At 32.7% G+C, this 60948-nt stretch overlaps 1 protein-coding gene across 1 annotated transcript; it reads left to right on the forward strand.

Annotated features, from left to right (window-relative positions):
* Positions 1–42463: 42463 nt before the first annotated feature.
* On the forward strand, positions 42464–60494 carry LOC137932115 (sodium-independent sulfate anion transporter-like). The gene is made up of 12 exons (XM_068775690.1): positions 42464–42710; positions 44092–44276; positions 47327–47522; positions 47737–47957; positions 49475–49652; positions 51316–51480; positions 54629–54790; positions 55367–55507; positions 57733–57878; positions 58378–58647; positions 59353–59497; positions 60349–60494. The coding sequence occupies exons 2-12, from the start codon at positions 44100–44102 to the stop codon at positions 60405–60407; spliced, it is 1860 nt and encodes a 619-aa protein (XP_068631791.1). The 5' UTR covers positions 42464–42710; positions 44092–44099; the 3' UTR covers positions 60408–60494.
* Positions 60495–60948: the final 454 nt, after the last annotated feature.

A 60948-nucleotide genomic window follows, 5' to 3' on the forward strand; every position in this document is an offset into this window, starting at 1 on the left:
TGAACGTAAATCTTCAAGGTGACACACTAATCGCTTTGGAGAAATGTAAAGAAAGGCTCGGTGATGCCACGCTTCTTGCGCATCCAGATTGTGATGCTGAGTTAGCGGTCGTTACGGACGCATCGAACACGGATGTTGGAGCAATAGATCTAACAGACTTCACTGCACGCTACACAATTATGAATAGAAAGACCACCACTGTATCCATAGATCGCCTGAAACCGACATACAGATTACAAGAATCTCCCACCTAGGAAGACGAAAGAGAAAATAAAGAACTCAGACAGACCAGATCAGGACGCTGAGTAAAATTCATAAATTTTTACCGCCCATGAAACGCTCTTTGGAGCAGTGATGTGGGCAACCCCACAGATGTCTTTTAAATTTATGAGTAATAAGAATGACATAAGAATCTCATTGCGACAATGACATGATAAGTATCGGTCGAATTAATTGCGTTCTGCGAATATTATTATTATTAATTGGAGCACTCCACAATCTCCACACTCGTATTAGACCAGTAATTGCACATGTTACGGCTACTTGCTAATTATATAACAGAAGTATTTGTGTACTACTGTTTGGCGTTAGAGATAAGCGCCAGTGTACATCAATCTAGAATAAGCGCTGGTGAAGCAATTTACATCAGTACGTTTGATTAATTACTAATCCCGACTACACTGAATACATATCGACACATATTACTAGTTTCGTTGAACCACACGAAAGATATATGAAAGTTAAAGATATCCAGAAATAATTTTAATGGTCTTATTATTTATAATGACCTTACGTTATATTTTAAAATGTTAAAATGCGAATCTAAATAAGAGAGAATAAAATTATCGTTCAGAAAGTGGACTAAAAATAGACAGATGTTAGATTGCGAGAATTGATTAATTTATGATCTTTTATTGTTATATCAGCGTATTAAAATTTAACTACACTTTTAATTCATCAAAGCTTAAATACAACAACAACAACAATCTAAAAAAATCGTAAAATAAATCGTGCGCTATTAATGAATTTAGTTTGACAAGCCTAGTGACCATTACAGAGTTATTGCAATTATTTAATTATCATCAACGTAATTTCAACCGTAGAACGACCAAACAGCTGGATACATGCCTCTCTTAAGGATCTCTTCTAAGACCGTTAAGAAGCGGTCTGACTCTAGTTTCTTAAGGTCATTATTTTTATTTATTTTCTCTCTTTCTTTACGATCAGCCCAAAAGCTTAATTAAATTTGATTACCAGGTTTTGTTTGTTTTTGGAGATGAACCACTTCCCATGATGTGACATATTATTCAACGACGTAGGCTTAATTCAGAATATATTTAGTCTAGTTAGTTATCTTTTTAGACGGAATACACTCACGTTTATGCATAAAAGACCTTGGCAAAAAGTTCTTATGCCAATCCGGTCTTTACTTATAGGCTTTACAGAGCTTTTCAATCAGTTCGTACAGTCCCTATTTCAAAATACATACACTTCTGTACTTCTTAAAAACAATGAAAGGCTGTCTATGGTTTTCAAAGCGTTGTTTTAGAAACAAGCGTTGGAGGATTTTAGAGTGGCTCTTCAACCCCCGGAGTTCTTTACCGTAAGCCCAAACCAACTTTATTAAGCATTTATCGAACAATATCTCTTTTCTTAATTTTAGTGAAGACTGTTCACCTACCAGCCGGTACATATCTCTTAGTTTCTTACTAGCCTGATGTCCAATGACTTGGATACAATCTTTCCATGTGAGTTTTCTATCAATATGAATTCCCAGATATCTAACGGCAGCTTGGTAGGGTAATATGGATCCATTTAACTTAACTTCCGGGCAATCTCTCTTTTTTAAAAGTTTCTCCACTTTTTTGTCTATATGTTCCTAAACTTTAATAGATGCTGTAGTTGGGTCTTTGTGACGTGAATGGTGTGTCATCAGCATAGGTCGCAGTTATCCGAACAAAGTCATTTGATGACGCAATAAAATCGACTAAAAGACTAATACAATTTTTCTCATTACAATATTACTCACAAATTTATAATCTAGTTCAAGACATTACTATCCAATTTATCTATTTGAAAGTTACACCTTTTAAATAAAATAAAAAAACATCTGTACAAATTTTATAATAGCATTACATTTCAGTAACAAAATGAAAACCTTATATTATTTGTAAATTACTGCTTTTTAAGTTAATGTGAATGCATCCTTTATGAGTTTAACTTGATTGTAATATTTGAAATCGCGTTTTGTCTGCTGCACTTTAAAGATATTTCTACCATACCTAAAACAATTTTCTTTTCTTGAAAATGTCAGTATAATACTTTTTAGATATTAACTACATTGATGTTAGATTATGAGTTCAAAAACGCAGAAGTATTTAATTCCTATTTATTAAAAAATAATTTAAATAATTCCACTTAGTTTTGCAAATGTATTAAGTTAATTATTTTTATAACAGGTAAATTTGAAAGCCTTTTTATGCAAAGAAATGATAGAAATTTATATTTATATAATGCTCCAATGCCTCCGATCAAAGAACTTCTTTTTTTTAAATGTATATAAAAATAATCATGTTTCAAACGCGCTTAATATGCTAAAAGCCTTTTATAGAATCGTGCGAGCAGATTCGTCCTTTGCTTTAATGTTATTAAAATAACATTCAAATACTATCACAGCATAAAGCAAAAATTAAAATGTTTTCTCAGTAATTCACGCTAAATTATTTTCAAAATGTTTCTTGGTAATACGTTAATTATGACAGTTTAATCAATTTATATTTCGAATTTATTTATTATCTGGTACTTGTTTTATTATAAGATGTTTGCTTATAATTGTAAAAGGTTTGAAAGGATGAAAGTATAACTCATTTGTTAGCAAAAAACCTTTTATACTTATTTCTAAACACACTGTATAAAGTAATCGCTCTGAACATCCAAATTCTTCTATTGAATTGCGACTGGCCAATAACTTCTAACAGTACAGTCTGCAGGGACAGATAGTAAACAATAGTTAATTTAAATGTGTAACAATCTTGACTTTTTCTTACTATAGTGAAGAAAAGAAAAAAAGGAAACGAAAAAGTGCGTCTGTTATTAACATAGCGTGCGAGAGAACTGCCCAAAGCTAAGACTAGCCCCGGCAACAATATCCTTTAAAACTCTACTAATTCCTCCTAATGACTAAACAAATATCTCTCTCCTATTAATTCACAGTTTTTGTGAGATTGTAAGTTTATTTATTTATTTAAAGTTTGCTCATAAATATTAAGCGGACTTAATGCCTAATGCCACTTTCACCCAGTCAGCATTAGGAAAACTTAGACTACTTCTTGTGGCAGCAAAACTACTAAATAAATAGATATAGTCTTTATATATGAAGTCAGTGCTGGTAGCTGTACAAGGCTGTTCAGCTTCAACGGGTTAGTTTACAAAAAAATATACACAATAATACTACATATAAGTAAATATTTATAAATAATAAACATACTTAGGTACGTTTATGGCTATATACAGATAATTTAATTATAACAATTAATTTAAATTGTAAAAAGATCTTTGGAAAATAATCTCGATTTTATTTATTTGATTTTTTGCTCATCGGTATTTAAAAGGCGTTATTATATATAAAATAAAACAAAACAAATATAGACATTCTAACTTTTAAATTGTTAAATTATAAAAAAAAATTTTATGAATCATTGACTGTAGCAGAAAATATTCAAACATGTGATCAACAAGCAATCCGGGAGACCATTTGACGCAACGAACGAGAGCAGAACCAATTTTAAAAGAAATTTAAAAATTGCCAGAGAGGAAAATTAAAGCGCACGGTGGATTTTAAACATATATGATTTTATCTTTGCAATCTGTATTAATACTTAAGGTTATTTGTGCATTCCAAAGTAGAAAAGTTAGTAACTTTTCTGTAAAAGTAACACATTTTTTGGCCGTAGGGTTTTAGAATTCTGGTATAACCCTTTCGTTGTCTCCGCTACAGTTGAGTAACCAATGTAGAATTTCGCAACTCGGGTAAAAAAGCGCATTTTGCCTATGTCTAAGTAAGGAGCCTAAGTAAAATATAATGATTGCAACGAAGGGTTTTACTGTATCTTGTCATAAAATCTTCTTTTCAATTCCGTATTCAGTAATATCGGTTCGTGATGACATTTTTATGACCAAAATTTGAAGTTTGGTGAATTACACTTTAATGTAAAATATTTTGTCATTAATACGACTTTAATTTAATTTATATTAATATATGTTTCAATCTTTTGTAATGTTTTAGTAGTCCGAAAATAAATATTAATAGATGAAATAAGGTTGTAAAATTTAACTCTGAAGACAAATAAAATATGTATGTAACAAGAAACACATTTATTACCTTACCTTTCTTTTAATTATTTTGTCAAACTTGAAATATCTAAAGAATGATGATGTCAAAGTAAACCATCGATTTGAAGTAAAACTTATATTTATGTAAAATCTAATAAACGTTAGCAAATTCCTAAGTTCCACAGATGCGAATGATGGGAATTTGTAGATGCAGAATAAAGCATAAAGGCTGCTCACGGCACGTTGAGTGACTTAATGGTCCCATATATCACGTTCTTTCTTAGTCGGAACACGTTGTATTCTCAGATCCCCCATGTTCCGAGATTATAAAACCTCTGCGTGAGACATGCCTAACATATGTAGTTTAACCAATATATTACCGTATTCAAAGCAATGCTTACGGTATATTTTACATAATAAGTATAATTTCGTGAATGTTTTTCGCGGCAAATAATTTGTTACTATAATTTTAATAAAAACTTACCACTCTCTAATACGATCAACGAAAATGAGAAACAAACAGAGAACTTTGATTCTAATAGTGTTTTAGTCGCAAGTTTTTCCCACAAAATGGTCAAGAGCAGTGTTTATCTGATGACAAATATTCTGCATCAAAAGTTGTTGAAGTTAAAAAAATCTAAAAATATACAGTTTACGGCCATCATATAGGAGCACAAAATGAAAACTCTTTTCAGCGAAATATTTTTACTATGTTGCGAGGGCTGGTCATTAGGTTGACCGACGACATTATAAGGATCGCGGGAAGTCGCTGCACAGGGGCTGCGCAATACCGATAATCCTGGTCACCTTTAAGGGAAGCACATTTCTTGCAGTGGGCAGCTAGCAAGATGTTGATGATTTTTACTAAAGACACCTATACTGTTTGGTTGCACGATATAGGATCTAGCATAATGGTTACACCCAATTAGATGGCCACTTATAAAAAAAATAATTATTAAGATAGTCCAACAAAAGTAATAAAATAATGATTTGCTTATAATCAAAGATGCGTGCATATACGAGTATGCAACGTATTTTATATTTTTACACACACATTAATCTATTAAAAGCTAGGCCGAACTCAAAACATTATGCCATTTAGTTTTCATATATTATTTATATATACCTTAACATTAATTAATATCCTTATTGTGTTATTAATAAAAGGTGAAAAAGTACAATAATTACGTTTATGGCATACAACTAACATAACACGCACAATAGAAATAATTGTTTAAATCGGTTTATCATAAATTAAAATACACAGACAAAGAATACTGGATTGTATGAAAAACTAAAATTACTGAATAATAAAAGAAAAAAATTATTAAGCCTTATGCTCGTAAAGTTTAAAAGTTTTCTTAATTTGCTTATTAATTGAATAATACCAAAAGTCATTAAAAACAATTCAAATTATCAACGAAATTTTATAAAAATGTGTGAGAATACAATCAACATAAAAACTAATAAAAAAATAGCTATCCAATGTATTGCCTTCGCAGCCACAGCTGCCATACGATCGGGCATGATGTTTATTAAGCGTCTTAGGCGACGTTCCGAGATGTTCTTCCACTAACCGATGTAAGTCTCTAAGTATATCTGAGACAGGGCTTCGCTTTCTTCAAGCTCGATCTAAGAATGTGGAATTGGATTCACATCGACTCAAAGGCCCGTACATGCAGTCGATAATGTTTTGGAAATAATCATTTACACTTTAAGACTCTCTAGTGCTCTGGCATAGTCGTGGATAAAGTTTACTCATATTTACCAAGCATGGAATGCTCATTAAGAATTTCGTGCACATCCATTTCTGGTTCATCTGAGAACAACAGCACCATGCAACTCTTTGAAAATCATCATCATCATTATTATTTTAGCCGTAGAAGTTTGCAGGCTGGCGCAAGATGCAGGCCGCTTCCAGCCTGTCCTATTGGAAATTTACACAGTAGGCCTAAGTCAGTGGACGAATGAATCAATCCTCACGAACCATAGTGTATCTCAGCGTGCCTCGAACCTTAGTACTTTCATAATGAAAATTCTTATGTTTCGAGTAGTTCCAACGAGATATTGCGGTATTGCTTGCTACATTGTAGAGTGAATTTGGATTGTCCTCGATGTACTTAACTTCTGGCTCCTTCTATCATAGTGATGCAATAGATACAAGGTTCTAAACTCTATTTGTCGGGATAGTCATTGTAAAGCTGTTTGAACAACGCTCTTAAACAAATCGGTTGCAACTATTGTAAAAAAAATTGTTCGGGCATTTACACGAGGTTACTTTTTACAAAAACATACCAAATAGCAATTAATGTATTCTTTAATTCTTATTTTTCTTGCATTTGTCATCGTTGACCGAGACACATACCACATCATTGATGAAATTTCAATAAATGAAATAACACTCTAAATAACGGGTAGATTAGAAATACGCCTGTGCGGTCCATAAAGTACGAGCAAAGACTAAAAGTATAAAGTAAACATTATATATATATATATATACATATATATATATATATATATATATATATATATATATATATATATATATATATATATATATAAAGTAAACATTATATATATATATACATATATATATATATATGTATATATATATATATGTATGTATATACTATACTATTATATTTTATTTGTATATACTATTATATATATAGATAGCATACATTTTCTCTGCATGTATTTATATATATACTTATATGTTATTTATAAATATATAGATGTGTGTGTTTGTGTGTGTGTGCGTGCATGTGTGCGTACGTTTTTTTTTTTTATAGAGGTTTAAAAATACGTTTACGTATCATAGGGCCTGATGTTGGTGCCCCGTATGTCGGACTCGATCTAGATCAATACCGACTAAAAACAATCCTCTCTCTTCGGTATCCCTGGTCCCCACGGCATGGCCGTTAGGCATTACTTCGCGGGGGGGATTTAGCCGCAGCTTTCTCTGATAGAGTGGCTGTTCAAGCCAACTTCCTCCGCTCTTGCTCTATTTTACGCAACTCCTTTAGCACCGTCGTACAGTACGCGCTCGTAAGTTCCCAGGCCGAAGGCGAGGATAGCATTGTAGCTATCAGAGTTTCAGGATAGATTTTGCATCCTACACCTTCTTCCCAAGACCTCCTGGCTTCGTTAAATCGGGGGCAGACGAAAAAGACATGCTCTGCATCTTCAATCATTCCGACACAATTAGGACAGTCAGGGGAATCTTCGTATTTGAACCTATGGAGATACGCTCGATAACAGCCGTGGCCGGATATCATCTGAGTCAGGTAGTAGTTCAACTCTCCATGATCTCGGTTCACCCATGGCTCTAGGTTTGGTATAAGCTTACGCGTCCATTTTCCTTTCGTCGACTTATCCCAGGACGATTGCCACTGTTGCAAGCTTTTCAGTCTTCCCCGAATTCTAAGTTCAGCTGAAGTTGGGTCTGATTTGCTTTTTTTGCTACGGTACAGATCAGTTCTTTCGTCTGCAAGAAGCGCAACAGGAACCATACCTGCTATCACGCATGCTGCATCCTCCGATACTGTACGAAAGGCGCTAGCTACCCGTAGAGTGCTGACTCTATAAACAGAGGCGATTTTCCGTCGGGACTCCTGTTTGCTCAGTGCGTCGGACCATATGGGTACTCCGTACATAAGCACTGACGTAGTCACCGACGCCAATAACTTCCTACTTTTTTGCTTGGGACCTCCGACATTAGGCATGAGTCGGCAGAGTTTAGCTGTCACCAGAGACGCTTTCGCTGCTGCTCTCTCAGCCTGATCTTTAAAGTTTAGCCTATGGTCGATCATTACTCCTAGGTACCGTATAGCTGGTTGAGTTGCGATTTCACAGCTGCCGACATTGAGTGTGATGGTCTCCGCAACTCTCCTGCCAGTAATGAGCACTGCTTCCGTCTTCTGCTCAGCCAGTTCTAGTCCGACTGACCTCATCCACAGGGTGATTACTTGGAAGGATCTTTCAAATGCCCACTTCACTTCCTCCACGTGTTTCGCTACTATAACGACTGCTAGATCATCAGCGAATGCGACGAGTTTAGTTTCGCTGGGTAGATGTTTCTTTAGGAGTCCATCGTACATAGCGTTCCACAAAAGTGGCCCTAGTACTGACCCCTGTGGGACGCCTCCGGTGACTTTGTACTCCTCCGTCCCAATTTCCGTAGTGTATATGAGGACCCTATCAGAGAAGTAACTAGCGACTATTTTACGTAGGTATAGAGGTACATTCAGTGAGCTAAGTGCCCCCATGATGACCTCCCATTTTGCTGAGTTAAAGGCGTTTTTAATGTCCAAGGTGGCAACCAGGCAGTATTTTATCGAGCCTCTCTTCCATCTTTTCCCAGACACTGCTAGTTTTGCTATATTGACTACTTGCTCTATAGCGTCCAGCGTAGACCGGCCTTTTCTGAACCCATACTGTGAGTTAGCTAGGTGGGGTTCAACTGCTGCTTCGATCCTGCTGTGGATAATACGTTCTAGTATTTTCCCAGTATCCAGCATACAGAGGGGCCGGTATGACGATGGCTCGTCTGGTGGCTTCTTACCTTTAGGGAGAAGTACCAGTCTCTGTCGTTTCCACGCGGTAGGAAAGGTGCCTTCCAGTAAGCAGCTATTGTAGACCTCCAAGAAGACTCCTGGTGTTGCTACAATAGCTTGCTTAAGAGCTACGTTGGGGATCCCATCCGGTCCCGGAGCTTTGTTGTTTCCAACCCTACCGCATGCTACCATTAGCTCCTTCTCGGTAATAGGGGGGATTTCATTCGGATCCACAATCCCTAGTTGAAAGGAGGATTTTGGTTGCGTGGGGAACAGAGCTCTGACAATTCTTCCTAGTAGAATAGGACAAGTGGGCGTTGTATTCTCATGTCTCAGTTGTTTAACTACAACCTGGTACGGCTTGCCCCATGGATTCTTTTCAACCTCTTCCAACAATATTTTCCACGCGTTTCTCTTGCTCTCTTTAATGGATTTATTTAATTTTAATCGCGCTTCCTTATATTTGTCGTAGAGCTGCTCGAATTGTGGTGTTTTCCGAGCCCGTTGGGAGGTTCTACGCGCCTTAACACATATTTTCCTAAGCTCAGCAATGTTATCATTCCACCAGTACACCGGTGGGGTTCGGTTGTTGTTGCGTCGCCTTGGCATTGTTGCATCGCAGGCCTCAGTCAGCCTCCTTATGATTTCAGCCGCCTTTTCACTGGCACTTTTGGAAAGCAGTGGTCGATCCTCGAGTGCTATCTTGAACAGGCTGGGATCATACATGCTAGTCCTCCAACCCACTGAGCCAGTTCTTGTGTGTGGTACTCTATTTGTATTTGGCTTACATGATACCTCCCAGTATATGGCACAGTGGTCGCTAGCGGTGTAAGTATCCGAGATCTCCCAACTGCTATTTCCTCTTGCCAGTGTACTGCTGACGAAAGTGAGATCCACAATTGAGCTCGCCTCGCCTCTTGTGAACGTGGGTTTATCGCCTGTATTAAGTAAGGCGACGTCCAACAGTGACATCGCTTCCAGAAGCTGGCAACCTCTAGTGTTAGTAGCTTTACTACCCCAGTCCACTGCCCAAGCGTTAAAATCTCCAGCTATAGCTACCGGGGAGTACATTCGGGCATCCTCCACTAATTTGGCCAGAAACCGGACGAACTCATCGTGTGTTAGGCTAGGTGGTGCATAGCAACTGTAGAAATGTACTCCATTAAATTTGGCTCTTACAAATCCAGAACAATTATTTTGATTACCCTGGAGAGGTTTAGTGCCACATGCCCAGATGACAGCTTTTCCTTCCTTATCGGTGATCCAGTTTAGGCCACTGATGTGCTTATAGGGTTCCGAAATTAGTACTATGTCTAATTTTAGCTCCCGTACAGTCTGCATGAGTAGGTCTTGGGCAACCTCACAATGATTAAGATTAATTTGTAGTACCTTGATCGTTTTTGAGGCTGTCTTAACATCTGAAGTGCTTTTTTAAATACAGGGCAATGACCACATCCTGCAATGTGAGCACAGTCTTCGGAATTCCCAATGTCAACACAGAGGACACATCGGGCTTCCTTACCGCACTCTTTGGCTTTGTGGCCTATTTCCCCACATTTGATGCAGCTCTTCGATCTGTCATGTTTGTTGCTGCATTTGTTTGCAACGTGACCATAGTGCCAGCACCTGAAGCATTTTATAGGCCTTTGAGTAGCTCTTATTCTACAATTGACCCAACCTATCTTGATGTTTTGCCGCTCTGTTAAGGTTCTTGCCAGTTCTGCTGCTACTCTAACAGAAGCCGTAAGTGTTCCTCCGTATGCTTTGCGAAAGGACTTGACACAGTGTTCAGAAATTTGGCTTCCTCCGCCAGTTATTTTCTGTAGGGCTTCTACGATTTCAGGCACCGTCGTGGTTTCGTCTAGGTCCTTAATCTCTAATTCCTGTTCAGGTACTTTGCATACTACCGTAGCATCTTTTCCAAGAACTGTGGAAATGGTGTTTTTTATCTCCTGCGTTTTATCTTTTTGATTTTTCGCTAGGATAAGAAGCATATCGCCCGTAGCCGTCCTTCTAATTTTATCAACACATTTGCCTATATGATCCGCGGAAGCATCTTTTTTGACCCGCTTAAGGATCTCGGCGTACTGATCCTTCTGGCTTGGGCGAATGATAAGAGCACTCGGACGCGTTGCTACTTTCTTCTTGGGTTGCTTTTTCTTTTTTACCTCTTTCCACTCCGAGTGATCGTGTGGAAGTGGCGGCTTTGGCTTCAGCTCTGGCCTTACCGTAACTGCTAAGTCCGTTGTATTAGCTTTTCGCAGTTTCGGTGCCTGGCTGACCTCCAAGGGTGAAGAGCGTTCCGTCCTTTTGACTTTTCGCGTTTTTCGGCTCTTCGGTGTTGCCGATTTGCTTTCTTCTTCGGTTTCTTTTACAGTCGTGTCCGAATACAATATGTAAAGAGACGGTGACGTTTGCACTTCTCCTACAGATGTGGTGGCGTTTGATTTTCCGACGCTTCCAATTTCCCTGGTGATCTTTGCAAACGATGTACCTAGCGCGGCCACATGTTTGCGGATCTCTCCATGAACGTTTAATTTGCCCTTTATGTACATGTGTGCGTACGTGTGTGCGTGTGGGCGTGTGTGTGTGTGCATGTGTGTGTGTGTGTGTGTGTGTACACATATGTTTATGATCCATCCAATAATATACAATAGCGACTGTCGTTTATATGTAGTATTTGACAAAACACTGGGTAATCAAAAAGACGCGAGTATCACTAATTTTTATATTTAGGGCTTAAAAATGTCACCTCATGATAATAACTGCTGGAGAAAGACCTCCATATATTTTCAAAATGATCGGTTGAAAATGGCGGGCATCTTCAGGTCTTGTTTAATGAGGTCATCTATCCGCTTCGTACGTGGTCACTTTACACTGTGCTTTCGTGCATATAACGTTATTAATTTTCAAGTTATAAACTTTCGTCATCGACCTGTATCATTAGAACGCGACTGTACTTATACAATTTGGTATTTGTTGTTAATAACTCAACCACAAGCCTTTGAAACTATTGTTTATTTAAATTAATACGAAAATTAATTCCGAACAAAGACATAAATCTATTTCATGCGTATAGTTCCTTTCAATACCTTTAAGAAGTTTGCCAACATAATCTTATTATTCAAACAGCGATGATTTCTTAATACACGTCTACAACAACGTAGCAAATATACATTCTATAATTACATGAATATTAGTAATGAAATACGTGCTTACCATTTACATTATTCGTTCTTTTCAATTACAAAATTACATTTAACTATGCAGAACATTAACAAACATACTCATAATTTACGATATCGATGTATGTATAATTCACAAGTATAAGATAAAACTGTTTTTGTGCGCTGTTACATACGACAAAAGGGTTGAATAAGTACAAGTTTTCCAAAAAAAAACAGTCAACCATTTTTTGCTACATAAAAATGCACAGTCACTATCAGGGAATGTTTATTTTTTTAATTTAATAAGTACATTGATTACATATTAAATAATATCTTCAGTTTATTATGAATAATATATTGGAAATTCTGAAACATTTTGAGTAAAAATATCGATTGTTTGCAGGATTAACTGTAATTATTGATAATGTCTTAGTGAAGATTATTTACTATAAAAGATTCACGTTATTTTAAACAAGATGGACGCAAAAACAAACTAGAAACGTTTTACTTAATGAAAATTAACAATTTAACTGACAATGAAAACGATCGATCACTGTGCAGTCTCTTCAATTGTTCTCCGATCCGACTTCGGCGTTAATTCACCATTAGCTTGGTTGTTCATTTTAATTTAGGATTCAATACCAAACTACTAAGTATTTACAGTCGTTTCACGTGATTTTAAGTGCAGCGTTCACACGAGAACGCTCCATTTTACAGGACACTATAGCTACAATACTTTTAAGAATCTAATTATTATTTCGCTTTCTAATTTAAATTTCAATACTGATGGGTATTCTGACGCCATCAGTGATGTAAATATTACACGTTTGTGAACAGTTTCTGTATGCGTTTGTGTATATTATTCTCGATCTTTCATGGCTCTCATTTTTCTAGACATCAATCGACTGTCAGCTGACATGATGATGTAAATGATCAGATAGTCTTAAATTCAAAATCAGGAATAATTAACTTAAGAAAGCTCACTTATTGTTTCAAAAATCTAATTGTTTTAAAGAGAAAATTTAATAAGAAATTCTTAATGAAATGCCACAAAAATAATTTAAACACTTTGTAAAGCTCCACCGCAAAAACTTTCGTAGGCAACTGTTTCAATTGATGAAAATGAAAAGTTGAAATTCTTTAATTCAAAATGTAAAAGAGTTACCAAAGTTGTAATTAATAATAGAAGTTTGGTAAGTAAAATGAAAGTGAGTAAGTTCCTTTATTCCATTCAATTATCAAATCGAAATTATAATAAAAAGCATTTCTTTATTTACACAAATAATTTATATTCTCTTTTAATATCTACAACATAATTAATTACAATACGAAGTAACAAACGCATTACTTTTGATCTTTAATTATTAAGCAGAATTTCTGATAAAAAGTATTTGTTTATTTACTATAAACATGCGGTAATAAATTCAATAAATTTTCTTCGTTCCGTTCAATTAATAAATGTACATCCTTAAAAGTATATCTTTGTTTATTCAAATAATTTATATTTTAATATAATGCTTACTATTAAAAAGTTACGAAGAAGCAATATGTCACATTTAATTCCAAAAAAAGTAATTTTGATTTCAAGCGTTGAATATTTTAAAGATTTATGTTATTATTTTTATTTTACATGCTAAGCAAAATCTTCGCATGAAATTATAAAGTCCAGTAGAATCGCTTTAGTACCATATTTACTGACGTTGATAAGGGTAACTTGAATTGCAAAAAAAATCTTTGCTTCAGTATTCCTTTCCTGATAATTGCCATTGTTATCATTCATGAGAATTATTTTACATATTACAAATGATTTCTCGGTTCTAGATTGACATCTCTCGTATATTTGAACAATTACACATCCTGTGACTGCTTTTAACAAGTGATACAATAATATTAGTTCAAAATACATAATTGTCAGTATCAGTCAGGGCTAGTTAGATCTTTGCCCAGCGGTAGATGTCCCACGGCTAAAATGATGATGGCGTCTACGAGTATTTCTACCAAAGTAGAAAAAATGCTTCCAATCTTATGTTAAACAGACCCCAAAAGAAAATTTTAACAAAAAGTAACAAAATGTTTAAAATTGTAAAATTAATGACAATTTGTTTTCATAATACTGATACGGACAGTAATATATTTTAATTTTAATAAAGCGCGTACAAGCAAATTTGTAGTAGTTATTCATAATTAAGTAAAACTATCAATTATCGATTTATACAAGCCGGAAATATTTATGCCGTCAAAACTTTAAAATTTATGAATATATTGTTATGTTACAGTATATATTGTTGATATCTTAACTACATTTTGTAAATTTGATCGGAAAACATAACATTGGCTTCTTTAAAGGCCAATGGAAGTTAATTCCCAAAAGGATTTCTCTCCTGATTGCAAAATCCACAGACTGTTGCTTTGTATAAAAACCTTTTCCGTAAAGGAAATCCTCAAGTTAACTAATCGACCGAAATTGAAACTGGATAGGGCTTGGATAAACAATTTACGATGAAGGTATTTATTATATTGTCTTTAGGCGCTTACGGTGTTATTTAATAAATGAAATTTAAATCCATTTCAAAATTTATATGTTTGTAATATTCGATTTTAGATTCGAATAAATTTTCAACTCAAAACTTGACTACACGGCGAAGGTTCTAATAAATAAATAAAGTTTTATTTTTATTAAATTTAAATAAAAAAATAATAAAGAGAACGAAACTTTTTCGAACCAGGAGTGCATTAAAACATTTGTCCTTAAATATCAAACCTTTGATTTCAATCAAATCCCAAAAAGTCGATACCAAATTTTAATCAAACATTAATATCGTGCACCACAACGAATTACAATAGAAATATAATCACATTATTATTAAAATCTCGTAGTGTTCTAAATGAAAACCAGTATTATTTTTCGAAAATTGTTGTTAATTAATCAGATATTAAATCTATCAGACAGAAATAAGTCTATTTATTATTTCTACTAATTTCGGGGCGTCTAGCTATTATAAGTAATATTTCATTGTTCTTATACTTCTTCCAAATACGATAATATTCTATTTACTATACTTATAATTTTACTTTACGTTCTGAGAATACTATTAAAAAATATTCAGTTTAATTTTCGCTTTTTAAGCCATAACAAAATTTTTACCTCTGATATCTTTTACTTTGTTAGAAATATGTCTTTATAATTTGTAATGCTCTATTATACAATCTTTTTATACCTATGTAACAGTACATGGATAATTTGAAATAAACGTAACCTTTTCAACACATTCATTGAAAAGGGTAAGAACGTGTAAAAGATTTATTTATGATTACATATAAAGTGTAGGAGACGCTTCGGTTGAATACTGTACTGTACTGAATTCGAACTCAAATGTATTATTAATATTAAATGATCTGAAAATAAATTGCTCTTGAAAGTATTTTCTTCAGTGCAGAGTTAAAAATAATTAATAGATGATTTAAAATTTAAGACTAGATATGTATTGGAATATTATAACGCACAAAATAAATTGAAAACTTGGGTTCTGTTTCTTGTCTAAATTATATTTATTTGTAAATACAAAATAGATTTTTACATTATTCTATGAAAAGAGAAATGATTAATGGCTTATTTCCATAACCAGTGTTGAAATTATAACATACTCGTAATAATTCTTAAATACTTGATATTGAAATGTTTGTACATGTATAATCGGAAAATAATAAGGCAGAATTTTTTTTAAATCTACAAACAAAGCTACTACCACACAATCCCACTATAACTTAATTACCAAGTACTCAGCACCGAAAGTTCAGAAGTTTTTCATTAGCGCCTTTTAATCTCGACTCACCTCATTTAACACGGAACTAAAAGTTTATTTTTACTAATGGCAACTTTCTTTATATTTTAACTGTAAAAGCATCTTTGTAAACTTATAACGTGTTCAAATTTAACAATGTTTTATATAATCAGCGATACCCAATCGAATCACGTGGCTCAAACTGCCTTTGATACGAATATTTTCGTTAAATATATTCTTGTTCATTATTGAAACCTCCAAAATATTATAAGTATTACACATATGTGTGTTTGTGTGTAAAGAATAACCAGCATCAATAACAGCTGGCTTTATCTACTATTTACTTTATATACTATATATATAGTATATAGTCTCAAAATTTATCCAAAAATTAAAACGAATGATATATATGTACATATATATATATATATATATGTATATATATATATGTATATTTATATGTGTATATATATATATATATATATATATATATATATACATATTGCTGTTACGGGCAAATCAACTGATTTTGAGTAGAAGATCATTGACGTCGCTGAATCTAAATTTATTTAGTACTATACTTTACATATTCCACCGAATTGTAACGCCACCAAACTTAAAAGAAACCCTTTTTATCTTCGTTTTGGGAGTAACTTTGGGTGTAAGAGGGCATACCTAACATCTCACATTTTCAGGTTTTATAGCTGTACCGCGCCTTAACAAACCGCAGCAAGGTGGAGGAAATACGAGTATGAACACCAGCGTCGCAAGCAAAACTGCAGACTTTCGGATCCGACCAGCCAATACTCCCCCCGTCTCACCGCACGCATACTTTAGCCATTCAGTAACACTATTAAAACACATTACTACACTACAAAAATCGTACTTTACAAAGAAACTTTCTAATATTATAATAGCTATCATCATTCATTTCAGTCGTAGGAAATCCATAGACTTGTCCTCTAGGACTGGTAATTTCTTAATTACCAGTAGGACTGGTATGATAATTGTATTATGTCATAAATATTTGGAACTTTAATAAAGATTTTTTATGTAGAAGTATAAACATTTTGTTCGGGTGAACTGAAACGCGTATTTTTTATATTTACTTTTATCCTTGTTACTTTGCGACTTCTCGTATTTATAAAAAAAAATTACATTTACTTAATGAAATGGTTTAATAAAAACGTTGTAAGCCGGGGATTGTAGAAAACAGATCAGTGGTAACGCAGCGATGCTATGCTGATATCTAGAGGATATGCAGCAGCTTCCACCCTGAGATCGCCAACCCGTCTGATAAGCATGGCGATTAGGGCATATCCCTCTATAGACATCTTTGAAGGTGACCAATGCCTTGCAGTGAGTGTCTGTGGGTTGAAACGACCACGACGGCAGGTACAAAACAAGTATACGAGTTTCACGTATCAATCAGAAAACATAGGAAAAAATATTGGCAAAAACTAAATAATACATTCCACCAGAGTACTCTTTGTACTGAGGAATATAAGTCAAAGACAATAGTCAAGATAAAAAAAAATATTATCGCTATGATTACCTAATAAAACTACATATAAGAAATAATATTGGAAATAGAATATAGATGTTTTCGTACAGCCTTCGAATAAAATCTCCTAAGATCTTAAGGGATAAAATCTTTCCGCAAAAGTTTTAACACTAGAAGCCTTCTTCAAATGCGGTATTTTCATCGTCTTATAACAAAAATATATAATTTATGTCTATAAATGCCTGGCTAGGCATTCACGGTATTTCGCACTGATTTTTTTTTTATTTTATGTAAAACACGTCCGATATTGTTAAGCAGTTTATACAGCTAAATAAGATAGCTTCACAAAATAATATTTTATGTACATATATCTAAAAATAACAATAGTATAAATATAGTCGTTATCATATTTAACGATACGCGTAACATCGCAATTATAAATACAGCCGCCGTATGTACTAAGTGCCAATAAAAAAAATTCTATTTTTAAACCACGTGAAATTAATAGGTACAATATGTAGTGAAACTATATATAAAGTTCTTTGATCTTTTACATTTATTTTCGGCTGGAATAGTAAATCAGTCGAGAAATTGGGAGAGGTATGGATGATAGGCCACCCAGAAAGTTCTCCAGAAAAACGTTGTTTTATATGGAATGTTAGCGAGTTATAATCAATTTTTAAAATTAAGTTTATTTGTTATTTGAAAAGATTTGACAAAAATATAAATATGCATCATTTTTATTATCCCTCTATAGTCTCCCTCGTACATTCACAGGATAATATGAAAAAATTACTATCGTGTGCCTACTATCATAAAACTGTATGAGCCGTGTCGATAAAAAGAGTATGAAAGCGAAGAATTGAAAATAAGTGCTTTATATGGAGCGTTTATATTTCTACATTAAACAGCTTTCATTCGAAGTTTCTGATCAATTTAAAATCTTACTTTATCATTTAAATTAACTTTAAACAACACAAAGCCAGTATTATTTATAGCAAAACGAGACAATTTAAACCGTCTTCCTGTGAAGTCTACGCGTGAGGTCGGAATATTTTAACGGATAAATCCCACGCTTTACTAACCACAATTTACAAATAGCGAAAACCGTGAGAAGCATGAGTTTCAATTCATGTATACAAATATTAAGAACAAACTAAAATAAATTGAACCCATTTTTCTAAATATGTACTTTCTGCTAACATTTTATTTGTATAAAAATATCTCTGTACAACATCTTTATACTTATTTATACATAAAAAAGAATCCCTATTTCTCTTGGTCGTGTCATAACTTGATAATGGCTTTACCGATTACATTAATTTTTTCTTGTATATTTTTTTAACAGTTATTATAAAATTTATATATCATTGGGTTTATATAACACGTGCGTAGGTTTACCCTAAGAAGTTAAGACACTATGGCAGCGTCGTGAATAGTAAAAAAATACGCGAAAGCATTTCCTTAGTTCTAATAGTTTGGTCATACTTTCGTTGCCCCAGGAGCACATGGGTATTCCATGAAATATTTTACCCACCTTTATCATAGCGGCCGTCTGACCTTTTTGATTTAAAGTGTCAAAAATAAATAGAATACTATTTATTTTAAATACGTGATTATGTTTTATTTATTTTTCATACTATTTATTATAACAATTTTAAACAAGCCTGTATTATCATCATGTATAGCAAATAAACATTTTGTCAAACAAAATTTATTAAGATTTGATCCATATTTAAAAGTAATACAATAAGGAAGCCTTCTATTGTTCAAATAAAAACTTTTAAGATTCATAGAAATTTTTAATTCGATATAGATTATAATCAATTTAATAAAGAAATTCATATAACCTTTATTCACAGTTCCGAATGTAAATCTTTAATAAAACTGTCAAATGTCAATGTTTTGCGATTCAATGTTCTGTAAATAACAAATAAAGAGCTTTAAATTAAAATATTCCCGTATGAGTACATCAAAATAAGGTAAAACTCGCATTTAGGAATTTTTTAGTATTCTTTGACAAGTTCGCGCCGACGCTCGGCTGACAGGCAATATCCGGCCGTTCCATTATTCACCTCATTGCAAACTCGGGAAACGATGCCTTTGATATAATTCCTTTTTGGACCAGGTCTCATTTCATCTAAAATTCTGTCCAATACCTTTTCTTTCTGTACCCGGCCTTTGAACATGCTTACGGTGTCTCCCAGTTTATTTATTACGTTCGTAAAAACACAATTCTTCACTAATAAAAAGTATCATCGATATATATATACATGTAAAAGGTTTAGTTTAAGTGAATCAAAAGTAATAATTCTTATTTCAGATTTAATGTCAAAGACCGTAATAATGGTCTTTAACATTAAATCTACCAACTTACAAAGTGTATTAATTTTGCTAATTACATACATAATAGAACTTGAACATTATCTCAACTTTACGCTTCATGTTTTATTTACCCGATACTAAATAAAATCAAAAGTTAATATACATGGAGGCTCTTTTATAAGAAGCCTGAATGGATAACTACACGCATTTTGTTAGTACTATATGGCCCAAAAATATAAATATCCAGACCAAAGTTTCATATAGTAATAACCTAAAAAGATAAACTTGTTACGTGACAGTGTGTCCCGTGGAAAAGCACACTATTTTGTATTTCAAAACCTTAGATTAAACAAATTATTATATGCTATAGGGCGTCAATTACAGTAATAACAAGTATTTTTTTATTTAAAAATACATGTTTAACAAGTGTATTAGGGATTGCAATGTTATTTTACCCAATTATACCAGAAGTTTAGTTTGTCTTCTCCACTCTTTCCATTATTAAAATAAATATGAATTATTTTAATTCACGTACTTTTTATTTAACATCAACTTTGTTACCACAGTTATTGGCTAGAGAGGTTTCGTCTGATATCTACTGTCTATCTACTCTTCTTTATTATGTTTAATAACTGAAAAAAAAACGTACAAACATTTTGTCCCGTATATATAGTTACCGATCAAGCCGTGATAACGGCCTATCAGGCATCTTCGACTCGAAATCAAAATCCATAAAGCGATCATCTATACAACCTACGAACATGGCAACCTACCATAGCCGTGTAATATCGAATGTAAACCCCCAGGGTAAGGTCTTCGACAGAGCAATCGAGTTTTTTTGCTAAGCTTGTTTAATCTTTTGCCATCACAAATCTATATACGTATAGTTAAACAAACAAACCAGTACATAGTAATAAATTTTACTCATTACACTACTGAGGCATGTGTGCCATTACATGTAACTGACACTGTAAAATTATCGATAAAATGATATATAATTTTTAGGCATCTTTGATTTCATCATCATTTCTGCCATAGGACGTCCACAAATGGACATAGGCCTCTCCCAAATATTTCAAATAAGAACGGCAGGAAGCAGCTTGTATCTACCACTTACTGCCGTTTCAAATTGCCATCCCGCTAAGCTATGTCGATTACTTTAGTTCGTCTATAGATCTTTTTATTCAATTCGATCCCATATAAAAATCTCGTTTTTTGAACGTTGGTATATTGTATATACAAAAGAATTAAAAGATGATTTGTAAATCAATATATCTTTTTATTGAGGTATTCACAAAAGTTACGTATTGAAGTTATCTGCAAAGAGAGATTAAAATTGGAGGGAACTAATATCAGGGACGCCGCTTTTCGACTCCGCAAAGAAGCGAATAATGGATTGACCGGATATTGCCTGTCAACTCAGTAGAGTTGTCAACTGTACAAGAACATTTACAATCGTAGTGATACAACAATATAATATCAAAAACAGAATTCTTTTCAACAAATTATGTGTACATTACATAGCCTTTCTTTTTTAAAAAGAACTTTTGACACTTGTTATGAATCGATTATTAAGATTGCACAAAATAACTGACACTTTTCACAAAAAAAATATAGTAGTATAATCGATAAGCTATGTAAATTAATTATACTTACAAATATTAATTATTCATTATCTAATTTCAAAAAGTATTGGATTAGTTAAAGTAAAAGTAATCGAAACTTTATATTATACATATATAATTCGACACTGATAATAATATTTAAATAAAGTTATTTAAAATATTTACTCAAGCATTTTAGTACAGATAAATAGTCTTGTCCAATCGTCGGACTTTAATCTGAAATTGCAAATGCCGCTAAAGCAAAAACTGCTATTTGTTGACAAAATTAAATAAAAAATACAATTGCTAAAGAATATAGCCAAAAGTGTTTTTGACACACGTCTCACAAACCTGTTGTAAAGAGATGTTGTTAAAGATACAATACCATAATCATTTCATCATAAAAAGATATCATAAATATTTAAATCTTGTATTTATAAACCTGTGATTCGGCGCCATACGGAAGGTTCTCTAACCATTACCACTATCTTGTTTTTAGAAAAAGCTTATTTACATCTTAATGGACATTAAAGAGAACTTCTGCTATTAGAGTGCAACAAATCTGAATCACAGACGTCAGAAACAACTTCATTCGTCTAAAGTGACCGTATGAATAATGCAGAATCTTCATGCAATGCTTTTGCTGAAGCAACCCGCAGTTCGCACCAGAGAAACGCTCTATAACGAGTGAATTCCCAAAGGCCAAGCTAACGGTTGGCATATTTTCATCAGATTGGTTGCGTTGCTGTAAACTGACATAAATTTCTTTTTGAAACGCCTTGTCTTAAATTACGAAATATATCAACAAAAATTTTAAAATTACCTATTTTGAAATGACAAAAATGAAAGTATTTATAACATAGATTGAATGATTCAACGTTAATAAGTTTGTTACTTTTCCGTTAGACGAGGGCAAAAGTTACTGTCAAAGTTACTTGTACAAAAAACGCAAGCAAAGCTGACTTCACTTTAGTTTACAATAAGCGTTCTTTTTGTGCCATTGTTTCAGCCCATAGACACCCACTGCAAGGATCCTCCGCTAAAGATATTTATGAAGGATATATCATAACCGCCACGCTTGGCACGCGAATTGGCGATCGCACTGTATTATTTTGATACGGAGGGGATACTGCTGCACATCCTCTGGTAACTTGTTTGTGAGCAGTGGCATTCCTATATAATTAATGCACAAAGTATGATAGTTCTGTTCGCAGAGAACAAATGTCTTTTATTTAATGTAGATAGGAATGCGGATAATTTCGTCGACATAGACAAAGTTTTTAGCAAATAAAGAATTGATTTACGATTAAAAACTTAGTTTTAAATTCTATAAAAACTAAATGCTTAAAATTTTCTTTACCGAATGTTAAATCAAAAACCCCAATAATATGACAATAAATGGTGATGTTTTAAACTATGTAGACTCTACGATATTCCTGGGCATCACAATCGATTCTTAACTTCAATGGAGGCCTCACATTAAGTGCGCTCAGGCTTAGTACTGTAGCGTATGCCGTTCGGTTGATAAAACGCTACTCTGATATTGATATTGCTAGGATAGGGTATTTTTGTTATTTTCATAGCACTATGTCCTATGGAGCTTTGAGGTACAGGTACATATATTGAGGAAATATTTGTTTAACAAAAGAGAGCCATCCAAGCTATTTACAGCTTAAGGCTTCAACATCACTAAGAAATCAACTTGAAGCGGTCAATACAGTGGCTATACATATGATAATATTTTGTACATTTACAACAATTATAATAAATTTGAAAAATAGTGTATTATTTATACATGCGCGTCCATATTGTATTTACAAGGCACCGTGAGAAATGTCTATACCAAAGTATCGACTAAAAAAGCATCTTATATATTAGTAATAAATAGGATCATATTTTTTTTAATAAAATGCTGCAAAACATTATTTGACTACTATTAACAAAATTCAAAATGCATGTTAAAAATAAATAAACAGAAATAACTTATTATTCCATAAACAAATATTTAGAATCCTTGGCAGTGACGTCGCCTAATTATTTTGATTTCATTTAGACTATATCTGATAAAGTGTATATGTATGAATCTGTGTTAAACTTTTTTAAAAAAGTATTATTTTGGAGCTTTTTTCTGCTTTTTTTCTAAAACTATAACGCCTTGCGAAGCAGAGTATAGTCTAAATAAAAAAAATATTTAAAAATAAGCAGATAATAAGTTGACGATCAATAAGAACCCTGTTAAAAGTTTCTATGTTGAATAAACGTATTTAATATTTATTTTTATCTCCAAGATTGTATCCCAGGAATTGAACCCACGACCCACAATTATAAGTGTTATCTCTACCGCTTGGCTCCCACTGCCTCTGGGCTGCCACTGCTTAGTTATTTTTGGGTAAAACTGTTTTATTTATAACTCATTGATATTTATTTATAGACAACCCAACCTAATAAACCTTATTTTTAAAAAAGTGACTGACTCTTTTTAAGTTCAAGTTAAATTCCAAATAATCTTTTTTATACGAGAATTATTCTAAACCGTTAAAAATAAGTAAAAGTTGATATTTTTAATGAATTAATTGAATAGAGGAAATGACTCCTAACAAACCATAACCATACGTTTATGAATGTATGAAATTTTGTGGATAAAAAAATTAATGTTTTATTTTGCGATTTCATTATCACACAAGGCAATCGCTTATAGACAACCATCATCATTGCTAGCTCAGCGCTTGGAGCGTTCGGACGTATCTCCGGACTTTTCCGCCTCCCGTATTGTTAACTTGCAATTAGGTTCGCTGCCTTGCACCCCGGTGCAAGGAATTCCTACGCACAGCGTTTGGAAATGCGGAAGTGTCTTCGGACTTTCTCGCCGCCCTCTCTGCTGTTGCCGCCAGTTAAATCCTGTGCCCCTACCCACGGATTCCCTACGCGGCGAGAGGGGGAGCCTTTCACCGCGGAAGTACCTAAAAAACTGCCTCCCCATCGGCTAGCCCGGCCAAAAAATCCATACGCAAGCTCACCCCAACGGTTGCTCCCAAGCAACCGACCGCCTAGCCTCATTAAGTGGCCTCTCAAGGCCCTCCCGACCATACCTCCACGTTCCATACCTCCCCCGCCCATCTTTCTCCATGACAATCAAGCGTCTCGAAATCTGTCCACTCGAGGTTTCTCGCCAACGAGATGGACAAAGCGAAAGCTAAAAATAGAACAATCACTGTCGAAGACTACCGTCGCTTCACCCACCACCTGCGTGAGGAAAACATCTCCTTCCACATGTACGCCCTCCCCGAGGATAAACGACTTCGGGCCGTTATCCGCCGCCTCCCGCTTGAAATACAAACCGCCTACGTCGTCAACAACCTCAAGAAAGCGGGCATCCCCATCATCGATGCTAAGCGCATGACTTCCATGCGCACCAAGCTCCCCGGAAAGAAAATCTTTGACCTCAAAGAGGTCTGCTCTCTTTCGGGAGTCTCATATGAGGCCCCCTCACTGCAGAGGCATCGTCGACCAGTGTCACAGATGCCAGCTGTACCGCCACGCAGCCCGCAACTGCTTCTCCCGCCCCCGGTGCGTCCAGTGCCTAAGGAATCACGGGACTGCAAACTGTTCCCGTCCCGCGGTCACAGAGACACCACCTGCTTGTGTCCTCTGTAAGACCGAAAGCTACCCCGCCAACTACAGTGGCTGTCTCAAGGCGCCTAAAAGCGCCACGTATGCCGCCCCTGCACCTCCCGCCCTCCCAAAGTCACCACTCGACCAACCTCCTCAGCTCGCGCGGAGATTATTTCGAAGCCCACTTCGAAACCTCTTCTCCCCCCTCCGCCCTCAGCCACTTCAGCCTGGCCGAAGCCACTCTACCCGAGAGGCAGGCCCGCCGCCCTCTCTACCGACCATTCCGTGGCTCACTAGTAACTGAAAACCACCAAACCCCAAACCGGGTCCCCTTCGCCTGCCGAGAAACTTAAAACCCACACGCTATACCTCGCCAATGTAGACCTCGACGAGGTCTGCATTCTCGTTGCAAAACTCCGCAAAGCCTCTGGTCCCTCGGAGCGCTTTCTCTGTATTACGTACAGTCTGTATTGCAGAGCACTCGGCCGTTCTCGCCGCTCACAGATACACGCCTCACATCGAGCACCGGCGGTCTCGATGCACATGTCATGCACTACTCACATGACACGGCGGCCGCATCCGCCTAACCCGCGTTCAAGCGAGGGCGGTCCGGAGAGGCTCGTGTCTCTCCCGACCACCGAGTAGTTCTCGCTTCATGCTATATACACTACACCCCACTCACCTACACGGGTATAGTTCTCCGCGTGTGGACGTCTTCGTCGTGACTGGAATACGATCTCCAGCGCAAATTTTTTAGTCCGTGGACCTTTATTTCCACGGGCTCAATTTCGATGAAGCTTCACAAAGCCTACACCGGCTAGCAGCATAACTTCTAGTACATCAAATGCAAGAGACAACCGTAGTATGGGAAAGGTAGAAGTATATATAACGAGTATTTAACGTGTACAAAACAGATATACAAGCATACGTACATGGACATTCATACATATGTATATAAGATATGTACTTATAATAAATAAGGTACATATTGCAGTACAATACATGTTGTAAATATAATATACTTTTCTTATTAAAATCAATTTTTTAATAAAAAAAATTGCGTTGTGTTACTATGGAATACAATTCGTCTACCTATCTTTTGTCTACATATTATACGTTTATTCATCATACAAATTATGAGATACATTAACATGCTAATAATTTAACATGCCCCAGGAACTGCAGCACTAAAGTGTAAATGCAGGAGCGTTACGAAATTGATTCCACCCAGAGTATAGCGTGCTTGTAGGCAGATGTAGTCTGATATTAATTGATTCACATCATATGCCTGACAACCTTTGAACCATAAATTGAACCAATAAGATAACCATTTTTATTAGTCTAATATTGGTAAATATAATGTTCAGACATCCACAGCGTGATTATCCTTATACTATCATAATTAAGCTGCCAAGATGTGCATGACGTTTGACATAATAAGACGATGTAAAGTTTTTTTCGTGTTCTTAAAAGTTACCAAAAATTTTTAGAGGTTTTATCTATTTTTGTTCCTGCATATAGTTAGTTTTACTATATTTCCTATTGTTTTCTATTGGTCAAAATCAGTGAAATTGTCGTACAAATCATGCAGATTTTAAAATTTAATCACAAATTTATGATGACACAAACGTCGAAAAAATTGTGAAGCTTATTAACTCAGTATCAATAAGGGTAGCACAAAATTGGTTCAATCGTTTTCATTTCGTGAATATTAACTTTATAGATGAAGTTCGTGTAGGTCGGCCTGTTACGAATAAAGTCAATGCCATTTTAATACAGTAGAGCAATATTGGCATACATAAACCTACATATATAGAAATATAAATATAAAAAGCATAAAAAATAAGGAAGTATACTTTAAAACTGTTATAGCATTAAAGTGGTTATAAATAATCAAGCATAATATCAAAATTCAATGGTTCAAAATCTACAGTCAAATAGTGTAGAACCCTAGTCATGCGCGATAGCATAATAAATGATAACACACGAAACTGAATATTCACATAGCAGCTGGTACAGTACAATGATCTGAATTGAATTCCGTCGGACAAAATGAAGGAATTTTATAAGCGAATACGACGATCTATTGTTTCATTTATTAAAGATAGAAATATATGTATTATTAGGCTTTGCGTCATCACTCCCACTACGAGAACTATTGTTGATTCGGTTTCAAATATTTGTTTTGAACCCAATTGTGTGCTCACGCTTGTTGACGGTGTATCAAGCTTATGTACATGTAACTCCCAAGTTTTTAAGGCCAAACGATCACTTTTTATTAAAAAAATAAAAATATACTCGTTTAAAAATTTACAAAAGTTAAGAGATAAGTTTTGTTTATCCCACCATCATCTTTACATAAGCCAATAGTATCGCCAAGATGAGCGGTCTTGTGCTGCCCTCATACAGCGACTTGCCGCGACTATAACATCTTGCGCGTGGGGTTCCACCCACGCTGCTTTTACTGGTCCGTGGTCACCAATCAAAAACCTTTCGGCACCAACCTGCCATCAGTTGCACAAGCGATGTACCCCACCCTCTGCTACTTCAGACAGGCTATTCTTCAAACTAGGTTGGTGACTTCGCTTCTTCTGCGGATCACCTCATTTCTGCTTCGATCTCTTCAGTGACCTTGAGCCTTATTATAATTCCCACTGTAAATCTTATTAACTTACCTGTGCCCATTTATACAAAAGTAGTTTAAATTTTAAGCTAACGGATTCCGCATTCGGAAATGAGTTTGTGGAAACTGTTCCAAACAGGAAACGTTAACAACGGGGAATATAAGTAAATACAGAACAATCCAGAATATACTATATTCACTCCGTCCTTTTTTGTTTCACGTATGTTAAAAAAAATAGACAGATATGTTCTCGATACTTAGATGGCATTTACAAATGAATGATATTTTTAAATGTAAATATTTTCCTCTTGTACGATGCAGTGATGTCAATTTATCAAGAACGAGTTATTAAAGAATTTATAAAACTTTATGATAAACAATGATTGATTTTTATACGTAACAGCGATACCCTAGTAATTAAGGTATAGAATCGTGAGTCAACACCTAGATTCCAATAGACGTATCTTGTGTGAATTTATTAACAGACATTTTATTTCTGAATGGAAGAAAACGACCAAGGATTAAAAGTTCGTACCTCAAAGAAAACCGTATAGGATTAAAACAAAGCTTTAAACAAACGAAATACATATAATATTTTTCTTGGGTGAAAAATATTATTTATATTGTTATATACAATATACATAATATTAAATAAACGTGTAAGAAACATTCATTACGTACGATCGTCTATGGACATTACATTTTTCACCAGAGCCTCAGCTGCGAAGAAAAACATCGTAAAGAAGCATTTAAGGGAAGCTTGAATAATGACTATTACTACACTTTAGCATAGCACAAAGGTTTTTAACTTTTTCTGAATTCCTTATAAAAGCAAAAGTGATCTTCGAAATAATTTAAAACATGTTAATAAATAATTAAATTGAACACATTGTATATTTACACCATTTACTATATATTAAATTTAATGAGCGTTTCATAGACCCTTCGATCAATTTTGTATTTTTCCTATTTTTTATTCATTGTCTTTGTCATTAATGCTCTAGTAATCCTTGGTGGTAGAACTGATAAACTGTTTACATACCTAAATTTTTTAATTTGAATTGTAATTATCATAAATAAATAATTTATCACATGATAAAACATCGTATGGTTTCGTAATATTTATATAAGTATAAATTTACAACAAAAGGACGTATAAACTCGTCAAAATTTATTGATTTTACTTGCCTTGTGTGCTTTAGAGGAAGAAAGATTTAGAACTTACAATAAACGTAAATAAGACAAATGTACACCGATTAAGTATCAATACGAGTAAAGAGACTGGACATTTATTTATTAGATATTGTAAGTACGTAGCAAGTGAAGTAATTAAATTGTAACAATTTATTATATACTTAAATGAGCCATGAGCTAATAGATCTTAGTCCTTCTTAGAAGGTGTCGCATTACGAACTAACGTAATCTTATTTTTAAGTTGATAATTGCAAATGATTGAAATGATCTCATATAATAAAGCTATTAAGACTTTAAGTTTAAAATTTATAAAGTATAGATATAGGAGTCGAGGTCTGTAATTAACTTATTTATGAATCAATATGCAGCATACATAATGCAGCAAAGGGAACCCCACATCAGATGAAAAAAAAATTATTCAAATAAATATAACAATATTTTATCTTGATACCACTTTTCTAGCTAACTTAGTATAAAAAACTAGATAAATAACAGGAAAACTCGCCTATGCAATTCGATTCGTAAAATTGAATAAGTGAAGACCTAGAGGTTTATATTTATACCGCGCGAATCAATTTCGTTCTACTGCAATATTTAATACGTGGAAAACAATTATACTACCATTATTTACATTTTTACGAAGTAATTATACAGAAAGCGTTCTAGTTAGCGCTTATTGGTCATATCTCTCTTCGTAGTAGTATTCTAATGCACTTAATGAAGTACCTACCAAATATAATGCTTTGCATATTGGTTTAATTAACTCTGACACGCGTTTCCCTGCTCCCACGTACGGTTTACTCAGTTACATTTATGCGAGGTCTCTATGAGCTTCCCAATTTATTTAACGATCTACTTATATTTGATTCCAGGTTTTCATTATATTTTTCGTATCATAATTCATTGTGTATCAATGTTAATTATAGGAATATATTAATATTTTAAACAAAATTTCTTAGTATCCAAACTTGTAGATTATGTATAATAATCTTGATAAAGTTAGGTATCAAAAAGGAAAACGATATGATCCTAATAATTTTCAAGTGTGTGTGTTTACCCGTAGAGCATTTATCTACTCAAGAATATTTTTTAATGATTCCGTATCAGCTTTTGAACATTCTTGTATCATTTGTAAATTTCTTTTACATTAATTAATTAAAAAGTTTAAATATTCGTAAATTATGATTTCTTTATTTGAATTTTGATCTTATGTTAAGATCAAATAATATTAATTATTAACTAGCCTCTAAATTAATATATCAGCACTATGCATGAATTTTCAATATTATTACATCCATAGTATAAAATAAACACTGGTATTAACTCTTTTACTGTTTTCTTACAGTCGTTTTGTTAAAAATAATAACTGGAATTACTTTACATATCACAGATTCGAGTTTTCCTTTTAAAGTAAACAAGTTTGGCAAAGTTTTGCCGGTGAGATCAAGTCTTTGCGGTACTTTCCCTTATCGAAATAACAGGTAAAACCCGAAGTTATTTATATAAAAGTTGCTGTTTATCAAGGTCGAATTCGCAGCTGGAAGTATTTACCTAAGTTAAATAGATCGTTTGAATAAATTAGCATTTCCAAGACCAGTCTATGAGTTTTTACCACTTCAAAATAGGTGACGGCATCTTTAACTCGATTATCTCCAATCCAAACTTCTACAAAGATTTGTGAAGAAAAGTAGATTTAATTAGTTTTTCAATCGTTTAAATTGGCGTTATCTCGTTTTTACATGTACATTTCAAGGAGGTACGGAACGGAGTACGTGTTAAAAAGACGTAAATGTAATTTGGCAACTTTATCTACAAATTCAAATCACACCACAGCGAGCTTTGGCAGCTGTCATGTACTGTCTATCGAGATTCGAATTATACTCAGCAGAATTCGATGAGAAATATTTACAACGGGTATACGTTGAGTCACTTTTAATACAGAATATATATTGAATTCAAACTTCATCTCAAGAAGATGATTATTTATGTTATGCCTTTTCTATAAATAATGTGTAATAAAATTAATTTATATAAAGAAAACGCGCTGTCCCCCTATTGCTTATCGTGGTCCACACCACCTTGTGTATATGTAATTTAATAATATCTATCCTGATAACTTTAAACATGCCACAGTAAATAGTCTAGCCAATTTTTTTAGATATAAAAACTATAGTTGGAACATTTTTTTTAAAATGCCTCCCAATCCCCATTGCGAGCAGTTTTATAAAATCCGTTCTTAGCTGGTCTACTTGGTGCAATGAATATTTCGACTAAATTTCAAGTCTCTAAACCCTATAGTTGTTATGGTGTTATATATAAAGAAATAATGTAGAAGTTCATTTCAGTTTATATTTTTCAATTCGTATTAAGTCCTTGTGGCATATTTTTATTTTTATATTTACCTTTGCTTAATCCACCTAAACCTATCGTAAGCTAGCATCATAAAGTTTTATTGGCAGAAATTAGTCATGGAAAATATAAAATACAATAAAATTCATGACTAGTAAATTAATTCTATCAATATTTGAACATGTTTTGTGGCACTTACTAAATGGTTTTCATCAACCTTTGAGCGAAGCGAGAAAAGAAGTGACTTTATCTCGACAATATTCAGTGTCCACTGAAGATTCACTTGTATTTATGAGCGTAATGGAGTGCCTAAATACAATTAAATACTAAATACGTTTCGTTGACATTGGATGTCAATTCCCTTCACGTCATATGTTAGTTGATTATTGTAACAAAATTAAAATAACATATTATCATTCTAACTGTGAATAGGTTTATAAGAACAATTTATTTATAACACTTGTAAATATTTTTCATAAATCTCATAATGTATTTGTTTTTAATATAGTTAAGGCACTGAATTATGATCTTGTATTTCTTATAAATTCAACTTACAATACTCTCAAAAATGCTCAAGATCACAACAATATTTAAAAAACTGCCAATAGCCAGAATGCAATCAACGAGTCACGTAGTTTAATAAATTAGATATGTCAGACGCAGACTTTGAAAATTCCCGATTACGTAATAGGAAAGTCCGTATTCGAGCACTCGTTTTTCGTTATAAATTTCACAAAAAATGTTATGTATATACCTTGGCTATCTTCAATGAATGTTTTTTTGGTCTTCAGAGTTCAATGGACAAAAACCTAATCAACAGCTAATGTTCTTTTGTAATGCAAATATATGCGATGTACACAGATTGACACACAATAGACCTTTTTTATATTATATATTGAGTAATTAATCGAAGCGTTCGTCTTATGTTAAACATTATGATATGCGTATGCCACTGCGACGACAGCGGCTTTACAGCTATTGAAATCATCCATGGATTTGTTTTCGCAATTGTTATCTTAAGGCAGAGTGCATATTCGGTGATTAACTGCTTTTAGAACTTCATAGATCTTATTGTTTGGATCCAGAATCCATTTGTATTGAGAGACATAAGATTAACATTCGGTAACCTAGTAGGTACAGCGTCTATATATGAAAATGTAATAATGATTACACACTAAATAGCAATTTAGCAGCATAAAGAAGTAGCACTCGTCATTGGCAAGTAAAAATCATAGTTTCATTAACACAGATGAAACATTAAATAAACAAAATAAAAACTTATTTAAAAAATACTGTTACTACTTTTATGAACAAAGTTCATTTTGTCTTTCTTCCTCTTCCTGTAACTAAACGAATAAGTGTTATTTATTATTAAAAAACTTGTTCATGAGTTAAATTAAATTTAAACTTTTATATTTCTTCTTTAACATTTTTAAAGTTTGCTCGTTTATATCGCAAGTATATAAGAAAAAGAAGATATTAATCAAAGATAGAAATCAAAGACAGTATCGGTAATTTATGAAATTTATTTAAAATGCGACTAAAAGTTACATGGTTCGCTTAAAGGTTAAGGACCTTCAAATCTCCAAGTGTATTCCGTGGAACCCGAGAAAAGACAATCAATAAAGACAAAATCTAAAGGCCTCCAATCTTTAGAGAATCCGTCTCTGTAAACATACTTTAGGATAGTTATTCGATGATAAAATTTATAACCATAAAATAATCTCGGAAGCAATCATTCTTATACACAAGTATGTACATTTTGTATTTATGATTACAAAATAATTGACACAAATATACATTGATTGTACAATGCAATACTTAACATATATCTTATCTCTTTATTTAAAGTGGATATCTGAACAAGCTTCGGTAAGAATTTTACGAATAAATATAATTGTCAAGGGGTATTGACCTGAAAAATATTACCTTGTTCTAAACGAACAATTAATCGTCGTTATCAATCCAGCCTTAGGACATCTACTACTTTGGACTTCCACGTGGATTTCTAACAGGACCAGTTTAAAAGGGCCAGCATTCAAAGTAATACGACTATCGTGAGATCGTCTGTCCCCCTTATAGGTGGACGTCCTGTGCTGTGGTTGCCGATTCGTGTTCTCAATTGTAGAAATTCAAGGCTCCAGCGACCATCTGTTTTGGGAACTTTGTGAATTGTGTGTGTCTGTATTATGAAGCCTGTCCACGTTCATTTCAACTTACCAAACCACCGTGCTGTACGGGTTATTTTTGCACGTCTACTGATCTCATTCGTGATTAAATCCAGTAGGGCTATGCTGGGGCCCTTTCCAATAAGTGTGTAATTTAAAAATGATTACGATACCTCAATATTTACAAATAATTTTAACAATATTCGTGTTTAAATACTGGTGCAAGCGGCAATGTTACATCAGTCAGTTACTGATGAGTTGTTAGTGTGGTTTCATGCTGTGATGGATAACATATCGGCTTGTACTTCCAAACCTAGCGTGCACAATAAACTAGTTTTTATTAAATTTCAAAGTAGTGTTAACTTTTGAGGGATCGGATGTGGACTTTACCTTTTAACTTTTTTCTCTAATTACTCCGTTTCTCATATGAAATTCTAGTAGGAAGCTCCACGAAGAGGCTCAACCCGTCTGAACATCCTCTTTGTGCACAAGAAGAACATTTCGTGTTGGGGAGAGCCAAGGCACGCTTTGATGGACTTTGAAGGCTTTTACTTTAATTTCCAGGTATTTGATGCTCTTTTTATTGACTCCTAAGAGCCGGACGTCTACGGCATGCACGTACAAAATGGATAGTTGCCATTGGTAAAATATTCGTAAGATGGTGGATCTGGTCGAATTCAACCGATCTTATTAAAAATTTATCTCAAAGGCCTAAGCCTAGCAGTAAACGTCCTTTGGTTGAAATTATGATAATAATGATAAATACCGCAATTAGGCACTATTGCAACCTCGATGTTTCTATGTTTAGGAAGGATCACTCCTCTCCTTATCTCTTTCTACCAAGTGTAATTGAATTTAATAGAGCATATTATCGTATCATAGCGATAACTACAAATGTGATAGTACTGCTTTCGCTGGATTACTACGCAAGATAACTGTAAAAGGGTCTAGTGATGAAATGATTCTTGACTTAAAATTTACAAGAGCATCGACTGTCTTTTTGATAATAATTTTTATTACGTAAATACTACTCTAGTATTAATATTAAATAGGAAAATAGGACCGTCATACGGTAGTTTCGCAACGTTATTTAGCTTTGGTACTATTTTTGCTGTCTGCCTTTGTTAAATCCACATATTTACTAACTCGTTACATAATAAAACTGGCGTCAAAAATGTGTGGCGTGACGTATTTGTTAGTTACAGTTGTATTGAACGTATCACTGTGTATTGAATTACCTTGTGCATTCTGTATGGTTATTGTATTAAACCAGGGTCAATAGGATTTGTCCGTGCACTGTGTTTTATTTAGAGAATGGAATATTCATAAAATTGATACTCTGAAATAACAGGGACGGTAAACATTTAGCAATACAATTTCGAAAATCGGCGCATTGGTTCAGAAACAAAAATAAATTATCAAAACATATAAAAAGTATATTAACTTATTACTAATAAGTAATGTGATCTTTTTAAAGTAATGTCAGGGAAGACTACTTTTTAATTTCCTTCAAACAAAAATTTTTAATATTTTTTTCCAATTATATAACGCTTTATTTTTTAAATCATCTAACAATTTATCACATCTATGCAATATATTTTAATGTAATTAAGGGAACTCAGAAGTAGCAGTTGTTTTGATGGATCTTCATCAAGCTTTAAATATCTTCTTCTGAGCCGTATGCTCACTGTTTTCTCACAACCTCCCACCACTTTTCCCTCTATAAAGCACTTCACTCTCATCAGGGGCAATCACTTTAAGATATGTATGGAACTACATTTTAACAGAGTTATTCCTTATTTTGGGCGTATACTATGTAAGCTGTAGATATGCAATACGTTTAACATTCAAATAGACGATGCTTACTTATATTTTTTTAAGTTATATGTTATATTCTTTAATATAAGTTTTTTCTTTAAAATTTTATAAAATACTTGTCAACGTCATCATCAACATGAAACAGAGATGAAAAATTAATGAATTTAATTAATATTTACTTGTATATGGCCTATTAACCACTATATAAAGTCAGCGGAAGATGTTAAGCGCTGGCTCCTTCCAGCTGGTCTTCTATCTATCACACAGGCCCATATCCTACAGTACACGACGTATGCCATTAATTATTATGACAATTAGTGATTTTAATTTCAATAAACATTTTTACATAAAAAAAACTTTTATTGATCATAAAAAACTGGATTATATGTATCCATGACAAACAAAATCTAATGTAGAAAATGTTTTAGTCTACGAAGTATTAAGGATAATCTAAAAATTAATTTAAACAAGCGAATGGCGACAATCATGATTTGTTTGATTTACCAAAAAAAAGTCAACAGAGGAGGTACAAAAATATTTGATTTGACATAATTTCTTTGCGCGGTGAATTAACAAAAAATTTATGTATATTTACGTTATAACAGAAAATGTTCTTACGCAATCTAACATTCGTGACGCAAATCTTACACACAAATTTTATCTTATTTTGTATTTTACTTTAAGTTTTCTATTGGTATTTAAATTTGGTATACATTTAAAAAAAACTGTGATCAAACTCTGATAGCACACTAAGAAATTAATAACCGTTTTTAGCGCTAACTTATAAATTTATGTTAATTATTATAATTGACTTAAAAAATGAGATGGACTGATCAAGTGAGAGTTGCAATCGACATTCACCTAAATAATAGCCATTAAGGTTACAGCAAGGTCAAAGCGTAGATTAAGATGATGATCACAACCGTTCTGTGAATGAATAGGAAGAAGACATGCTAATATAAACATACTTGATTCAGATAGCAATTATAAAGGTTGCAATAAATTTGTGAAAACGTAAAACAAGCTGCATTGGTGGCGAAATTAGTGAAATTTATCGCGGTAGAACGTCACAGCGAAGAAATATAGCACGAAGGGAATGCTCCGGCCGACGAAGAAGCACATTTTAACAAAATACCAAAGTACAATAGCAATTTACCCTCGCCAGTGTCTATTCCTTTAGTAAATGACCCGCACGTCAGATTTACAAATGACCAGGGACCCAATCACTCGCAACGATTCATTACAAGTTAATCTAAGAGTTCGCAACTGTCATTATCGTGGATCAATAGGTGTCTGAAGCCTGCAGGGAACGTTCAATATTAGATGAAATGAGCATTCACCTATCACCCTTTTCCCTTTGAAAAAAATTATTTACATGTAAAATTAATTCACGACGAAACTCATTCTTGCCAAGAACCATATTAAAATGTTATCCGACATAATTCATTATTCAATTTAAATTGTTTTTGCCATTTTCGCTTCATTATTAAAACATAAAAGGCAACAATTTCATTAAACTTTCATAAAAACAGTTTTTGAAAATAAATTATATCAGAACAAGATGTTTAATTGGTTTTAATCAATAAACAATAATTTAAAACATAAACAACTATGACGAATAACCAATCTCAGAATTTAATTTCGAAATCATCTCAAGTATTTTCAAAATTGTTAATTTACATAAGTGCTTAAGATTTCATTAGTTAATGCTAGAGTTTGTCTAATAGTTAAGGAATGTGTCTGAAAATCGTCTGATTCAATTCAAATAACATCACCACTGCTTTTAATCAATCAGCTTGTCTTGTAAGTAAATACTATGATTGTATTAGAAACCATAAATCTGAAGAATATAAATGGCAATTAATTTGGCTCGGACCTGTGCTTTTAATTGCACAATATTGATAACATTACTATGCTAATAAAAATATAATAATCGAAGAAAAAAAAATAATAGTCGTTATATCTCTTGCAACAAATCAATCACAATATCTGTTCTATCCGTGACGCTGTGGCAACACAATCGTTTGTCAAGGTTACAAAACATTTCGCGCTTAGTGATTGACACAGATGCCTTGGAAGAGAGATTTTATTTTAATGCTTCTTTAATCCGTCTTAGTGTTGTTAGAAACTCTAATGTTTGCTTAATTTAATTAAGGTCAATTGTTAGTTTTCGCATGGGCATTTTTTTAGTTTATAATGTTGCCAATATTATTATAATTACTTCTACACAAAGTATCTATATACCGTTAAATAAAAAAATACGTATCCTTTATTAATAAATCGTCACGGAATCTTTTAATACTACATAAAAATAATTAAAAATGTTATTTTTCCAACAAAAAAAACATGTCTTGTGAATTAGATGTTATTGAAAACAGTGCGTGCTCAAAAACCCACAGGTTTTATTTTTAACTTGCAATATACAGCCATTCAGTAAAAAAAGTAATTTCAATGTTTTCGTTCTTGAAAAATCGCTTCTAAAATCAAAATTCCTGTAATAAGATACATCCTAATCAGTCGCAGTACTAATGAGTGTGCTCGTCTGAGGAAAAACCTGGAGGATCACAGAATGCCGACTAAAATAAACGAATACAAGTCGTAGTATAAATACGAGTAGATAGAAACTACAGATTCTGCACTGAACATTTTAGCCATAAAAATCGTTACAAGGACTTGCCTTTTTGCTTTTTACCTTTACAAGGAATGCCTTTTTATTACATAAAACATTTATATTTTAACTGTGTGATAGTTTATATATATTAATGTGTAAACTAAAACAGCAATGACTCTGTATTTATTCCTTAACAGATAATATTCTGTATGTACATAAGTGTTTCAAAAGGATACCAGACTTTCATATAAACTGACTATAAGCAACACAAATAAACGTTATTACTATTAACATTTTAGCTACAAAGTTGGTTTTGCTTAAACTTTTAGATATTTTCGGTTATTTTAGTTCGAATCTTTAAATTGATGAAATTTAAATATATCCCTACAAATTAAAAGAAGCATAAAATTTATTACCAATTATCTATGTACGAAAAATAAATTTAATTTTAAAGTGTATCGTGAAGAAGTGTAAGATTTAAAACTACCATTTAAAAACAAGTAAATAGTGTAACCAAGCAACTAAATTTTAAGACACTTTTTTGCTACAGCTTAGCATTTCCAGATAAATTTAGTTTTGGCCGTACCGAAGGTGAATAGCCTCATAGATAAAATTATTATTTAAGTATATTAATAAATACAAATTTAAGTGTATTTTATTTAACTTAGTAATATTTACCCTTTGCTTATTTTTTAACGACAGTCTGCTTTTATAACTAAAATCATTAATAAATTTTAGTTATAAAAGCAGACTATTTTTATTATTTATTTTGGTTATAATTAGAAGGAATTACGGTATACATAAGTTGTAATGTATGTGATTAAACCATAGATGGCAACAAATTCACTGGCCAAAAATTCGAGAAAATCTTTATAACAAACAAATTTTAATATTTTGTATAAGATTCGTATGGAAATTATAAAATAGTGCAGGAAGTTACTAATTATTAGAAAATTTAAAGAAACCTGCGCATTTGACAGTTCGTTATCGATTTCGCGCATTTAGCAACTGGTTTTTTGATGACAAAATTAATTTAATAAGTAAATAAAGTAATATAACTGAAATTTGGTTCATTAAAATATTATTTCTATTGGAATGCGACAGACTAATAACTTAAGACAGTATTTCGTACTGCCTAGATAGCTGGTATTTAATAAAAAAATATCTTAAAATGGAATCATAAACACAGCCATGATATAACCTCTGTCTTTAAATTATAATGTTAAAAAATACACTTGTAGCAATCTCTACACTGAGACAATAAATAATAAATGATTGGATTCTCACTTTACCGCTTCGACTCCTTTATTCAACCAAATAATTTCCCACCCAATAAAATCTAAAACGTTATTGTGTTCATTTATGTCGAGTTCAAGCAACAAAATCGTGTTGATTGAAACATTAATTCGCGTGTTACCCACACGGTAGACGTCAGTAGTTACAATTTACTTTAATAATTATACCGTTGCGGGTTTTAGAATATACGAAATATTTAATTTGCATTTAGCACATTTAGTGAACACGTATCCAGTTCCAAGTGATAATTAACATAGTAAATTCCATCAGCATGTACTATTTTGATACCTTACAATTTTCAGTCTCAAAGGATATTAAAGGCAAATATTGCTTAAATATTGGCGATGGAAATCTCTTATTCATTTTAAATTCCAGCAATTATATGTTTTTGAACGACTTAAAAAAAACTATTGTTCAACGGTAACTTATTTCTTCAAAACAAAATAAAACAAAGTTTCTCTACGAAATTTAAATTAAATCCAATTACATTTTAATATCATAGTAAGTAAAAGAGCACCTTTAACTGAGTTTTTCTACAAATTTGAAACAACAATTCTATTATTTAATTATTACTTAAAATCTATTTATAGTAACCCATTTTGAAATCCCTGGACACGGAGTTAACTTCGTCTTCCTTATGTTGGGCTACCTGTCCCTAACCTATAGTGTCGAGCAGATTTGACCCTACGAGGATAAACCTACCACCTCTAAGATCTTTGTTTTGTTCGTTGTTTGTACACAAGCAGATGATAATAACATGATTTTCATTTTCATATCACTTAGAATATATTTGTTGGTGTGGAATACAGACTACAAATTCGGAACATCTTCCAACAGCAACACGTCTTGAAATCATTTAATTTCGATCAGCCTTTTTCAAGTTCCATATTTCTGACCCGTAGATGAATATAGGTATAAAGTTAAGAAGTTGACCAATTCAGTTTTGATCTTTCTCGTGAGGTTACGGTCTCTCAATATTTATTGCAGACGCGACATAACATTGATTTATAAAGCAATACTATGTTCAAATAGCCGTCTTAAAAATATAGTAACCTCCCACCACGCCAGCCGTCGCATATATTACGGCAAGCATTCACCACCATATCAAATGTGCTCTTCATATAACAAAATTTTTCAAAATTAAGCAATCAAATCGATCAAATTTACATATATCTAAAAACGACAAAATTTACAAATACTAGATATTTGTTAATTTGACTAGATATTTTCAATTTTAAATATCTTCCCTAATTTTTTGTGTAGAACCTAGATTATATCACGATATTTCTACTTTTTTAATTAACTTTAACTGTGTAATTCTAACTATATGTAATGTTCCACGGTAGTGTCATGTGCATAGTATATTCATCTTTAGAAGGGCTAACATAAAATAGTTATATGTTTTTTTGGTTTACTTGTACTATACGTAATGCGAAAGAATAAATTTTATAAAACATATACATTTAAGTATAAAAAGATGTTGGACGACGTCTTAATCACATTTGGCAAAATATCAAAGCTATTTTATTAATCACATCACGGTGTTGAATTTTAAAGCTGCTATACAATGCGATTTACTTTTTATCGGACATAACTCCCCAAAAAGATATGGACTGGTGTTAAATCAGCTATCAGCTAATTATAGCTGCCCCAATTTCGAAAATTATTAAATTAGGAAATTTAGTTTGTAAGTAAGTTTGTAAATAAGATCATTATTTCGATGGCAGGATGACATTTGGCGACGTTCTATAGAAACCACCTCACAGTAGGGGCGTGGCATTCGCAATTCTTGATATGCAAGAATCTTATTGTAACACCTTTACGAATTCCGCTGCTACGGATCGTGACACCGCTACTGCTGCGACTTCTGCTACTACTTATGTTACTGCTACTGCAATTTCTACTACTATTGCTGCTACATTCAATACTACTATACAATAAACTAACAAAATTGCAAGTAAATAAAAGTGCACTTAAGATCTTCAAATGTTAAAGCATAGAGTTCTAAAAAGTTCAATATACTCTGTAAAATATAAGTAGAATATGTTATCATAATTTTTTTATACATGTTAATAGTTGCGATGCATATTAAGGAGTCATGCTGCGGTGCCTTTTTAGATGTCCAATAACTGGGTACAAATAATAAAATAGCAAATTCAGGATTGACGACAGCAAGTTCCGCGAATCGCTTACGCTTAATGATGTAGGTACCATAGCATCTAGTAATTTTACTACCATTAGCATCCAATACGCATTCAATACAAAATAGTTCTTTTTAGCACAGCAAATTATTTTTGACGCAAATACTCTATATACAGTTCTGACAACAGTAATTACAAACCATAAAAAAATTCTACACCTGTGTTATTTTCCTTATGGCAAAGTATACTTAATTTCACAAAAAAATATTTATCGCAATTTATTTAAAATATAAAATGTGATTGTAAATTTATTATAATTAAATGTTTACATACTTTTAACTGTTATATTATCAAGTTATTTATTCGACGAAATATCTAATTATATCAAATTAAAAATTAATTTAGGAAGGTGAAGGTGATGTGTGAGATCACTAAATTAAGAAAAAAATATATAATACTAAGACTTTGAAGGTCGAGTGTAAAAACAATATATAACGGCGCTCTTCTGGACTTGTTACCGAGTGGAAAAAATGATATGATTTTATTTTTCTTCTGCATTTGTCAATTTCTTTTGCATTAGGCATTGATAATATATTTTTTTAAATAAATTGATATTCTTTTACTTAAAGACCCTTTGGTTTCTGATAAACGTTGTTACGGCTAAACGATTACATATTATATAATAATAATTGGAAAGACGCTATAGCTTAAAAAGACACGCTAAAATTTGGCCTCAAATTATTTTCAATGATTAGAAGCCACCTTGCTCACATCTTACCTTAATGATATAAGGATAACATTAATAATAATATAAATATATATATATATATATATATATAACATAACATTTAACCTCCTTTCATCTAAGAGACTTTTAGAAGGATTTTTCCTTATCTATTTTCCGTAAATTATTTTATATCGTTTGTCGTTTGTATTTAATACGGCTTAGTATAAAAAGTTTAGTATAAATATGGACATACAAATAAACGAAAATAAAAATTATGTTTATATGTTATTTGTTTATAGTACTAATGTAATACATTATATTATCTGTATAGTCGTTAAAACTTATAATAACATAAATATTAATATTGTAATAAATTAACGCTAGGGAATAATCGAAGCAAGCTTCATAATCATCATCTTAGCCATAGAATATCTTCTGTTGGAAATAGGTTGCCTGCATACATATATAATGGGACTGGTTGTAAGCACAACCATAACGCAGGCAAATTAGTATTACGTATCAATTTTAATACGGCTATCGTGTTAAAATAAAATTACAAAAGATTGTAAAGGTCTATTAATGCTGATAAATAAAAAGTAAACGAAAGGATTTTATTTGTATTGTATGTTTAGAGTTCGTACAACCAATGATGCAACTAGAGCTGTGGTACTTATTGATGCGACAAGGCAGTCAGTGTAACGGCGTTGCCCAATGCGCAGTTTAATTTGCTATTTTTGCGCCGGCGCTTATACAGGTGTCGCGGAAATAGTTTTAATAAAACGCGTTTAAGTTTTTTACAAGTGGTATTATCTTCAGTGTTGCTATGTTAATAAAGTGCGTGAATACTATATTTTTTTCTTAATTAAAAAAAAACAATAATTTATTTGAAAAAAATTCAAATGTGAGTTTATAATCAGTTTCATTAATTTTAACGCTGTGCTGATATCGAAGATATATTTTATTTTAAATTTAGATATATTTAAAAATTCGAAATTTAAATACGTTGCATAATATATTTTTGGGTTTTGTGAGTTCCATCTCTATTCAGTTGAAATATGCATTTCTTTACATACTGGTTTATTATACTGCTTTTAGAAAGTGTTCGCACTTCTTCCGTACCACGTGCGATAATTTCATTCATGGCCTTTATTTTGTCTTAATAATTGTTAGTGTTTATTGTCCAACAGTGGACGTATATGGTGGTGGTGGCATAAATATAATATGCACATAACGACAATTTTTATATTGTCGATATATTCTAGGACTTTGTTACTGTTTCTATAATATTAACCTATTACAATGATTATAAATATTACAACAGTTTGCAACAACCAATAGTCCGGAGTAATTCATACCCACACTTTAAAGCATTTAGAAGACGGTTTTTCCCCGGTCGTAATTATAAAAAACTTAAAGTATAGGTGTTGACGTGTGTATGAAAAAAAAACGAAAAGAATAGATAGAAGTATTACGAAATAAAGTTTTCAAACCACGGAATTCTTTTGAATATTAGACTGGAAACCGTGCGAAGTGAGAAATAATAAACAAACAAAGTTTCTCTTGGCAAATATAAATACAATGTTTATTTTTATATGTAGAATGAGACAATTTATTAAAGAAGACATTGCACTCGATTAGTGCGATAAATATTGAACGTAACGTCTCAAGTGCAAGTAAGCAATGGCCACTGGATTCATATTTGAATATCATATTGTAAATACAAGAGGCGAAGCAAGAAATGGATCTTCTATTACATTATACGTGAATCTTTAACTTAGTACTTGAATTGCAACAACAGATGCTATATTTTGCGATATTATTGTATTTTTAAGGTAAAACTCTGATACAAATAAACAAGTCGAACCGGAAATTTTCAGAGTTATGTAGGTTGGAAGTTCGCCCCAATGTTAAACCAAGATACCTGTTTAGCACAACTGGACGTCATGTGGTGATTGATATGTACATAAAGTATTTCAAAGTATAATATAATTATTTTTGTTCAATTATAAAAACAAATAGTCAAATGAAAAAAAAAACTTTGTGATTTATGTTTAGTTATCGTTAATTTGCCTTGAATAACAGACGAACTGCCAAACAAAAACTAGAAAAACTTTTTACAAATTTTCATACCGACTCAAGGTTAGAAAAGACATAAAGAAGTAGTTTTTAACGAACAATGACGATAAGAAATTTATGAGGAAACTTTACTATGTTCAATATGGCGATTAAATACGTTTACGTAGCAGACATCGCTTAATTGTAATAGATAAGTGATTTTACAGACGGAGCAATGTTAAAGCTCGCCCATCCCCTGCGACTGGTCGGTCGGGTGTTCCCGATAGTGCGATGGTCTAGGAATTACGACCTGCGAACGGGAATCGGGGACCTAATAGCGGGGATAACTATTGCACTAACACTGATACCGCAATCTATAGCGTACGCTTCGCTGGCTGGCTTTGAACCGCAGGTAAGCAATTCAATTAAATTGTAAACGTAACACGCTGCTGCTGAGATTGCGTTATGCTAATTCGTTATTCCCATGGGTCATTATGAATACTTTAATTGTTTCTTGGTACCATAATATGGAGGAATACAACCCTTTATTTTATCTGACTAATCCTCGTTCCCATAATTCTTCGCCTTGCAAAGCGGCCTTGGTCATAGAGGTTGTTACATCTTACCGTCTTACAATGTATTTCACAGTTTTTATTTTTATTTCGTTCACTTGTTCAATCTTTCGGAAACCGAAGAATCCTGTGGATCTTTTACCATTCCCTCTATCCTGGACTTTGTCATCGTATCTACGTGAAACCTTTCAACAGCATCATCAGTATAGCCGTAGGATGTCCAATTCTGGACAAAAGCCTCTCTCACATATTTCCAATTGGAACGGTTCAAAGAAGTCTACATCCAGCGTCTTCCGATGAACTGAAAGAGATCGTCTAACCACCTTGAGGGTTGCCGACATACGCAGCGGGTGCCAGTCCATAGTCTCTGCTAGAGAACCATAAGACCCCAGAGGCTATCTGTTTAGCGCACCATGTGGCCTGCCCGCTGCCACTACTACTTGCCAATCCGCTGGGCTATGTCGCTCACTAAAGTTCATCTAAGCTTTACCTTTTCGTAAATCACATAGCTTTCTGATTATTTAGGATGTAGTTAAATTACTGGTATAATGTAAACATTAATTATAATTATACAAATCTTGTACACTCAAAATCATCAGAATGCTGTATTATTTATGAAAATCTATTAATTACAGATGCCAAAGTGTCACTACTGTATATATGTTACTATGTTGGAAAGATATTCATCTTAAGAGACACATGCTCACAATCTTTATTCTCTATGTTTAAAATTTCTATTACTTCATTGTTTTACATTTAAAAAACCACGAAATAGTAAATACAGTTACCAGTAATTTTTATTCTTAAAACTGATAACACTTTGGGCATAATAATTAAGTAAAGAACGTCCACGGCTGGACATAGGTATCTGATATTGATTCACAATAGGACCATTTAGAACATGGTTGAACAGACTTATTAAGACTAGAGGCCACACGGGCAAATCATGAACTGATAGCGGGCCCGGCTGCCAGAAGAAAAGGTAATTAAATTTTTTTGGTTTTATTCTGGAACAGAATTCAATATTTTTCTAATATACGAAAGTATTATTTTTGCTGTCGACGGGCCACCAGTATTCGACCGGCGGGCCGCATGCGGCCCGCGGGCTGCGGTCTGTGCATCCATGATTTAGAAGCAGTCTGCATCCATCGCCTTCCGATAAACTTATGTTCGTCTGTCCACATCGTGGGTGAACGCTGGATATCCTCATGCTTGATTCAATTAAAGAAAGAAATCATATCCCTCTACGACACTGAGCTTGTCTTTGAGTCTTGAAGTAAAAGACCACGTGTCTAGTTCGTAAGACATCGCCTGTAACGCACATCGGCCATAAACTTTCGTCTTAAGGCACTGAAGAATATTGGAAGTAAATGTTTTCTAGTTTCCCGAACGCCACCAGGCCGAATCGAATTTGACGATCGACCTTTTTCTCAAAGTTGAAAAGTTTAGACAAAGTGACACACTTTGTATGCGATAACTTCCTCCCTTTACTAGTAATGCACCAGTGGGAAATTTGAGTTTAATTAATTATAAGTTTAATTAATTAACACAGATTACAAATAAACAACTTTATTTTTAAACAGTGTTGATACATGTTTATAGTCCATAAATAACAATCATAAAAGATTACTGCGCTCTTGCAAAAGTTGAGTTATGTTAAATAAGTACTCATATTAAAACGTATTTCTATATTCAACCTAACACTGAAGCATTTGTTCTATGACTTATGAATAAGTAATGGTGTAGAATAAGAACGTCTTATCGTTTACCGTAAGCAATTATTTATGGATTATGTATCTTGTTCAATTCATTTCTGTTATACTTATTTTTATTTCACGACATTAAAACTTTTAAAATTATTTAATCGCAGTTGTAAAATTCTTGCTTAGAAATGAATTCTCTGAAACTAACAAATTACAAAGAATTATTTTTGATTTTTTGTAAAATAAAATAAAATAAGTCATTTAAGTATACGTTTATAAAGAGGTTAGTATTTACTAATTTAAAATCCTTTTACATATTGAAGTTATACATTATTATTTTTGCGCGTCTTTTATATTAATTCAATTTATATTCAAAATTTATGTGAATTAGTTTTACTCTGTCAATGGTTTCTATAGCACCTCGTGAATCATAATAAGTCCTTTTTAACATAAAATTCAGAATTATCACAATGTCTGCAGCGAATTAAAATTGCGGTTAAGGTTAGTGTTTGTAGAACATTAACTGAATTGATTATTACCTTAACATATCAATAATATGTAGTGAATTAGTACTCCAGGTGATATCAATTATGAATCGTATTTCAAAGTTTGAAAAAACAAATATGGATTATGTCACATTTCCGAGAACTTGAAATGTGCTTTGTGATATAAAAATGTATGTTAAAAAAGTCGTTACACCGTTATATTTAATAATATTACTATCCGCATAGAATCATTGACCATTGGTGTATAATAATTTGATGTAAAACCAAAATCAAATTGTAGTTCCCTATAATGTCATTCAACTTAAATCTACGAGGGTTTCAAATACGGCTTAGATTTCATAACAAACTCACACTAAATATCACTTCCGTCCAACTTTAATATTTTTTACATGTGTTTGTTTAATGTACTTCTTAAATTTGAGTGTACATTGTAATACTGTACATACTTAGTTGCCCATAAATGGGTTATTTATTTTTTCAGTTATTTTTTTCTTATATATAAAGTTCAATATATATGAATGTGTGTATACACACATACATATATATACATATTTATATATGTATATATATGTGTGTGTGTGTGTAGTTAGCGGCATAATTTAAAAAAAAATGTGCTTACGATTTAACAATTAATTGCATATAAAGACTGTTCAGATGAAAACGTTTCACTTTATTTTCCAGTATGGATTATACGCATCATTTGCGGGCGGCTTTGTGTATGCAATAATGGGCACATGTCCTCAAATAAACATTGGACCCACCGCGCTGCTGTCGCTCCTCACGTTTACATACACAAGCGGAACTAATCCCGACTTTGCAGTACTTTTGTGTTTTATAGGTGGCATTGTCACTTTAGCTGCCGGAATTGCGCAACTCGGTACGCCTGCATTTGATACTTAACCGTTTATTACTATGTTCAACGCTTATAGAATTTAAACATTCTTGACACTTCAGAAATATTGTATACTTTTAATTTCTGATATATTACATCAAATATTAGAGTAATTATTTTTTTAATAACAAACATTACATCAATACAATAAATATTTTCTTCGTTAACGCTATTTGCTAATTCTTGGTTGTAATTTCAGGATTTTTGGTAGACTTTGTATCTCTACCCGTAGTTTCGGGTTTCACATCCGCAGCCGCCATTACAATTGCATCGTCTCAGATAAAGAATCTTTTAGGTCTCAAATTTGACGCTGAAGGTTTCACAGCAACATGGGGAGGCGTATTTCGTCATATAACTGATACACGTATGCAAGACACCCTTCTAGGTCTCGCATGTTGCGTTGTGCTCATGGGAATGAAGGTAATTAACTTTGGAATATTATTAACTAAAACGTATTTAAAACGTGAGCAAATCTTTGAATAAATTGTAAGTTTAGTTCTTAATTAATTAAGATACAAATAAACCACTAATTGTAAACTTAAAAAAACTTCTTTGGTAGGAAGTTACTTCTTTGTACTCTCGGAAAATAAATACAAATGAAAATAAAATACTGTCGTTAGTAATAACTTTTTCCGTACAAAGAAATAAAAACACGTTTAACTATTGCTACAAAAGCATAAAACCTCTGTTTTTTTTTAATTTTCTGATCTCAAATCTAATTATCGTCATATCAGACGAATACATAAAACCTGTAGGCAGCAAATAGGCCATCGTGGCGATATTTGTAGGTGTTCTATACCTTGCAGCGGTCGCCCGTCGACTGGTATGATAATGATGATGATAAGATTTAAATACTAATCACGTGTTGACATTATATTATGTATTATTTAATTAAAGTACAGCTTTTTATTACAAATATTATATTTGTAATCATAGGTTCTTTCTGTCCAAACACGTTAAGGGTATGTTAATAAATCGTATTTTTATTATTACCTGGTATATTTAGACATGGTAATAAATATTTTTATAGTTTATACATAAATGCAATTTGTTGTAACAATGCGGAAAAATACAAAGTAATCACACTTATGAAAAGAATTGATTTCACGAACACATTCAATTCAGAATTATTTAACTCTAGTCGAGACGGATACAAGAGCAATTACTATTGTTGTAACAACTGTTAAAACTTGTACAGCCATTATTTCTCAATTACAATGTCGAGGCTGCGTCTAAACGCTTGGAATTTTAATAAGACTGACGCCTTCTATACACTTACAATTTCCGGGAATTGTTTGCTGAATGTAAACTTAACTAGGGAACGAAAACTAATTTATGCATGTTAAAAGTAAATGTCAAAGTTTTTTATTGTTTATGGGCCGTACAGATTAATAGTTTCTACGAAGAAATAAAAATATTTACCGAACTATTACAATAATATCTATTTGAATTATTTTTTCCCAAATCATAATAATCATTACACACATAGTTATTTAACCAGATATGTACTATAAACTAAAGTAGTCTGTACATCTACGATCACCGTCGATATTCTGTTTTTGTTATAGAACAAGTCGTTTCAGCCCATAGACGCCCACTGGCATACAATGATCACCGTACTTGACAGGCGAGTTGCCGATCGTAGTATTGCATTACGGTACGCAGAGAATGCCTCATTCTTTGAAAAATTGTTTATGAGCAATGGAATCCTTATATAATTAATACAAAATATGAGAATTATATAAGATTGTATTCAGGAAATCAAATCCGCGACCTGCAATCGCAAGCCTTCTACCGCTGTGCTACCATAAACAAAGTTCATAATAAAATTACTAAATAAACATTTATCACAGTTATATATGTAAACAAAAAACAAATAACTATTTTGTTTTCCATCTAGCAGAGTATGACCATTCTATAGGAATTTCCAATTACAGACAATGAAAGACATTCGCTTAAAAGAGCCACAAGATGACAAAGGTCGCCGCAGTGCTCGAGTAATTCAAAGGACTTTATGGTTTCTGGGCGTTTCAAGGAACGCCATCGTGGTAGTAATCGCATCCGTGTTGGCTTTCCTTATATATGAGAACAAAGATAATCCGTTAAGACTCACTGGTGAGTACAACGCTATCTTAATTTTTTTTTATTACAGAGCTGTCTACAATCCACGACACGGTACAAATAGATTTGTGTAATTAATGATATCGTTCTCCGGAACTAAATTTAATGAGCTATTGTTTTAAACGTGACGTTCTATTAAAGGCTTCCATCGCATAAATTTTATTAGAGGAACCGAAAAGTAATGTCTTTTCTGCCAACATATTTTACATAAAAACCGACTGATTTTTACAGCTCCGACATTTAAAATATATATACTATATGGCAAAAAGTAGTTGATAACGAAGTTGAGTATATTAATGATTAGAAATAAAAACTTGTTAAAAATGTAGTCGTGTGAATTTAACTTTAGAAAGCGTCATTTCTTTCCGTTTCCCAAATATAATATAATAACTGTTATTTGTACTTAAACATTTGACAAAATTCGCTTAAAAGCGAAACTGTGAGCATTCACGTACTAAACACCCGTGTCTTTGAAACCTAGATCAAATCATTCCCGTAAGAAAATGAGGATTATTTCGAACTAATACTTAACACTTGACACAAGTGATTTTCTATTTAATTTGATTTAAACGCTATATCTTGGGGTATTGTTTTCGATTCGACTAGACCTTGTACCATTCGCTCTAACCTGAAAATTTATTCTCTATTCCATTGTCTACCTTACTCATAACAAAATAAGTTATGAATATTTTTAGGCATCACAAAAGAAAATATGATTTTCGATCTACTTTGTAGTAAACAAAACATCGAAGTTTTAGAAATTTATCTATATTATTGTCCAAAACCAGCGAGTAGATTAACAAGCGGCAATGTTTCTGAATTTGCCGCTTGTGACGCTACAGTAATATGTGTGCCTCTAGAGAAACCGACTGCCGAGTGCAACTACTGTGGACATAATGTCTGCAAAAACTTTGTATTGCAGAACAAAACTGCAAATAGAGACAGACAGATAAAAATCAATTCTATCTCTGCCAGTCATCGGAAAAGTCGTCTGTTAGATTGAAAAAAGTTAAGCGTAAATAAGACAGTGTGCAAAATGTAAAAGTGTTAAGTTGTCTTACACACACTTGACAGACGTATAAAAATAATACACTTAAACAAGAAGGCTATGAGGTTATAGCCTATAATAATTAAAAGCATAATTCTCACATAGTGATCTATAAATGGTATACACGATAGACTTTTCTGCAATATAATTATATCGATATGTTGTTTTACTAATTCTATATATTAAATTAATTAAACAAATACGCGTTACTACCGGACTTTAGGACGAAATGTTCTCAAGTAGCGACCACGACCACCGGCTCTTCTACCGAGATGCTGCGGCGATAGGCACCCCACCAGACCGACAGACATAGTGCTGGTCGCGAGAGGTCGCTGAATGTAGGCAGTGCAAGACCGATAATCGTTGTGATCTTTATAGGGCCACTCCTCGCTGTAGGCGTCTATCAGCTGACCCGATAATGATGATGATAATAAAACAACAACTTATGAATAATATAAGGCGCTGTTAAACTAAATTATAGTACTTTTGAATTAAAAATTACCTTACTAAAGATTACTAATCATTAAGTCAATAATTAGCAATTCAAAATATTAAGATAGAAAAAAGGCGTTATTTTTTACCCTAATGTGATGTTACATACTTTTTCAGGTCCAATTACCCCTGGTCTTCCGACACCGCGGATTCCAGCTTTTCATACTTCTATCGGAAACACTACGATTACTGCAGGAGAAATGTTAGCGCACCTTGGTTCTGGTTTGATCGTGGTTCCTGCTGTTGGAATCATATCAAACATTGCGATTGTGAAAGCTTTCTGTAAGTAAATAATTAGTTGTTTGTTTTATTATCAAACCATACATCAACTTTATCGGATATTTTTATGTGCGGGAGGCCTGCAAATTATAATTTGTTTTAAAATTCGATTAGTTAAAAGTAAAATAGATAATGTTCTTAATTTAATTTTGACACCTTACAATCTTGCCAGCTTTATGATTAATGAAACTGCGTCGTCTAATTTATATGCATCGATTTTTTACTTTGAAAATATTTCGTTATTGTACGTGTTGTTCGAGTTACAGTTTTAAAATGATTGTCTACTCTTCTCATCTCTTATAAATAACTTCGTAGGTTGGAAAGGGTCAAACAATTAAACATTTTAACAGTCTCCCACGACTGTAGCCACGGGGATAATTGTGTTGTGGAAGCGTCGGTACAATTTTCATTAAAATATTATGAAATCATGCGTATTCTTCAAGCGAAATTACGATTCCTATGTAAATTGTGTTACGAGGTTTGTTTTGACTACGCCTCTGCGGAAGCAAACATATTATGTTCGTGCCGCGATATTAAAGTCTTCGAATAATGGAATCAAGTTAGAAATTGTAATAACAACGTTACACGCTTTATTGACGTATACACAATATTACCTAGGTTTATGCAAATTATATAGTAATCTCATTTGCCAATTCACATGTAAATTGGATACAATAAGACGGTGACGTATAAGCTGGCATGTTTTACATAACACATACTATAGAGGTTATTTTTATTGTAAGCCTATTTAATTTGGAAGGAAAGAGTTAATTATGATCCGATAGTAGTAACTAATCGAGTTCGTCCCTCTCGAACACCCTTGAATTGAAACACAATTATTCTACCAAAACCGCTGTACTGCGCCTTAGGTATGCACGCCATGAGACGGGGGGAGTATCGGCTGGTTTGTTCTTTCAGTCAGCAGTCAACGCACGCGGTGGCGGTGTCCTCCCTTATTTTCCGGAGCCCCTACCTCGACGCTTTCCTACTGCGCTGCGAGATACTGATATTTCGATAGGACTATAAACGCGATTTGTTCAGTTGTCAGTCTATGCCGAGTTCCCCTTTTGAAATATCCAACGCCCAGTCATATAGCATCGGCCTTTGTGACCTTAGAACTTGGTTTTCAGCCAATTGGGCCAGTTAAATTATGTTGGACCATTATATTGCAAAGGCTCTTGAGGGAACTCTCGAGTTTAACAAAATTTAATAAAGAACTCCGGACTAAGCTTCTTTATAAATTTGACTTAATTAACACGAAAAGAGTCAGGATTAGAGAAGATGGAAACGAACATATCGGAGACAAACGTGAAGATCAGAGTCAGAAACCCACCTCACCGTACCAAAAAATATTCCCAAACTATTTCTCATATTGATAAAAGATTGATGAACAAGAATAGAGATGAACTAAATGTTTGAGCCAAGTCGTGACGAAACAGTAACAAAGTGATAGTTATCTTATTTAGAGGAACTAGTTAACCAGACGTCCTAGTTAAACTAACGGCAGTAGCAAAGATAGGGGATAATTAATGGCTGTAAAAAGTCTTTACAAAGAGGCACAGTGAGATTAAAGATATTTAATAAACATTTATGTTTTGACGTAAACATACTTTGATTTGATTGAAGAGATTATTGTTGTTCTGTTATAATATGACAATAACTCAATAATTTATATTAGCGACTGTTTTTCCGACTAAAGTCTTTTTCGCCAATATAACATTAATATTAAATCAACACAAAGAAGTTTACCTTTAACAAAATAATTTATTCACTTTGCCTACATTTTATTCAATTAAGTACACAATTTTCTTACTACAATAAATTGATAAGTTTCGTTTAAAAATAGAGTATTACGACATTTATTCAACAACTGCCAGTCATTGCCAAAATTTACTGACATTGGAATGTATGTCGAGGAATTAAATGACTTCAAAATTTAATTTTAAAAAGTGTTACAATTGCCTTGGAATGTATAGGTCAATATATAGATGTACTGCGGAAGATTTGTATACAACATTAAAATATTTTTAATCATCAATTAATTGATTATGATTATTTATTACTGAGCAAATTCTGTCCAATTTTTTATATATTTAAACACATTAACGAATATGCAAATATCAATGGCATATTTGGGAAAACAAACTTTAAATAAAGAGTTTTTGTGGCATCATTTAATTATTTCGATATTCAAAGTTTTCAGAAGGACAGGCGCTTGACACAATTAATAACAATTAAGCAAATACCTATGATATAACTTTGGTGTAGTTTTTATTTTGCGTACCAAAATTGTATTGAATATGATTAAATAAATAAATAAACACACAGAAATTTACCAAAAAAAACTAAAAAACAATAGATATAAAAATGGGCAATAAAATATATATTTTTTGTTTGTATTATTATATTTGTATTTATATTAGGGGACCGGAAAGTAATGTCGCTTTCTTAAGCTAAATTCACACGTCCACATTTTAACAAGTTTTTACTTCTGATCAACCAATATATTCACCTTCGTTATCAACAACCGTTTGTCATCTAGTAAATAAATTTTCATTGCCGGAGCTATGAAAATTAACAGGTTTTTCTATAAAATATGTCGACAGAAACGACATTGCTTTTCGGTCCCCTTGATAAATAGCCCTCTAATTAATAAATAAGCTAAAGAAATGCTACCACTACAACATTGGCACTAAACATCGGCTGGGATTGTGATCGGAAAATTGTTTACGCACACGTAATGAGGCGTGTTTGACATTGTATCCGTTTCTTAATCAGATCTTGTCGCTTATACATGTTAACCCAGATTAAAAACGAGTATCGGGTATCTCATTTTGCAGACATAATTATAGTATTAACTAATTTTATCTGGACATATGATGCAACTTAAATGTAGCTATCAAGATGATATAAGACAGAAAATTATAAATGATTAGACAGAAAACATGCAGTAATATTATAATAAAGTTATTGTGAAAAGGTATGTATGTGAGATATATCAATCGTCGTTTCAAACAATAGACGCACTCTGCAAGGCATTGGCATATTTTTAATTTATAATACAAATATTATGTTTTTTGTTTTTTACCAAATAAATAAAAAACAGTACAATAATTGTAAGTTAATAATCAAATGATTCCATTTTTTTTAGCCAAAGGGAAAACATTAGACGCAACCCAAGAAATCGTAACGTTGGGAGTTTGCAACGTAATTAGCGCTTTCTTCCGCTCGTACCCAGTGAACGGTTCGTTCACTCGAAGCGCTGTAAGTGATGCATCGGGCGTGAAAACTCCTGCAGCTGGGTTTTACACGGGTAAGTTCCTGTGACTTCGCTTCCATCGCTTTAATCGTCGCTTGTAAAACTCCTATGATTGTTTAATGATGAAATGTTTTGTAAGCTATCGTGACTTAACTACGTGTATATATCAACTATACATTAAATTAATAATTACATTAATTATGTTTTGCAATAAAATAATTTTTTTTATTTATTTATCTATCAAGATAGCTTACAAAGAAAAACTGTTTAAAATCATGTCAGTCAATAAACGCCCACTGACAGATGATAGATGACAGATCGCCATGACGGGTCCTGATGGCCGCATCCAGCGAATTTCCTGCGATCTTGACTATCTCGTCGGTCCACCAAGGCTATACATGCCGTGTCCACTCGGGAACCCTACGGCCTCAACGGCCGTCAGTGTCACTTGCGATGAGCTCCAGCCCATTACCACTTCAGTCGACAAATATTTGAGCTACATAAGTCACCTTGGTTCATCTGCTGATCTTCTCATTTCTTATTGAATCTTGGAGCGAAGCCATATATTACTTACATATATTGTTGCATGCTTTTGCGGCTTTCTGAAAATTTTATGTTTATCTTTTGCAGGATTCATAGTGCTCCTGACGTTAGCCCTTTTAACGCCGTATTTTTTCTTCATTCCTAAAGCGGCTCTTTCTGCGGTAATTATCTGTGCCGTTCTACATATGGTGGACTTGGCTATTATCAAAAAGTTATGGGCAACGAGTAGTAAGTAATACACTAAAAAAAAACAGCTTACAAGGAAAAATTTATTTCAATTTAATATCTTTGCAAAATTATATAACGTTGATTTAATATTGTTTTTAATGCATTTCGAACTAAGTAAGAAACAAAAACAAAAGTAAAAAAATAAATAAACAAAATGTCTTACAGATTAATTTAACGTGTATTAACACAACAATAATTAACGGGGAATATTAAAAAAAAAAACTTTTTTCTTTTCGTCCTATTCATGACTTTTGCAGTAATGCAATTATATTTTCATTTTAATAATTAAGTTCATGATGTAGTATTTTAAATGCAAAATATATAGAGCTAAGGACTGATGTTCAAATTTGCTTCGTGTGGGAAAGTAAAGTATTATTTTTGCTATTTCCCTCGAAATTTTTCCATTTTCCACTGCATAGTAATAACCTCCATCATGTCTCAATGTAAATATGAAAACAAAAAGCCGAATAGAGCTGTTTTCGATTTTTAAGTTTCGCAATATATTGTTGATGCATATTTGTTTATAATATTTATAGTTTGTAATCTTCATTGATGTTTTTAGTCTTCATTGATGTTTTTCAAACGTAGAACTTAATATTTTGTTTTATTAAACCAGAAACAAATTTGGTTCAACATAAACAATAACATGGAATGTTAATTACACATGTGTGACTATCTCTATTAATACCATGAATGTTTTAAATTTTTTCGTGAGTATTTATAGCGAAAAGATCTGTTACTAAGCTTTAATTATCGATAATCGACGTAAAACTAAAAATTATGTCTAAAAGGGAAAATGATAAAATTCACGCGATCTCTTATTAAGTAAACAACCTGATTTCGAAGCAGACTCTCACAGTATCGATACAATAATTGTTTCAATATAATTTAATGAATCGCGACTGACTATAGATGTCAACATATCTGAATACTTAACTACGGGATCGAAATCGTTTTAAATTTTATGATATAAAACTGCTTTTGAATGTGTTCTGTTTTTACGTGTACAATCATTTTTAAAAAATCGTGGTTAGAAAACCGCATCGAAAATAGTTCGAGCTTATTTTGGTCAGGATTACACTGTTGCCCAAGCGGCACTTCCAGCTTCCACGATAGCGATACTCTAGGGTTACCAGGAGAGCCTTGGCTCGGACCTCTACTTACTACAGTTTTACCGAAATGGGAGGATATCATTTTAGAAAGCGTTGTCGCAGAGAGAAGTGACGAATGAAATTACAGCAACGCTTCTATCTAGAATGATTGACAGTCCGAATCGTTTTCAAGCGATACCTTGAAAAGAAATCCGGACCAAAAATGTCCTATATAAACATTATTTTCAATTCGATATTAAATACACACATCTGCAGGTTTTTTTAACATAATCGTAAAATTACCATCTACATCTCTAATTTTTTAATATTGTTTATTACGACAAAGGAATTTAATTTTCAAATCGATTTCACGCCGTGCACAGTGTACTCGATTAAAAAATAATCATACTAAATAAGCAATCATATACCTTATTCTGTGTACGTTAAAGTTGAGTTTATACGTAATATAACAAAAAACTGACCTAGATTGAAGCATAATCGGAAATAAACAGAATAAATAATGACAATATTATGCATATAATATTGACTGCTGAAGTTATTATCGTGGAGATAACTCCGTAAAATATGTGAAATTATTTTCTTCAACTATAATATTGTATATTGTATGTAGAAAATACTTTTGAATGAAAATTAATAAATCCTTTGAATTTGCATATACATGATGATTGGTTTTCGAAGTAAAAGCATTTAAAGGGTATGAATATATATATATGTCTTTGTTATATTTTAGCAAAAACTATTAATATATTTTCAATCAACCTGTATAAAGTGATCACTCTGAACATCTGAACTTCGAATTCCAATAAAAAATATCATTATTTTTTTCTATTGCAATGAGACACGCCAATAACTTCTAGCAGCACAAAGTCTGCAGGGACAAATAGTAAACAATAGTTAATTTTAATATGCAATTTTAAAAATTATTTTTACATGAAATCAACATTCACACCTTTCAAACTTTTACACATATATCCTATTTCTTTGTATAATATACAATCGAATTCGTTACTAATAATCGTTGTAATTCTTATTTTGTTTCGATGCAGTATTTCCCTTGCATCAAATTGGGTCATACTACAGTAACATTAGAATAATCAATACATTATTTTTCAGGATTGGACCTAATACCTCTTGTTGGTACTTTCGTTTGCGGTCTTGCGTTAGGCGTTGAAGTTGGATTGATTTGCGGTGTCGCTATTGACATACTATTACTTCTCTATTATCATTCTCGTCCACCTTTAGACGTGCATTTTATTGACGTACGTATAAATTTTTAAGTACTCGTATGTGTTTTAGATTTACTTTTTTAATAATTAATAAATTGCAATCGAACAATTCGTGCATTAATAAAATAAGTATTATGTGATTTTATTTTTAAAATATTTTATACTATTAACGTAGGAAGTTTCATCGTTATCATTTATACTGGACCTCCACGGCTAGATATAGACGTCCTCCATATGTTTTCAAAAGAACCGATTGAAAGCGACCTGCATCCAGACTCTTTCGATAACCTTAACAAGGTCTTCTGTTAATCTCATGACTGGATATCCTACGCTGCACTTGCCGGTCCGTGGTCTCCATTTCGGACCTTTAAGGACCCATCTTTTCAATTTAACCCGCTGGCTTGGCCAATAGTACCTTATTAATATTATTTATTTCAGAATAATCGCCTCACTTATCGATTTATTAGAAACTATGATTACTTACAAAAATTGCTTTCTTTTTTTGAAGAAATGAATAACGTTATATTGACAGGATGGAACATTAATGCCTCACTACGCAGTACGTCCAATTGGAGGTGTCCATTTCGCTGGAGCTGAAAGGCTCCGAGCAAGAATGGCTGCCCTAAAAAATTCCAAAAAGTTACAAAAACCTGCAACAGATGCAATATATATCACAACTGGTGACACTGAAACAAATATCGCCATGTCTAATGGTAACATAAATTTACCTGTGGTAAGATCGACTAAAATATTAGTCATACATTGCGACGCGTTAAGTAGATTGGATTACACGTTTATTCAGGTATGTATGTGTGTGGTTACTCAGATGTGTAAATGTTATGTAATGTTATTTGTTCTCTCATTGTGTCGGTATCTGTTAATTTATTTTGTAATTTTTACACTTCGTGTAATGATAGACAAAACGCCTTATTAGCATTCTCTACCAGCCAACCTAGAATAATACAAAGATAGGCTGGTCTGAGGCAAAATACAGAGTATACTGTATTCATTTATACATTATCAATACAATATCTATATTGATTTAAGGAACATAAATTACCCGTACACATGTACCAGTAATATGTGCGGGAATTATACGATCGTCAAATAATCTTTTACAGTTTTGTTCTTCTTGCAAATCTGACTTAGTTCTTTTTTTTCTGTTCAAAACGTTCTAATTTGGAATAAACTTCCACTCGGAACTAGAGTCAACAAACCGTAATATTTTTAAGAAAAAGTTTCAAGAACTATTGATATAAAAATCGACGATTATGTATTATTAATTACATATGTGCATGTGTAGATCAAATAATAAACAAAGTGAAGTTACGTCGATTGCAAGAAGAACAAAGTAGTATAATATTATTTGACGATCGTATAATTCTTATGGTTTGAGTCAAGTTATTGTAATTTTGAAATATCATTACCACTATTGAAGTAAATAGTACAAAGATTCGAAATATGAAATGTTTTTAAGTGATAAATAAGTATTTCTATTGTTTTATAGAGTATGAAGATGCTCGTAGGGGAATGGTCGAACGACGGTTGCGTGATATGGTGCGACGTGAAGCCCAATATCCAAGAACAGCTAAAAACTGTAATCGTTAATCCTGTATTCTGCAATTACGATCAATTAAGAACATTGCTATCAAGTAAGTATAAATGAGAATATTTAATATTTGCAAAATGTTAAAGTGATTAAATTTTTTTAAATGTTATTGCCCAAAATTAAATATTATAAAATACTGCTGGAAAAAAATTAAGGTTAAGTAATTTATTTATTTAAAAGTGAAATAATTCTGTATTTAGAATTTGGAATAAAAGTGCCTTCATTACTGATCTGGGGTAAATAAACATAAACCCAAAAAAATTGAAGACGCATAAAATTTTACGTATATTTTGTTCAACCAAAACACGAAAACACTTATTGAAGATTATAAAAATAAAGTCATCGTGAAAACAATACCAAGGCAAATATTAAACAATTTTTAAGAAAATTCAAAAGAAAAAAGGCATTAATGCATCACTGAAATTCTTAACTGAACTTTTTTAAATTTGAGTCATATTTTAAAAATCGAAAGGTCGAGAACGCGTCTTTAAATTAGAACAGTAATAAAAAATATATAAGTAATGTAGGTCAGATTATTCTAGGAAAATGACAGTGATGTTTAAATTTTCTGCTCTTAAAAATTGTAAATAAATTAATGTATTTATTTAATTTTTGTCAGTTCATTTTTTTCGTAAGTGTATTTGTTGCCTTACTTATATTACTTTTTCATTTTTATCCGGTAAAAACCGATAAAATTTCACAGAGGTTGTCGAGTATGCGTTCGAGCGTTGTTACTAATACTAAATAGGAAGTTTAGCAAGGCGTCTTAACCCCCAAGTCCAATCTGTGGCATTTGTAAATGCAAAGCAAACCGTGACATCCCGTAAAAAGAAATCCGTAGAGAAATCCGTAAAGAATTCCGAATTTATTAAATGTCTTTTAACATTGTTACAGATAATTCTACATCGGAAGTACATCAAATAAACAATTCTTTAAATGATACACAATTATGATATTGAATAATGTACATAAAATATACTAGAATAAATGTTTTAAGGAAGTTGATCAAATAGTAAACAAGACATTTTAAGTTTACTATGACGGCAAGCAGTAATATATATTTAGTTGTGTTTTACTAATTTACTGGCGAGGGAATATGACAAAATGTTTGATTAGCTCTTAATAAAATGTATAATTTTAACAACGGTTCATCCCTCGGTCATATTTCACGCGTTGTACAAATTTAAGATTTTAAAGTACATTAGTATTTATTTGTAAATAAATGCATGTTAAGTAAGTTGTGTTGCATTTAAATGTAAATAATAAAACATTTAAAAATATGTATCTTTTATTTTATTACTGACTACAAAGAATAACTAATAGACAAAGATTTTTTATGAAAATATTTCTTAATTGATTTAAGTTTATTGGCTGGAATTAAAACTTTAAAAATAAAATAGAAAAATCCGTAAATGTGATGACGCATTGACGTGAAATCCTTATGCAATTACTTCTTCTACATCCATACGCTATGTGCCTGATAAAGTTTTGAAT

This window comes from Battus philenor, unplaced genomic scaffold, assembly GCF_028537555.1.
Source record: "Battus philenor isolate CCGP_79_NKW_IND1 unplaced genomic scaffold, ilBatPhil1.0.hap1 SCAF_9, whole genome shotgun sequence".
Taxonomy (NCBI): domain Eukaryota; kingdom Metazoa; phylum Arthropoda; class Insecta; order Lepidoptera; family Papilionidae; genus Battus; species Battus philenor.

Bases quoted from the DNA above. Each gene is read 5' to 3' on its own strand.
- LOC137932115 (XM_068775690.1), top strand. From the start codon at position 44,100: ATGTTAAAGCTCGCCCATCCCCTGCGACTGGTCGGTCGGGTGTTCCCG. The intron at 49,653-51,315 runs GTGAGTACAACG...ATACTTTTTCAG, and splicing joins TAATCCGTTAAGACTCACTG to GTCCAATTACCCCTGGTCTT. The intron at 58,648-59,352 runs GTATGTATGTGT...ATTGTTTTATAG, and splicing joins TGGATTACACGTTTATTCAG to AGTATGAAGATGCTCGTAGG.